The 69,615-nt window shown below is 43.6% G+C and overlaps 6 protein-coding genes and 1 long non-coding RNA gene across 11 annotated transcripts in view; 3 read left to right on the top strand and 4 right to left on the bottom strand.

Moving 5' to 3' along the window:
• Positions 1 to 2,928, top strand: part of acot11a (acyl-CoA thioesterase 11a) — a 17,972-nt gene extending 15,044 nt beyond the window's left edge. The window contains exons 14-16 of the mRNA XM_035423155.1: positions 695 to 826; positions 931 to 1,057; positions 1,590 to 2,928. Of these exons, the coding sequence (XP_035279046.1) occupies positions 695 to 826; positions 931 to 1,057; positions 1,590 to 1,748 (418 nt within the window). The 3' untranslated portion in view covers positions 1,749 to 2,928. The remainder of the gene's footprint in view (positions 1 to 694; positions 827 to 930; positions 1,058 to 1,589) is intronic.
• Positions 2,514 to 8,861, bottom strand: fam151a (family with sequence similarity 151 member A). Its single transcript, XM_035423154.1, has 8 exons — positions 8,584 to 8,861; positions 8,014 to 8,163; positions 7,679 to 7,828; positions 7,030 to 7,189; positions 5,762 to 5,980; positions 4,893 to 5,029; positions 4,233 to 4,364; positions 2,514 to 3,690 (listed from the first exon to the last, which is right to left on the bottom strand). The coding sequence occupies exons 1-8, from the start codon at positions 8,768 to 8,770 to the stop codon at positions 3,026 to 3,028; spliced, it is 1,800 nt and encodes a 599-aa protein (XP_035279045.1). The 5' UTR covers positions 8,771 to 8,861; the 3' UTR covers positions 2,514 to 3,025.
• Positions 8,862 to 13,467: 4,606 nt separating this feature from the next.
• lrrc53 (leucine rich repeat containing 53) lies at positions 13,468 to 19,768 on the bottom strand. The gene is made up of 5 exons (XM_035421630.1): positions 19,348 to 19,768; positions 18,899 to 19,018; positions 17,934 to 18,787; positions 13,920 to 14,133; positions 13,468 to 13,475 (listed from the first exon to the last, which is right to left on the bottom strand). Exons 1-5 carry the CDS (start codon positions 19,352 to 19,354, stop codon positions 13,468 to 13,470), a joined length of 1,203 nt encoding a protein of 400 aa, XP_035277521.1. The 5' UTR covers positions 19,355 to 19,768.
• Positions 19,769 to 23,659: 3,891 nt separating this feature from the next.
• On the bottom strand, positions 23,660 to 36,069 carry LOC118230591 (glutamate-rich protein 3-like). 4 transcript variants are annotated; one of them, XM_035423723.1, is made up of 15 exons: positions 35,516 to 36,069; positions 34,391 to 34,484; positions 32,718 to 32,843; positions 32,522 to 32,593; positions 32,027 to 32,155; positions 31,571 to 31,732; positions 30,642 to 30,851; positions 30,223 to 30,400; positions 29,657 to 29,843; positions 28,982 to 29,238; positions 28,654 to 28,872; positions 27,647 to 28,117; positions 26,994 to 27,143; positions 24,151 to 26,591; positions 23,660 to 23,992 (listed from the first exon to the last, which is right to left on the bottom strand). In XM_035423723.1, exons 1-15 carry the CDS (start codon positions 35,533 to 35,535, stop codon positions 23,984 to 23,986), a joined length of 4,725 nt encoding a protein of 1,574 aa, XP_035279614.1. In that variant the 5' UTR covers positions 35,536 to 36,069; the 3' UTR covers positions 23,660 to 23,983. The 4 variants fall into 4 exon arrangements, with proteins under 4 accessions (XP_035279614.1, XP_035279613.1, XP_035279612.1 ...); XM_035423722.1 differs by having other exon boundaries at positions 24,160 to 26,591; positions 27,647 to 28,138; XM_035423721.1 differs by having other exon boundaries at positions 27,647 to 28,138.
• A 151-nt stretch (positions 36,070 to 36,220) lies between these two features.
• Positions 36,221 to 39,950, bottom strand: cryz (crystallin, zeta (quinone reductase)). 2 transcript variants are annotated; one of them, XM_035423725.1, is made up of 9 exons: positions 39,834 to 39,950; positions 39,344 to 39,457; positions 38,966 to 39,118; positions 38,379 to 38,542; positions 38,122 to 38,173; positions 37,845 to 37,994; positions 37,229 to 37,330; positions 37,033 to 37,128; positions 36,221 to 36,482 (listed from the first exon to the last, which is right to left on the bottom strand). In XM_035423725.1, the coding sequence occupies exons 1-9, from the start codon at positions 39,945 to 39,947 to the stop codon at positions 36,321 to 36,323; spliced, it is 1,107 nt and encodes a 368-aa protein (XP_035279616.1). In that variant the 5' UTR covers positions 39,948 to 39,950; the 3' UTR covers positions 36,221 to 36,320. The 2 variants fall into 2 exon arrangements, with proteins under 2 accessions (XP_035279616.1, XP_035279618.1); XM_035423727.1 differs by lacking the exon at positions 36,221 to 36,482 and adding an exon at positions 36,490 to 36,907.
• Positions 39,951 to 40,856: 906 nt separating this feature from the next.
• tyw3 (tRNA-yW synthesizing protein 3 homolog (S. cerevisiae)) lies at positions 40,857 to 43,342 on the top strand. The gene is made up of 6 exons (XM_035420840.1): positions 40,857 to 41,453; positions 41,927 to 42,007; positions 42,099 to 42,197; positions 42,386 to 42,457; positions 42,683 to 42,816; positions 43,125 to 43,342. Exons 1-6 carry the CDS (start codon positions 41,280 to 41,282, stop codon positions 43,324 to 43,326), a joined length of 762 nt encoding a protein of 253 aa, XP_035276731.1. The 5' UTR covers positions 40,857 to 41,279; the 3' UTR covers positions 43,327 to 43,342.
• Positions 43,343 to 55,088: 11,746 nt separating this feature from the next.
• Positions 55,089 to 56,185, top strand: LOC118230746. Its single transcript, XR_004765914.1, has 2 exons — positions 55,089 to 55,271; positions 55,811 to 56,185. It is a non-coding gene; the product is annotated as an uncharacterized LOC118230746 (long non-coding RNA).
• Positions 56,186 to 69,615: the final 13,430 nt, after the last annotated feature.

Genomic DNA, 69,615 nt, shown 5'->3' on the forward strand with positions numbered 1-69,615 from the left:
ATGAACAGTTACATATATGTAAATCATTTGGTAACCACATTCAGAAAGGATCAATTATTTTAGCTAAGATTAAGCTAAAAGGTTCATGCATTTCTCCGTATTTCCTTTAACAGTGAAATGGTTTATGTAATATATGTCTTTAAATATATAAAAATATACTTTTCTTCCATCTCTTTCCTGGTTGAGCTCTGTATGTATTGCACAACAGTGCCCTTAATTACACATGATTAAGATGAGGTAGGGTATATGGTTGCCATTCTTCTTTGTTTAATCCTTGGCATGTTTGGACAGAAAGCCTTTATAATAAAGATGCATTTGGACAAAATGCCTTCGGAAGAGTGCTTTTCTCATGTATCAGCTTAGATAAGGAGTATCAGATTCTATTTGATTGTTTTACAAGCTGGTAAAAGGGAAATTGCATGGAAGCCAAGAACCAAGATGGCTGTGGCATCGTTGGGCTGAATTTACAAACAGGCCTGTGTGGCTTGTGTAAGGCAGGCCAATGTAAGAACAAATTGTTAGTAATTCACCTTTCTGAAATATAGAACAAAATCTATCACAGAGACTATGAAACAACAACACAACATGTGTATGAAAAAGTATGTGAATATATGAATGATTATTTTCAAATGGAAAAAATATATGTACCCACGGTAATTTTTCTGTGTTTTGTGTGTTGTTTTTTTATGTGAAGACAGTGTGAGGTGATCACCCAGGTGAACGAAGACGACACGCTCTACCGCGTGGTCACCCCCTCGGTCAGCAAAGAGGGGAAAGTCCAGGACTTCATCCTGCTGGCGTCCAGGCGGCGGCCGTGTAATGCTGGGTGAGGGTCCTTACCGCCATGCTGAGAGACACCAGAGCCTCGCTTTGTACGCCGTGGAAGCGACTGCACTTTCTCACAGGCTTAAGACCTTTTTGTCCTTCCAGGGACCCGTACGTGGTCGCCCTGCGGTCTGTCACCCTGCCCACTCACCCCAGCACGGAGGACTACAAACGAGGGGAGGTGCTGTGTGCGGGGTTCAGTATCTGGGAGGTCTCCAGCAGGATCACAAAGGTAAGCTCCTGCCTCCCTCCCGGGTATTTATTCACATTAAAATTCACAAGGCAGCCCCTAGTTATTGACTGCTGGACACATTTGCCAGTTTAAAATGGCCTTTCATAGCTTCAGTTACGCAACACCATAATTGACGTTCCATTAGCGGCATGTGCTCTGGGTCACCCATACAGAGTGTGTCATTGAGGCAGAATGACTGGGTCCCAGGTATAATTTAGCTTTACAGAGGCTGCTGATTCATTAGCCCGCGCGGGTGTAATTTAGAGGGCCGTGGATCGTACGATCCTTGGGCTCGAATCAAATGGGAGTCAGCCGTCGCCTCTGTTCGCTCTGCTGCGTCTTCGAGCCGGACGCTTAATGTGAACTGCCTCAGCTTCAGCCACCACTGTGTGGAACTCTAGGTGTTTGTGTGCCCTTCGGAAAAGGGTGTCGGTTAGAGCACGGCGCGGCACTCTGAGAGAGAGCAGCTGGCTGTGGGTTCGGGGGCGGGGCACAGTAAGTGGTGACTCTTTCTCTCGCGTGTGTCTCCCAGATCTCCTACTACAACCAGGCCACGCCTGAGGTGCTGCCCTACATCTCCACTGACATCGCCGGGCTCTCCTCCACCTTCTACAGCACCTTCAGGTCCTGCAGCCAGTTCCTGGAGGAGAACAAGGACAGCCTGGAGGCCGTGGCCTCCACTCCGCTGTGACGCCTGCCTTGTGAGCAGGGGCGTCCGGGCGGGGCAGAAGCCCGACATGGGGGTCCCTCTTATGAGGTGCCCCAAACTGCTCTGACACGGTACATCCCAGCTGGAGCCAGGGTGTATGGACTGTAAATGTTGTGGGTTTTTTTCCACCATTCCATCAGCCACAGCTGTATTTATAGCCTTATTGGTGCCATTTAACTGGGATTGGGAGCTAATTTGCTAAAGGAGTTTGACTTATTTTACTCTGCGTTTTTTTACCTTTTGAGACAGTGCTTTCCTTATTGTAAGTTCAGTGGAAGTGAACTGGTTTAAAGGCATGTCTTTCTTTGATGGCATTATATACGACAACTTATACTTGTCTGCAACAAACCTTGAACAGTACCGGATGTGACTTAAGAAATAGAATTGTAATATTGCAATATTTCAATAGAATATTCTGGAATATGGAATCAGTACTGTAGTCACATTTGGATTGCATATTATTATTTAGGTACTAAAAAATATTTCACAGATGTCTCTTACAAGGCCGAGTTGCGAAAAAGACATTCTGCAATTAACAGGAACTGGGCATATTTATATTTTGGGTATTTTTCTAGGAATTCTGGCAGTGCAGTGGTGCAAAAGTGGAATTTTCTATCTCCAATAATTATGCTTCACAGTCTATTTCTTTTCAAATAGATGAGTGAAAACAAGACAAGATGTTGGCAATCATGCTGTAAATGTAATTCTATATAAAGAAAACACTATTTAATGAGCAGCAATCAAGCCTTTCATATTCAAGTCTTTATACAGGAGTTGGAACATCAGTGAGCTGAAAATAATTTATGAATACTGAGCATCAACACCCTGTCACATTTTTCAATGTAAATTATGGGCCTGGACAAAAACAATAAATAAGCAACTACGTGGCAAATTAATTTCCTCTTTTGTTAAATCTCCTTTGTTTTTTGTTTCTTCTAGACTGTTTCTTGGGGATTTATTGGCCTGTTGAATAACCGTTCACAGACTCTCATCCACTGTATTTGCCAGAATGTGGTTTAGTAATCGACTGGTGTTTCACAGACTGATTTTGCACAGGGCTAAGGGGTGTATTCAGTCTAACTGCAGTGGGATTTGTCTGTATATTAAACTGCACACTTGTTACAGTTTGTATGTATTAAAAAAAACTTTTTTTTCAAAAATATCAACGACTCTCCCTAATTTTGTTTTTTAAGAAACTAAACGAAACAAAACAAATCTTTTGAGATCGAGGTTGCGACATCGGGAGTGTGTGGCCAGGCTTAGGAGGTGTACACGTCCATGAGCAGCTTGGCCTTGTAGTCCGAGGGCATGTTGTAGAAGCTGCGGTGCATGTCCCCTCCTCGGACCGAAATCAGGCCCATGTACCCCGAGTTGTAGCTGCCCTGCTCCGGTCCGTGCTGGACGGTCAGAGAGAACCGGGGCTGGGCCCCCCGGAGGTGCCGGCGGCCCAGGTAAGACCTCCCCAGGGGCACTGCCCTCAGCTGCAGGGACACGTCCTGGCTGGCCCCCCTGAAGAGCTGGAGCATGTCCTCCACCAGAGGCTGGGTGTAGCCCTCGCCCAGGGCCTCGAGGGGCCAGCCTGGGGCCAGGGTGACGTGCGGGAAGACCCGGTCGACCGTGTCCAGGAACTCGGCGCCCGAGACGTAGCCGGGGGTCTCGAAAGCCCCGTGGGACACGTTCATGTTGATCCAGGTGGGTCGGTACAGGAGGTCCTCGGCGTAGCTCTGGTTGAGCAGGCGGAGCGTCGGGGTCAGGACGGCCTGGGACTTGACCTGGAAGTAGAGGCCGTGGAGCTTGGGGGAGGCCGAGACCAGGTCGAGGCACTCCTGGAGCGAGAGCTCGGGACTGGAGTTCTCCACCACTGGGACCGCTGGCTGGTCTTTCTTCGATCCGACCGGAATGATCAACATCCCGCCGGTGCTGTCTGCGAACAGCAGAATTGTCGAACATTTTGTTTTTTATTTTTTTATATTCATTTGCCATCAATTTCTAATGAGCTTCAAAATACAGTTACTTATTTGCATTGTTATTGTTTGAAGTGTATGCCTTGGAGTACATTAAACCTCATTTCCCATTTACATTTACATTTAGGCATTCAGGAAATGCTAACAAGGCAAGAACTGTTTTAGAACCTAGAAAATAGATTGAAATCACAAACAAAGCTGAGTCGACTATAGAGAAAAATGTGAGGAAAACTGAAAGGTGCAAGAACAAGTATGCAGAAGGATTTTTAGTATATTTTAAAATGCATAATCAAAATTTTAATTATAGTTAAGAGCTCATGAAAATATGGCAAGTGCCAATATTTGCTGGTAGCGCATTCAATGGAAGAGATTTTTACAAATAATATAATGTAGTGAGATTTTAATACAGAGCACTACTTCAGAGATTTGTGGACAGTGATCGTAAATACAGAACCACAGTAAAGGGTATGTGGCGTGCCCAGTGTCATGGGGAGTTAGTTACCTTTGAGCAGGGAAAGCAGGGAGGCTCTGTCACTGACCCAGTCCCACCGGATGTTCATACCGTCGCTGTTCGCAGGTTTGAAATAGTCGACCAGGTCCCCTCCAGGGTAAAACCGCCTAAACCTCTTCTGCACTGCACAATGGAAATCAGACCATGACCCCGGGCTGGGACTGACTAATTCAGTACGGGCGCCAGTGCAGTATAATGGGTAAGGAATTGGTCTTTTAACCTAAGTGTTGCAGGTTCAATGAGCAAGGTACTTAACCTGCATTGCTTCAGTCCTGCTGTATGAATGGATGCAATGTAAGTGTATGTAAAAAGTTGTGTAAATTGTTCCAGATAAGAGCGTCTGCTAAATGCCTGTAATGTAATTCCATCTAATAATCAGGCTTCGTAACATTAAACAGGAGAGATTTCATTAAGATTTTATCATGTGTTTGCTTAACCGATTGCCTTATCTGGAGTGATTAACACAGTTTACAGTTTTAACATATAACAGCTGGTTTTTAAATTAACGATGAGTACGGTGGCAGTGAACCTGTGGGGATTTGAACCTGCAACCACTAGGGTACAGCGGCTTGAAAATGGAGGGAAAAAAAGAAGAGTCGTGGGTGAGGTTGAGATAGCCACCCCTCTGTCGGGCCCTGAAAGGTCACTCACAAGCCGTTGCTTTGAACTGGGACAGGACGGGCTCGTAGATGTCGTAGTAGATGCGCTGCGGGTTACTGTTGTCCCGGATGAAAAGCAGATCGTTCACGCTGGGGCTCTCCTCCCCCTGCCACAGAGTCAGACTGAACCTGCCCCACGGGAAACACAGAACAGGCAAATTTTTACACGGGAGTGCCACACACTACATTTTGCATGTTTTTAACAGACACTGCCGTCCGCAGTGACTTGCATGGCTTACATTCTTTACATGCACACCGTTTATACAGATATTTTACTGGAAAAAATACTGGTTAAGCAGCATGCTCAAGGGTACAATGGGAGGCCCCCACCTGGGAGTCGAACCTACAGCCTCACAGTTACAAGCCTAGGTCGCCTTGGGCAAAATCATAACAGATTTAGGTCTGAAGAATGATTTAAGTCACAGATTCTGTTCTCTGCTGAGATCTCCTGATGACTATTGACTTTTTAGCAGATTTGATTTATTAACAGAATTCTAATGTGGTTATAGTACTATACATGTAGCTGTGTGTTATCATAATATTTTAGTTTGAATTTCATTTTTTGCATACATTTAGTTCTGATGTCATTGCTGGTGCAATGAACGGTGATCATAAGATGGCCGCATCACTCACTGAAAAACTTCCCACTCACAGTTTAACGCTTCCAAGAAAAATTTCATTGGCTGCACAACAAAGACCACATTTTCGAATGTTGGTCTGACCACTCACTGCATGTATTTACCAGGTCAAAAAGCTTGCGTTTGTAGCCCCAGCCAATAAAATTCAGTGAGGACCGTTGAGCTGCGTGTGAGATATTTGGCCTTACATACACGGTGATTGGGTTGCCTACTGGACAGTCACCTGCTGGACTGGCTGAGCAGCCAGCTGAAGTGGGGCCAGGCCTGCTTGACCATGACGGCCAGCACGGGGAAGGAGACCCTCTGGGGGACGTGCTGGACGAGAGAGTACATCTCCTCCACCATGGCGCGCGTGTAGGATGGGGTCGACGGTATGTAGAGGACCTTCCACCCGGGAGAGATCGTGGCATCTGGGAATTCGCTTTGGATGAGTCCCAAGAACCTACGGTAAAGGCAAAGCAGCCGTCAAATCAAAGCCAAACTTCATTTGTAGAGTGAATTCCACAAAACATTTTTAGAGCAGACTCTTGACTCACATCAGTACTAAAAGCAAGCCTAGGGGGGCCTGTAGCAAACAAAAAACAAAAAACAAATAAAAACAGGAAGAAACCTTGGGAGGAATCATACTCAACAGGGCAAGCCCACCCTCATCTTGTTGGCTCAGTAGTATGAAATGTCAAATGTGTGCTCAAAACTCGTGATGGTGCTTTACCTCCATTGACAGCCCAAGGTTTGTTATGCCATGAGGTACACTACACCAAATGAAAGGTCAAGGTGACGGATGTCAGAAATTATACGGAAAAAGTAAAACCTTAATACCTTTGGTTGACATGTAATCCTTGGACATTATGTTCAAAAAAGCCACACAACATCGTACATCAACATATATCATCTAGTATCTGACATTAATCTATCATGAATTTTTGGTTATAATCCTTAGTTTTTTTTTATTTCAAAGGGAATGTTGTGATTATCATTAGAGTCCTGGGGAGGACTTTCATTTTCTCTCTTTATTAAAAGTGATAACAGCATTGTTCTACTTATAATAAGGCTAGAGGCATTTTAAATATTAACACAGTGAAGTCTTGGAACAGAACAGCTGAATCATATACCTGCTGTGCTTATCTACTGCATAAATGGCAATCCATTCTGCTCCAGTGCTGCGTTTGAAATGGACATGCATGTACTGAACCACTGTGTGCTAAAACAAATTAATGGAGAGCATTAGTACTGTTCCACTCACAAAGCCTGTTCCGCTTGAAACTAAAAATCCTGAAATGATTCATCTATGTCACATTTCACTAGGGTGCATTTCAGTCTCCGTTGAAATAGTCAAAATAATTCAATAATCCAATGGAGTGTGATTTTCTGTGTTGACATAATGCACATTATATTGTATAACTAGATATAGACCCAACTGAGATGCTGTGCATGTGTGTGTGTGTGTGTATGCTTATTTGCCCTTTCGATGTTTTTTATTTGTTTACTCACGCTGTGCTGTTGACAACAGGCCAGAAGTTCGGGACATTAGGACCGCGGAGAACGTCTGCATTGAGCCAGACTGGGCGGTTTATCCCTGTTTGATTTCTTTTTCTCAGAATCTCCAGTGACGGCAACACCGCCTTGATGCTTTTGAAATCCAGTTTGATCCCTGCTCACACGAGACACAGACAACAAGATGGATCCCATGTTGAGACACATGCATGTAACTTTCACTTACAAATATGATGTTAATAGCTTTCATTATTTCTCACACTTGTTTTTACATTACATTACATTACATTACAGGCATTTGGCAGACACTCTTATCCAGAGCGACGTACAACAAAGTGTATAACCATAACCAGGAACAAGTATGACGAAACCCCTAGAGAGAAGTCATTTAAAATGTTTGCTTATGACTGTTGTTTCAATTTGAAAACATTTTGAAAAAATTTCACCTTTTAAACTTAACTGAGAGGAGGTATTTTACCCTACAACTTCATTTAATGGTCCCTGTGTAATAGTTTTCCTTCACTCTGATCAAGCAGCTGAGGACATAGTCTACTCTGGTCTTACTGATAATAGCAGCAACAATAAACATAGTTAAGATATTGCACTCTGTGTCATTACAGCTCTGTTGCAATGTACGATTTAGGACCTTTCTTGGAGTTGAGCACAGACTCCAGCCATTCCTGCAGAGTGTTGTCACTGTAAACGTCAGGCGGGTGAGCCATTATGGGGATCTCCGTCTCGTTGGCTGTGTTGTATCCTTGTACGTTCACGTCAGCCTCGAGAACCATGGCCGTACCTGAGCGACAACAGGGAGCAAGAAGACAAGGACTCATCCACAGCACGTACCAGATAATGCTCTTATGATAAATGTGTTGCTTCTGATATTTACAATAATGGTCCTTCTATTAAATATGTTTCATGCACTTTACAGACCAAAAGTATGTTTTAGTTAATCATCGATATATTAAAAACTATGCGTACTTTTCAAGGCTTTGTCCAAGTCAGATTTGCTGTTGGCGGAGTGATACCAAGAGACATGTAGGGCATCTCGCTCTTGGATGTCTCCATTTTGGACCAGGTAGTCCAGCATGTCTCCACTGGTGGGAAAGGGCTGAATGGGTTCAGTAGGATCTGTAGCATTGCACAGGGAACCACAAATTCAAGATTTAATTCTGTACACTCGTGTTAACTTGAACTAACTAAAGCCGCACCATTTAATTTTCATTTCTCTCGCAAATATTCCAAATGATAAAATACCTTCACACCACTGCTACTGTTTGCACTACCAACTACCACTCCGCCGCAGATAGTGATGAATGATAATAATGAAATTAATGACACGACTAAAGCTATTACAAGTGATCATGATAAAAATGTTTTATGCTGTACATAAAGACAAATGAATATTGTGAAAACTACTTGATATGTTATATAAACACAGGCAGAAATTTTGAGCACCGCCTGATATAAAAGTGAGCCATGGCAGCAATGCTTGAATTCACTGGAACTTGAAGAAGGAGAATGAAGTCAAATGATTTATATTGTCTTTACCTGCTTTTGAAGTCACAACAACAGAAGCTATGGTAATGATCCCCAGCAAGACAAGCACGCCGATTCCAACTCCAAGCATGGTTAGACTCTCCCTGCTAAAGACACCAAATATTTTTTCAGAATCACGCTCTTCGTCTTCTTCTTCTTCCTCTCCCTGGTCTCTCTGTTTGTTTTGCTCTTCGTCCATGGTTAGCAGAGATGGCACAGACGCAAGTTAAACAATTGCCGTCAAATCCAGTTCAAGCTGCAGAGTGTTGTTTGCAGACTAGAGTTCAGTCCCTTGCAGCGGGTCGATTGGACTTTTATCTCTGTACCCAAGATCTTTATCATCTCGCAAAGAAGGCATTCTGATCTCACTACCTATCATGCAATCAGATTGTTCTGCCTTTGACTGCTCTGTGTATTACTGGCAGTTCGATTTCAAATGCATTGAAGAGAGACCCTAATACTGCTATCTGGCAGATGCAAATTACTAATAAACACAACTGAGAATATATGGAAATGATTCAGCCTATGTAAAAATCCAGAAGTGCAGAAGGCTGCAATTTTCAGCCTCTTTCTCTAATGCAACTTGTTGTTATAATTACGCATCCTTTATCCGCCATTATGACGGAGTTGTCAGTTTCGGGGGGGGGGGGGGGGGTGTTATAAGTGGCTGGTGGCAAGGTCTCACTCCATGGGGCTCCATTGAAGGATTCCGGAAAATTCTACGGGCAGGTTTTTCTCTCAAAGCGGACATATTTGGGCCGTCAAACCCGTTCTCACACCCCCCAAAGTGAGTCTGTCTCTGCTGTGGAACTGGTGATTCAGTCACAAGGCCCTATGCAATCAGCTTAGCCTCATGACTGTATAGTAATTAACCGTATAGGTTATGATTGCATTCAGACCACAAGGCAATGAATGAATAGACTATTAAGTACAGGGACAGGAACCACGGCCGCCACGGATGCCTGTGGAATAATTAAGCAGATGGAGCTCAGCGGCAGACTGAGATCGTATAGGGGAATGCAGTTCACTTGGGCAAAGCATGCATTAACAAACAAGGTTTTTAATGAATTCACAGATGCAGAGAGAACAAAGAGCCAATGCACACTGGTTACAAGGGACCAGCGCCGAACTAGGGCGAAGAGTCAACAGAGCAAACTGGAATTATGATATTTAATTAAACGCAAACAAAGCAAAAATAAATAAATAAATAATTGCATTACAAGAACTAATTTAAATAAAAGAAAGAATATCATTGTTTAGTGTGGAAATTGTTTAGCAAGCTGCACAGAGGAAACCCTCAGTGGAAATGAATGATGACTGAGTATCTTTTACTCTGAATATGCTTTGCTCAGAATATATTTGATCCACCTAGGACTCGTAAAAACTCAGTTACAGTTGAATGAACACAGAACAGTTTACATTTTACTCCTAATCTGCAGATAGAAATTTAGGATTGTTGAAGCTGCAGTTATCCCACCAGATTATACCAGTCATACCCAAATGCAGATTCATTAACAATATCTGGAACCAAAAAAGCAGCCAATACGCATAACCAAAAGTTAATTTAAAAAAAAAGAAAAGAAAAAGGATACCAGTTTCTGTGTGTCTGGGTATACTGGATTATTAAAAAAAGAGGTAAGGAGGATATAAACAGCTGAGACAGGGAGTTAAAGGGAGAACCTGAAAGTCACACACACAGCGAGAAGTGATGAGTCTGCACTTACGCTCCGCGGGTGCAGTGAGGGGGAGATCGCTATTGGACAACATCAGACTGTGAAACTCCGATGGTTTGCGGCCGCGTGGCGCGCGACGACGCAGGCAGCCTCGCTCGCGGCAACGGAAAAACAGTAGCTCATGCTGGCACTGGCTTGAACTGGACTGGCACAGCAAAACCTAGCTGCAGGGTCACAGAGCTGGACGATTACTCTCAGCGTCAAGGAGACAAAGGAAGTGGGCAGGTATGCCTCAATCACGTTAGAGAATGATCGAATGAGTAAGAAGAACAATAAGGCCAATGGAAATACCTATTTACGTCTTCAATGAACATGCTAATAATCTGAAGGCTGACTCTGGATTTTGATTTCAGGCCTTAATATGAATACTTGATTTTTTAACAGCATATTACTAACATGCTATGTATTGTGCCACATTGATAACCCTGTGCTGCCCTGTGTACTTTACATGGAGACTGTGTATCGTACTGATTGCCCTATTGTGAAAATAAAACCCAAGATCGTGGCAGATTTTACTGAATTACTGTTACCGATCTCCCCTGGTTTCAAAGGCGGTGTTGCTTTTTTGTCTTATAGCACCCTCTTACGGACAAATATGGTAATACAATATCACTCTTTGTGTCAGTTTTACAATCTGAAGCAATTGATTTGGCATGGTTGTTTGGATGAGTGCTTTATGAGACTGAAATGTACTATTTGTGCTACTTTGAATTGGCTTATCATCTAAGACTGTTACTGGGGGTGATTTAAATTACTGCAATAAAAACATATATTTGAAAAGAACTTACAGATGTTAGATATAGTAGACAGACAATACAGTAAATGCCACAGGCTGTTCTCCATACAGGGGAGCTTGATAATTGTATTTTAGCTAAAACGGAATTTGCAGTCCAGGATGAATATGTCACGAAGCAGTCGAAACACATAAAGGACACTGTATGCACAACTACACTGCAAGGAAACAGTGAACAGTTTTGATCACTGTCACTGCACTGCTGATGTCACTAAATGTAGGTAACGGGCCACGGGGAAGCTATGACACGAAAGCTCATTACAAAAACCACAAACCTCATGAAGGCACGTTTTATGCGTTTTCTTTCCGTGCAGAAGCCGGGATCAGTTTGAATAAGACGCCGTATTGCTGCCGTCGCGTTCAGCACTCGCGCTCCACAGATGGTCCTGCGTCTCTGTGACTTCCCCGCAGGGACAGATGAAGACCCTGATGAGCAGCGACCCCTGCTGATTTTCCAGCCGCGCCTCTCAACAATGGCCGCCTGCACTGGAATTTAATTAAATTATTGCAGCAGTCATATGCAGAGCAGCAAAGATCCTTCTCTGTTCATGAGAACATATTTATGGAAAAATGTTAGAACAGTCAATTTTCCCCCCCCCCCGACCACTCAGGAAGACAGTTGTAGATTTGAAAGATCATTTGTCTTGTTGACATATTTCATATTCAAGATGTATATTAACACACATCTTGATTTACATTCCAATGTACATATTGCATTTGAGACTTGAAATGAAAATACGGCATGACATACAGTATGTCTTAGGGGACGCAGAGTCGCTGTGTGGTGACATCACCACGTGGCTGTGGATCGTTAATCCTGTGAGGAGGTATGAGAGAGTGACATGGATGTCTCCTTCACAGAGGCTTTCCTGTATCGATAAAGCAGCCATCTTGTGGGGAAACTCGGTTCACCTCTCATGAATACCCACACCGGCACGAGCGAACAAAACTGCTGATGACACCCCTCTTCCGCCTGCTGAACGAGGGGCGTGCCTACAGATCATCGCTCGGCCCTGGACCTCAGGGGCCTCTGATTCCGTTTCTCAGGAACTGGAAGATGTCTGAAGGGCACTGCAGCATCGTTACCGCTAAGCGAGAAGCCTTATGACCCGTACCGCGTAATGGCAAGCATAATCTGCTTAGCCGGCCAATAATGTTCCCGCAATATTGAAATCTGATGTTTATACGGCACCGCTGAAAAACAGTGGAAACATTATGCTGCATCTTGGGAGATTGGATTTAGCATTACGTGTCAGAAGAGGACGGATGTCACGACTGCGCAGTGTCTGTGAGAGACGTTCTGTGAGTCACCCACTTAGGTCTCTCATTTTAAAGTGAGTTTCATAAACAGCCGGCACAGAGTCCTTACACAACCTTTCCCTTCTGTAGCTGCGAGCCCACTCTTAATTTAGTATGGCTGCACAGTCGGTCTCGTACTGATGTGTGTGTGCGTGGGTCCTTGTGTGGTGTGTGTGTGTGTGTGTGGCTGCCTGTATGTGCATGCATATGTGTGTGTGCGTGTATGTGTGTGTGCATGCATGTATGTGTGTGTTTTGATGATTGTGTATATGTGCAGCTGTATATGAGTGCGTTCAGAGATATTCTCATCAAGTGTTTGTGTGGCTTCGTCTGTCCGCCTCTCTCTCGCTGTCTTTGTCTCTTCTGTTTGTGTGTGTGTGGGGGTGGGGGGTGGGTGGGGGTGTATGTTTATGCGAGCGACAGGCTCATCAATCTCCAACCCAAGCTTACAACTGACCAGGCCCTTCATGGTCAAAGGAACTAGGAAAATTCGGGAGTAAAAACCACAATGTTTAACTGCCGCCATTCCAGCCTTTTTATGCTGTTTGTCTGTGTTTGCCGATGTGGTCGTTCCTCCAGTGTGGACACACCAGAGGGGACCATCAGGAAGCTGCAGTTCCAGCTCCAATTTCCTGCCCCTGCCCGCCTCAGTTTGGCCTCAGATGGACGTTCTGAAAGCTTTTCAAATTTCAGGAAGCCTACATGGAATTTACGCATATACATGTGAGTCTACATAAATATTAATGCTCAGAGACATTAAGGCAAAAGAACATAAACATGTTATATGCCATAAAAAATAATCAACACAATGTGAAATTGATATTAACACAAAGACGGGGATTGCCTAAAAGTCCAAGATTTAAAAACAGCATTTTGCACAAGCAATATGAATATGTATTTAACTGTTTTTTAATCTAAATTTCATCTTAAATCTGCATGTTCAAAATGTTGTTGACTTTCAAGGTCATTGGGTTCTTGTAGGTAATTTAATTACAAATAATCTTTTTTTACAGATAAAACAAAGGTACATATATGCATGATCCTTACATTCTGCCAATAAACATATAGCCATTATTTGACTGAAAAACAACATTAGATCATGAGGACGGTTACAAAGAGATAGACCTGTCCTAGGTTATATATATATATTAGCCCTCTGGTCTATCGTATTTTCCTGTCGAGGGGAGTGATAGGTCGGCTCCTTGGTCTCTCAGGAAGAATGAGGCGGAGCTTTCTTTTCGGAGAGCCACCCGCTGATGACAAGTATTCTTGGATAATGATGGGATGGGGTGAGTCTGGCGTCATGCTGTTGTTGTTGGAGAGGTTTTCCTCGTCCAAAAGGCTGGTAGGCCCAGGCCCACCCATTGTCGTTTGACCTGAGGTGTCTGGAACCGGTCGTGAATCTGGCGCAGCCAATGAGTCACCAAGTGAACTTCCACCCGTCTCTACATGCGCAAGTGGCTCTGTGCTGAGTGACTGTGGAAGTGCAGGTGCAGGTCCTGCAATGGCTTGTGGACTAGTACCTGGAACGTCTGTCACCATCGCCCCATCTGAGTTGTCTCCTTGAAGGGTGTCGAGCAGAGGAGCATTCTCCTTTTTGGGTTCTTCCTCCACAGTCAATGTGTCCATGATCTTGCCCTCTGATTCCTGATTAGGTAGCATGTCAGTGCTTCCTTGGTTAGACAGCGGTTTTAGTTCCTCCTGCCCCAGGCCCCCTTCCAGAATGTGCTGCTCATCCTGGTCCCCCGGTGTTGGTCTCACAGAATCAACAGAATCAGAGGAAGATTGTTTGGTTCCACCCTCCACAGACATTGTATTGGCCAATTCTTTCCCAGACTCGTCTGTAGTGAAAGCTGTTTGCTCTTGAATGACGCTTTGATCTTCTTCATGAATAGACTCTGTCTTGTTGTTTTCTGTGTGTTGAGGTTTTGGTTCCACGAGGGCGTCTCCGAGGTCCAGCATGTGAGCACGCTGTGCTTCTTGAGTTGGACTTATATCAGGAGAGTGCACTTGGGTTTGGAGCACAGACGAATTCGGAGAGGGTCTCAGAGACTCCTCAGTTACATCTGTACGATGCAATTTTTCAGTTGCTAAAGAAGTCCCGCCTTGCACAAGCCGTGTTTCCTCTCCCTCCCTTAACTCCAGGTTGGCTGGTTGATCTTCAGTCGAGACCTCTTTGGGTGCCATTTCCTGTAACATCGCCACACCACAGCTGGCTAAAGGCTCTTCAGCTTTTAACTCCAGTGTTCTTGTCACATAATTTGAATCGTCTTTAACTGATGTTTGGTGTGTGACGTTCACAGTCTGAGGCTGTCTTTTCCCCTCTAGCTCTGCTGAACTTTCTTGATTGTTTCCGTCAGTCTTTCGAGAATTCTTACCCCTTTTTGAAGACTTTGAAAGTGACAGAGAATTTTCTTCTTGTGACTTCACAAGATTTGCCTCATATTCCCTTGCATCATCTTCCAGTGACAAATCCTGTTGTCTTCTTTTCTTTGTACGTTTCCTTTGAAGACAGTGTGATTCACTTATCTCTTGATCCACAGCCTCGAAATCACGTGACTCCTGCTTACTGTGCTTAACTCTATCAATTTTTCTGGAGGCCTTCGGCCTGGAAGATTTAACCCTCTGTATGGAGAGGTCATGTGATTGTTTAGTCGATGTTGTTTGGCTGAGCTTCTTCGCATGATCGGCATGGTCTGTCTTGGATACCTTACTACTTCTTCTCTTTCTTTCTGACACAGCATGGTTATCCATGCTATGTTTAATGAGTATCTTTCTGTCTTTGGAACTCAGCTTGGATTTTTTAGCCTCTGTGCCTGCTCTTTCCAGCTCTGACTGCACATCCTCCTGTTTGAGGTGTTCTTTGGGGTGGACTCTATTTTTCCGAAAGGGATTCAGGTTGAGCTTTACTTTCAATAAACCGTTAGACCACTGAACTCTTTGCTTGTGTCTCTTTAAATGGGGTCCTTTCTCACGCTTGCTGCTTTTGCTGGCCTTTTCGTTACTCAGCCTGTACTTTTCTTTGCGCTTTTGAACATCTGAACTTCTTACCTTATGACCTTCGACCTTGAGAGATTTCTTCTTTGGGGCGGTGATCATGTGCGCATCAGACCCTGTTAAGTTAAAAGTCACAGTCCTCTGCAGGGGCATGCTAATTCCAGGATTCCATATGTGAGGTTGTCTACCGTGACCCTCCATACCTGCATGTCCTTCTTTGTCATTAAGGCCCGTCTCTCTGAATGGTTGTGCATTCGGTTCCGACAGTCCCTTCCTCCAATACCTGGTCTCGAGAGTTCCTTCTTTGGTGGTCTCCACTTCGGCAGTCCTGACGGTACTCCCAGCTTGCCTGTACTCGTGGGTTTTGAGACAGTGTGCACAGTGGATGGTGAGATAGTCTGGCAGAGTATGGATCTGGGTCTGGGTATGGCCATTATGGCGGGAGTAACCGCCACCGAAGTCCCTACGAGTTCCGCTTGTTTGCGTTTCACCGTGTGTAGCGGTGAACGGGGTGGGTGCATCTCTGCGGAAGGGCGGTGGGTGGCGAATGTGACTCAACGGCTGTTTATCTCCCGTGAAATGCTCCAAATCCATGCGATGGTACAGGACATCCTCTTGCCTGTTCAAAGAGCTTCGGCCACCTTGTCTCTGATATTGGCCCTGACCTCCCAAGTCTGTAGTGCAAGATAAAAATAGCTGTATGGATAGCATTAAACAAAGAGCATGCAACTACAAAACAATCCCCTATATTCAGAGACACAACCTTGATTCTAGCTAGTATCTTTGATTCAATAATCTTCTCTCCTTTCATAGAGAAAGACAGGCATTGTTATCACCTCATTTTGCCATAATGCCACGTATTGCTGCATATCTAATGAGTAATTATCCAGAATCAACTTTAAATTATTGTTAAAAAAAAAAAAAAAAAGGCTATTTAGCATTGTAGTGGCAAAGGCAGGTTATATAGCAGCTGTTTCCTTTGATATGAGAGGAACATTAATTATGTAGTCCCCAATGTCCAGTTCATGATCTGCATATGAACATGGATGACTAATAGACCTTTTATGTTTTTAACTGCCTTCCACTCCTGGTGGCGGGCCTCAGCCGTTGCCAGAGCGATACTGTGACACACACACACGCCCCGTCTGCTAACCATCCACCCCCCCTCCAGTGCCCACCTGGACTGCAGTGATGGCAGACGAAATTGTGCTTTGGAACAGCTAGCCCCAGGCCAGATGGGACCCCGTCTCTGAGCCAGGGCCCCTGGTTCGACAGCTCCCTGTTGTTTGGACTCATCAGCTTGGTCTCCTGCCCTGGGTGGGTTATGGAGAGGACCTGTGTCTTGCCGTCCCCTGTGAAGCTCCACTCCGGGAGCCCTCGATTTTGGACGGCCCCGCCGAGGTGAACGCCTCCTTCATCATCCCAGTTCCTGTCCCTCCAAGCGCTCAAGGCTCCTTTTAGCTCCAGTTTGGAGTAAAAAATGTACAGGACTCCCACTGTTAGTCCCACACCCCCTGCGATTAATCAAGACAGACATGGCGTTGGCTATCTGTTACTTTGTGCTATTAAGCGGTGCATTATCACATTGTGAGAATTCATTTAATTTACAGTAAATATCAGTCTGCAGTGCTACAGTGTTATATAACTCTAGCACATTGGATAAAAAGTACCCTATCAGAGTAAAATGTACTCTATCAGAGTTTATTCTACTCTGAGCCTTTGCTAAAATCTACAATATAATGAGAAGAGCAGGGAATTTAGTGACAGTGTTGAGTTTGGGTTATATGGAACCCAGAGATACTGATTCCACTAAAAAGTCCAGTCTGAGGTTTTATTGATTTATTTGCTGTCTGTAAGAATGCATTTTCTTTAGAAAGTGAGAAAAGGTGCATAATTTAATCAATTTCTGCCCTTTGTTTCTACTATCTACCTTATTAATACCTATAATGCTTCAATAAAATATTAAGCGGCACAGGTCTCCCCATGTGAATCATCTGCTCAGGATCTGAGCCAAAACTTGCTGTGGAGCATTTTTAAAAATTATAACTTGTTGCAAGGTGTTAAACCTGTGTACCGGAGAGGCAACATACTCTATGAAACTAATTTTCATGCACAACAGTATGCATACTCCCAAATAAAATTAGACATGGCAGATACAAGCAATCAAAATATTTTTCATTATTAAAACCACAAACAATAACAGCAACTACAAACCGTAACCACAATCAGAAAAATATAATTACAGCCTTCCAGGAGGCATTTATGCTCCTGTCACCACGTGGAAGCAAGCAATTATTGTATGAACAATTATGAAAAGGATAATTATTCCTTTTCAAACAACTCACTTGATTTCACTGTCTTCCGAAGAACACCGTTCAGGGATTTAACCCTTTTGAGAGTGGGCTTTTTAAAAATAATGCTTTATCAAAATTCTAAGTCAGTGTTCCAGTCCATTTATTTCACTTACCAATATAGTGATTGCTACATCAGCATTAGAACGTTCGGTTACGAACATTCCGATCACATATTTGCGATCTTACATCTTGAAGGGTTAAGAGGGCCAGAAGAAGAACCTTACCGGCGAAGAAGAACAACGCGGCCAAAGAGACGTCCCTGGCGTACTGACGGGCGGAGATGCCGCCCTTGGCGGCGATCACCACGGTGATGTTCTCGTTGGGCGGCACGCAGTTGGCCTCGGTGAGCTGCAGCACGGTGTGCACGGCGGGGTTGGCGGCGCTCAGGCAGACCAGCTGCCTGCCGTTGTACAGGACCTTGTCCGGGGCCTGCATGTAGCTGCTGAGGAAGGCCGACAGCTCCTGCAGCTCGCAGGTGCAGTTCCACCGGTTGTGGTCCAGGTTGAGGGCCGAGAGCCAGGACAGGTAGGAGAAGGCGTCCGGGGCCGTGCGCAGGCTGTTCCGGGACAGGTCCAGCCTGCGCAGCCGGGGCAGGGCCCGGAAGCTTCCGCGGCCCACGTGCTCGATCAGGTTGTCCGACAGGTCCAGCGTCTCCAGGTTCTCCAGGTCGGACCGGAAGGTGGCGGACCCCAGGCTGGTGATGAGGTTCCCCTCCAGCTGCAGGGTGAGCAGGGTCCCCAGGTCCCGGAACCAGCCGCCGTCGATGACACGGATGGCGTTGTTCCCCAGCTGCAGGATCTCCAGGCTCCAGAGCTGGCTGAACGTGGAGCTGAATATGGACGCGCTCGTGATGAGGTTGTGGTCCAGGAGCAGCACCCTGAGGACCGTGAGGTTCCGGAAGGCGCTCTCCGTGATGTTGGCGATGGCGTTGTTGCTCAGGCCCAGCATGGTCATGTTTGACAGGTCCGAGAAGTTGCCATTGCCCACAGAGTCGATCTGCCCGTCTGTGAGCATCAAGACCTTAGTGGTCTCGGGAACTCCTGCAAATGACAAGATAACAAATTGAACTGAACACACAGCATTGCTGCTGCACATGTTACATATTTTATTATCATGTCTATTTTTGATGGACTTGTGTCAATCACCCTCACCTATGATGTTGGAGAGCTTGTGGCAGATGATGGCATCCTCCGAGCACACTACACAGGAAGCGGGACAGGAAGTGATGTGCCTGACATATGTGAATGACATCAGCATCACAAGGAGAAAACCTGGAATTTACATTTGAAGGGAGAGATTGAGATAATCTGGGTATGGTGTACACAATGCCATCAACCACAAGTTACTGAAATACCTGAAGTGTATTTGTTTAAGACATTTTATACCTGTAATTTGTATAATTATAGAAAGGAAAAGTACCAAGAATAATATTATAGTTAAAATAATATTTACAACAAAGCAAGGTGATAATAATTTGTGTTCACATGTCAGATAGATGAAGAGTGAAGAGAATCGCTTATCATACATTATAGGTTTGGTGATTATGTGGCTTTTGTGATCAAAAAGCTTGGCAGCTAAGCTAATGCTAGTGTGATCTTACCTCTCATGATTTGCTATTCAAAATGTTGCATGGTGCCTCATGTGTACTCCCAGATTAAGAAAACAAGTCTGCGGGCTTTTGCAGATGAAACTGTGGGCAACATCACTTCTCCTGAGGGTAGCAGTTCAACATTGGAGAGGAGCACTGTGGAGTACAGTAGTTAATCCTTCAACATGCATATCACAAATATGTAATTAGAACATTCTTAACTGAACATTCTCGGGCTGATGTAACAATCACTACTGGCAATTGAAAGCAAGGGAGTTTGAGAACACCGACATAAAATTAATCAAGCATCAAAATCATTGCATTTCCGATATCGTTACTTTCAGATACAGGGCAGAGCCAAAATATGTAAGTTAATCCTCTAGTTTTACAAAATTACAAAATCATGTGGTGTGTGATAAGTGCTGGGACAGTTTAAATGTTCTCAACGACCTGGGAAGGGCTTTTAATGCCTGTGAATGTGTGTGTGTGTGCGCACGCGTGTGTGCATATGTGTGTGTGTGTGCGCACACGTGTGTGCGTGTGTGCATATGTGTGTGTGTGCGCTCGTGTGTGCGTGTGCCTGATTAACATTAACAGCAGCAGCTTCCTGTCTCCCGCCCACTCCTTGGCCTGTTTAATTGTACAGAGTGGGAAGACTGCAGCCACTTGGCAGTGCTTTAGCTGCTGCTTTGAGCCACAGCCCACTCTCAATACCCAGACTGCACTGCAGCGAACCCCGTGGGTGGATCACATCATATGCTGTTCCTAGAGCACATTGTTTCGAACACTTCTTCAGTATAGTCCCTCCAGTCCTGAGTTTAAAAAGCCTTTCTGAAATAATAAGACCAGCACACTTGAGTTATATTTATAGTAGCCTATAAATAGGGGAAGGAATATATATCATTTTCCATTTGAATGCATTTGAGATGCATGCCATCTAACAGGCTAGACTGACAAGAGAATTGGAATTAAAACAAAACTATTTGTCACCCACCAGCTGGCATTGCAAATAATAACTCATAACCAAGAGATGCATCAGACAAGCCTTCCTCTGTCCACCCAACCAGTCCGGTGTTGCCAGTATTTAGTGTGAGACGGTGACACGCAAACTGATAAAACATGTATGACATTCTGTCCGTTACTTCACCTGGTTGCCCATTTTGTATTTGCCTGTGTTCTCCAGACGCACTAAGGAGGGGACGCATGGCAACGATCATCACATAAACACTGAGACTTAGACATGTGCCAGACTTCTTAGGTTTCTGTCTGTAAAACAGTGCTCTTAGAAACAGCACTGTATTCCTAGCCAGGTGATGCATCTGCTAGGCAGTGCAGCTGTCTGGTGATGTTGCGATGTCTGCATCCACCAATCAGCCATAGCCTGGTGTACCCAAGCTCACACCTAGCGTAGGGCTAGAATGCCAGCCAGCCTACTAGCCTGGCAAACAATGCCCATGCCAATATCTACATGCTGAAACAACCCAGAGGAATCCTGGTAAGCTTGATACATTCCCTAATTTAAACATATTTACAGGTTGCTGCCAATGTCACTTTTAAGAGCTACAACACTTCAGCCACTAAATTCTGGTTTTGGAAACCCATGTCCCTCCCCACTTCAAAACATTGCAGAGCACAAAAACACTTCTAAAGTTACTGCAGTGGCTAAACGTAGTACCAGTTGATGCTGCTAAAAGTAACTGTAAATTTACCAGACTGATATGGAAAAACTGCTACAGCTAAGCCTTACTACGCAAAGAGAACGTCATCCCCCACAAGGGCAATATAGTATGCTTACCTCACAGCCAGAAACTCGGGGACATCAGGTGTGAAACAGGTTGATTACAGTCTCCCTGCCAGTCTTCCGGTTGGCCCAATTATATTCCCAGAAATTTTATCAGAATCTTCTCAAGGGCCCCGAAATGTATTATCAGAGCATTCTGAACCCGATCGGGAAGGGTCTGTGTGTAAGGTTACCGACGGACAGAGCATGCTCAGTTCGGCGGCTGTTACCTGAGCTCACACACACCTGTGACGTGCCCGATCTCGTGCCTAGCTTGTCAGCAACAGCGACCAGTGCACATCTCATCCGGTTCATGAACAGCACTGAGGGTGTGTTCACCCGGCACTGCTGGGCAGCAGTGTAGCATAATGGTTAGGGAACTGGGCTTGTTGCAAAAGTTGCAGCTTCAATTCCCAGGTGGGGAACTGCCATTGCACCTTTGAGCAAGGTGCTTAACCTAAATTGCCTAACAGTAAAATACTGAGGTGAATAAATAGATTTTATGTAAAAAGAATGCAAGTTGTCAAAGTCACTTCGTATATAAGTTGTTATGGTCAATCAGATTGCAAAAGCTTTCTGGTATTTTTTTTTTTTTTTTGATTTGCCAATATGACGTTCTATCCTAGGCTTTCGAAGCTTGCTATGGAAATGCATTATGGGAAATAACTTCTGAAATGTACAGCACATTTATTCATGTCATGGTCATCTATTTTACAATGCCTTTGTTATGAATTCCATGGTTGTGTTTACTTAACATGGACCATACATTGTTGCAGTGAAAATGAATAGATGGCAATGAAAGTGGGACTACAGTTTTCACAGTCCTCAGGAAAATAGATAAAGGGAAAAGCTTAATATGGTGCCCAAACAGAATATATATATTAAAAGTAATTTATCAAAAAACCTTCCTGGATCTTATCTGCAGCAAAATATATTCAAAAAAGAATCTCTCAGCAACACGAAGGAAGATCTGAATGATGTGGAAAAATATTATAAAACAAGCAAAGGAAAAAGATTAATTCATCCTTGACAAGCAATAAAATCTAAATTAAACAGAACTTCAGATGAAGGCCTTCAATTGCAACAGCAGCGCATTTCCACTTAAAAGCACCAGAAGTGGCCTATTCAAAGAAGCAGTGTATCTTCATGCTGATTCAATTTAAATCTGAAGCTATAGTTGTGCTTAGCAAAAATATTTTTGCAAAATTAACCCATGAATGATGTAAACACAAGAAAACAAACCCTGATCAGTTACAACACACAAACATATTTTAGCAGGAATAGCAGCATTTACGTTTAAATATAAATATATACAGTGTATTTATTTCTGATTGGTACTTTCCATTCACTTCACAAAAAGAATAAAAGATCATCAAAATACAGTATTCCTATGACACTCATGTCTGTTTTGTCAACAGCAGTCAACTGCATACAAGTACGTTGGATATAACTGAGTACATGGCAGTTTATGAGTGAGATTATAGAGCTAATCACGGATGGGGTAATTTCATTGAAAAATCAGCATTGAACATTGAAATACAGCTGGTGTATTTGCCATACAGCTTAATATTACATTAAATAACACTTCTGCGCAGCAATCAACACATTCAGAATGAACACTTCTTTTCACACACAGCAGGTTCAAGTGAATGACACCGTCAGAGGGACGGTGTGCCATGCAATTCACCCCGAATCCGACTGGACCCGCGCGCGGTGGAAAGCGCGCTACATTCGCGGGCGCAAGTGCTCTACACGAACGCCTTTCTACGCGCTCTCGCACAAAGGGCGTGATTTCGGCACCGCGCGTAGGGGCGTAAGCTGTGACATACGCCCTCCCCCTGCCCCGCGCCGGAGGCAGACGGAGGCCTGTTGAGACGACGATCGTCCCCGAACGCTTCGCCATACGGCGCGGTGTGACGTCAAAGGCCGCACGCGCTCTGGATATGAATTATTTCTGCCGCGGGAGCAGGGCTGGGTTTGGGGAGGGGGGGGGGGGGGCGGTGTCGGCTTTCTGGGCCTCGATGAAAGGCTCGCTCCGCACCTTCTTTCAGCGCGGGGCCCATCTCTCGTGTCAGGTCACCGTTGTCATTGGGAGACGACGGAAACAATGAGAGGGAGACAAGATATGTGTCCGCCGTGCAGGGGGGAGATCCGCCACCACAGACGTCTCCCTCTCCCTCTCCCTCTCCCTCTCCCTCTCCCGTCTCCCTCTCCCTCTCCCGTCTCCCTCTCCCTCTCCCGTCTCCCTCTCCCTCTCCCGTCTCCCTCTCCCTCTCCCGTCTCCCTCTCCCTCTCCCTCTCCCTCTCCCTCTCCCTCTCCCTCTCCCTCTCCCTCTCCCTCTCCCTCTCCCTCTCCCTCTCCCTCTCCCTCTCCCTCTCCCTCTCCCTCTCCCTCTCCCTCTCCCTCTCTCTCTCTCTCTCTCTCTCTCTCTCTCTCTCTCTCTCTCTCTCTCTCTCTCTCTCTCTCTCTCTCTCTCTCTCTCTCTCTCTCTCTCTCTCTCTCTCTCTCTCTCTCTCTCTCTCTCTCTCTCTCTCTCTCTCTCTCTCTCTCTCTCTCTCTCTCTCTCTCTCTCTCTCTCTCTCTCTCTCTCTCTCTCTCTCTGCACGACCAACGCTTTCACAACAGCTAGCTCATCAGAAACAGGTAACTGCTGGATAACTGGGTGTGAGCTTTGACTCCCTCCCCCGTTTTTGTGATTTTTGTTCAATTTCATTCTGCAAGGTATTTACACATTACACCCACACTATTTACAGTTACAATTCTGTGAAATACAGCACAAAAAAATCTTGAGTTTTCACTCTGAACAGGCCAAAGTCCATCAAAGTCAAAGTCCATCAAAGCCCTTGCTGTTACTGTGCATTTAGGAATCACAAGTCCTGAAAACACAAAATGCAATCCGTTAACAACACAGCAGATTTAAAATATGGTATTATTCAGATTACAACCTATATCTCTTCATTCCACCTTGGCGTTATAAAAACTTTTAATTCTATAAAACTTTAATCTTAGCTCAGCAAATGAAATAATGAAGCATCTCTGTCACCTTGGTTGTGATGCTTTGAAGTGTCTGATTTGATGCTGTAAAGGCATTCCCCGTGATTGCAGCTGCTGTCTGTGCATACGCAAGAGGGCTTTCTCTCTCACGGTCACTCACTGCAAGTGTCTGCAGGCTCAGCCCCTCCCTTGCAATCGTTAGTGCGTAGCTTCTACTTCTCCTAATCAGCGGCGGGGGAAATTTCGCTCCTTTTCCGAGCTCACTTTTGGAACGGGACACTGACTGCTTAGAGTCCACTCTGCTATTTGCTGCGTTCCAGGTGCTCTCTAGAGCGGCTGCGTTTCGCCCCTCTTTCCTCCCCGCAGTCACCTCTTCCTCCTCACCCATCTTTCTCTGCTCCTCCTCAGGCCTGTCTTCATCCCCGTCCGCCGTGGATTCGGCTGCAGTGCCCTCTACTTCAAGAGCAGCACCTCCTGGTTTGTGTGAGATGCCCGTCCCTTCACCGTTCACATTCTCACTGCCCTCCCCACCGATGTCTGTGCTGTTCAATGAGCCTTCATCCTGACTATGGGGATCTCTATGGTCTGTGTTCACCCAAGAGTCTTCCAACTTGCCTTCGCTCCCATCTACATTGCACTCGGTCACATCGGCATCCACTTCGGGAGCTTCTTTGTCGACCTCCTCAATTTCTTCTAGTTGTGAGGCCTGGTGACCTGACCGGTGATCTTCTGATTTTGGCTGGAGTCCAGCGCCTGTGACATCTGATTTAACCACCCTCGTCTTTTCCTGCAGCTTTGACTGGCTAGGACTTTCATCTGGGAGACCCGGGGTGTCAATATTTACCTCATTCTCTTCCGGCGTTGTTCCGACCCCAGGCCCTACCGCAGCTTTGACCTTTTGCTCTTCCTCTTTCATATCAGCATCGCCCTTAACAACGTCAATACCGTCTCCAGGTACTTCAGTCTCAGTTTCCACTTCCAGCCCTCCGGTCTCTGTATTCAACAGGTCACGCTCATCCGGGTGAGCCATCGTCCTCGGCCTTGAGGATTCTACAGCCTCCTCTCCCTTTCCCTGGTCCACAGTGTCTCCATTCTTGATGCTTCTCTCTGTGCACTCTACCTCTAACAGTGTCCCTTCGGTCATATCCAGAGTTTCCTCTGGTAGAGTCTCAGCTTCCTGTGCTGAAGCTGGTGTCATGTTGGTCTCACCGGGCCTGGATTTCCCCCCCAGTTTTTGGTCTACGGTAGGCTCTTCATCAATCTCACGCTTGGGCACTACTCCCACTGGGGCCTCCTCAATTGCCTCTCCTGTGGATTCCATCTCTTCCATCTCTCCTTCCTTAATCTGAGTTTCTAACCCATTTGCCTCAGCTTCAGTGTACCTTACAGGCTCCTTCTCTTTTGCACTCATCTCCTCAAGCAATTCAGCTGCCTTACTTTCACCCTTGAGTCCCTTGTCTTTCTCGCCAACACTGGATTCCCCTTCTGTGTTCTCCTTTTCTGTTGCATTAGTCCCCCAACTGATTTTCTCAGCTTCTTCCACAGGAATGTCTGCAGCCTCACTGTCCTCCAGCATAGTTGCCACTTTCTCATTGTTTGCATCATCGGTCATTTCTGTTTTGGAATCAGTGTCACCTGTCCCAGTCTGTGCTTCCCCTCCATCTTCCTCCCCCACTTCATCTTTAGGTTTTTCCGCTGGGGTCTCGGCCTCCTCTTCATTTTCTCCCTCAGCTCTGTCCTTTCCTCCATCCATCATCTCTGCCTCTCCATTCGCACTGTCAGTTGTTTCCTGCTCAGCTTCTGTATCCTCTTCTGCATTACTGATCTCAGCTGTCTCTGTAGGATGTTCTGCTCTGGTTCCAGCCACTGTGACTGCAGCATCCGACAGTGCCTCTGTGTCCTCAGCCTTTTCCACCATGTCCTCGTCCTCGCCAGTGTCCTCTGCATTCACATCCTGCTTCTCTAAGACGAAGGCAGTGGCCTCAGTAGGGACAGTCGACTCTGTGCCCTCTTTTTGTCCTTTCTCAGTCTCATGCTCTTTCACTTTCTTTTCTTCCATAACCTGTGCCTTGAGGTCTGGAGCTTCAGTCAGGGTCCCACTGTCTTCTGCCATCTGGTCTGTCCGATCTCCTTCTCCCGCAGCGAGGCCTACCGTCTCTGTTTCAGCGCAATCTGCCTGTGAGTCTGTCCCTGTACTGCTATTTCCACTCTTTTGTGCTTCCTCTTCAGACTCTTCCCCCTTCTTCGTTGGCTCTTCTGACCGCAGATCCCTGTCCCCTAATGCCGCCGCCTCCTCAACCTCCATGTCAGGATGTGCCTCCTCTGTCCGCTGGTCTGCTTCTTGTTCTCCTCCCATTTCCAGAGTGCCGAGTTCTCCTTCTTGTGGAGTCGGATCCACAGTGGAGATATTCAGAGCCCCGTCGCTGCTCACTGCCCTCTCCTCAGCATTCCTCTTCTTTGCAACAGCCGCTGCCTCCACACCTGGGAAACACAGCCAGCAGTTTAGGGTTTGGGAGTAGAGAAATCCGTCAAACAATGGTTGTATTTTGGCGAGTCCGTTCATATCAATATTAGTGTCTTATAGATGTGTTCAACATGGGGGTAAGTAGAGTACCTAAACCTGCTACTGAACACCCCCAGAGTCCCTGCTTTTCTATGTAGCATGCTGTTCCATGCATTATCAACTCTGCACAACACAGCAAAAAAATCTGTCTTAACAAGTATTTTAAGTCTATTTACAAGTCTTGTAATGAGACTTAAAATTTAATTTCTTTCTCTCAAGTAGAAAATATTAGCTTGTTTAAAGTTACTTTTTTGCTTGACAACTGAAATTGTCTCATCTTTGATGGCGTTTTATTAAGATGTTATCAGAGGTGGCCATACCTGTATCAGTTTGGTCCGGCTCCGGTGTTCTGTCTGGGTCTATGGTGGGCGGTTCATCCCCATCAGAGCTGCTGTCACTCATTTCTAGTTCTGAGCTGATGTGGGTTTCCTTGGATACGGCTGCAGTGAGCTTTTCCTGTACAGACTTGGCTTGGGACAGACGTCGGGAGAACACAGAGACGTGAAGTACTCAATATAAACTTGTCATGTTGTGAAACAGATCCCTCACATAAACAAGACATAGTGCTGCACACAATTCACATTATTGTATTGATGCTAATCAATCACAAAGATTTAATGGCTGAAACAAATCCATATTTAAATTAATCACAGAGACCTGTAAGTTAATTTAGGTTACTGTATGTTAATTATACATTATGTGGTGCTCATACATTCTACACCGTCCAGCAGGTTAATAAATACAGATTCTGATACCACACAGCTCATTATTTATGAAAGATTTATGTTACACATTAATTGGACCAGTTAACCTGCTGACCACACAATCCATAAAGCTGTGGCAGGTGAGTCGATATATTCTTATAAACTGTATCCCTTGCATTGCAATTTGCACATTATTGAAAGCACTTTGTGCTCTATGCTTGAAAGGTGCTATATAATTATATATATTTAAAATTATTATTATTACTCACCACTCTGAGTTTCCCCAGTGTCCTTCTCTGGCTTTGCCCCACTCCATTTTGTGGCTTCTTTCTCCTCCGATGGCATGCTACTGTCCGACTCCTCCAAACTAGCCTCACTTGCATCACTTCCATGAACTTCCTGTGTCTCGCTGTCCAGCTCTTTCATTGAGGTGGGGTGAGAGTATGCGTCGGGCTGGTCTTTGGTGTTCCCAGCAGCCCCCAGAGCCAGGTGCTCTTCTTCCTTTGACTTGTCTCTAAGTGCAGGTGCGGCGGTGTCTCCTCCCTGGCCTGTTTTGGGATCCTGGACAGCCTGTCCTTTTCTCCCCAGCTCTGTCGGGTAATCGGCTCCAGAGTAGGGGTCGACTCCACTGTCCTTAATGGCTTCCTTGACCTCCTCTGCCTCACTGTCTGGGTCTTCCTTCCTACTGCTTGAGAAGGGGGAGATGCTCCCCGAGGAGACAGATGCAGATTTCTTCTCTTCTGTGGGGCAGATGCAGTGAATTGTAGTGACGGAACAGGTAATCCACTGGATAAGTACTTGCAACCACATTTAAAGACATGCCATTTAAAACAGACCATGAGTGCCATTAAACAGTCTATGAGTTGATACAGCCCAAGAAAGAGTAGGATCCATGAACTGTGGGCTGTCTTGGAAAAATGCTAAAAAAACATTCATTAAATGCTTTCTTTTTTTTGATAATCCAATTATGACATTAAGTCATTTTTGTTGGGATTTCAACAGGGTTCTGGCTTGTAATGAACACTGAAATGAAGATTTAATCTTGACCTAATTTTCCAGACAAAGCTTTTGCCCTCCAGTATAGACTGCTGTTTGGAAGAGAATGTGGTCAAATCAAGTCTATTTATTTTAAATAGCACATTCTTTTTTTTTTTTTTTTTTACAGAGAATTATCACAAAAAAACTTTACAGAGAGGAGAAGCATAACTGGGCAGAAACCACGCCTGAAGCTCCAAAAATCCATAAAAAGAGATAGGTAGAGGTAGAGAATACTCACTGGCTTTTTCCTCTTCTGCCTCACTGTCAGAGTACCTGCATTCGTCATCATCCTCCCTCTCATGGTGGTCCTGCACTTCATCCTCTTTGCTGTCAGAGTGGGAATCTCCACCCTCCTGAGAGGGGCAAGAGGACACCCCGTTCACCAGAGCACAGGCTCTCGTCTTCTCCGCATCTTCATCCACTCTTTCATCTTCCTCTTCAAAGTCTTCCTCATAGTCTACAGATCAGGACATTTACAGTCATACCCAAATTAACACGGAGAACATGAACATGGCCCCACACAGACTGACAGCACTTGCGGTGATCGTGTCGTTGTTTCACTGTACCATCTTGGGCTCCCTGCTCATTCTCCTCAGGATGGACCTCTTGTGCTTCGGACTCCACGGCGTGGTGCTCGGCCTGACCCAGCCTGGACTCTGGGCGGGACTGGGGGTGCTCCACCGCCTCCACTGCCCTGGCCTTTCTGCTCACCACAGCCATCTGCAAGGAGGAACTGCCTGCTGTGTCTGCAGTGCCTGTGTCACTATGGAGTCTCCTCGGGGGAGGGGTTGGCTTCTTGTCCAAACCCAAGGCAATGATGCACCTGGGAGAACGCCACGTTGGGACAAAATGAGAGCAGTGAACAGTGTCCCCACAAGCACCTTCTAACAAGAAGATGTTTGAATCTCTGCTCAGACTACTGTGTAACTGTGTAAGGATTAGTGGTTATTCGAGGTCATAATAACCAAAGATTCGACCAAACCACTCATCAGAAAAGATAAACACAGCATGTGTGCAAGGAGAAGGACTACTAGCCCAACTGAAATACCATTGTCTTTGCAATTTGCTTGAGGCCATTTTATACTGCATCCTTCAAAAGCTGAAATGTTCTGTTTACTGCTACTAAACACAAACCCACAATTGCTCAAGGTGAGTTACAACACCCGTGGCCGATGCTGGACATGCTCAGTCTCCCTAAATGCAGCCGTTCTGTTGTGACAGAGACGGGGACTTGTCCTCACTTGTAGCACGGGGAGGCGCCGTCCACGACGGTGAATCCGAATTGGCCGCGTTTCCCTCCCAGACGGGATCCCCTCCGGTGTCGGAACTCACAGCAGGAGCTGAGCCGCTCCACCTGCATGCCGTTCAGGAAGAAGGTGAGGCTGAAGGGGAAGCCCAGGTGCCTCCTGGAGACAAACTGGAAGGCCTCTGTGAGAGGGAAGAGCCCTGTTACCGCCATTTTCTGCACTGCAGAATGTGGGCGTCCTATAGACGTCATCAACGCCACTACAAACATACACTGCATGATGATCCCACATGACGATCTGCTTCCCAAACAAACAATCCAGTACCGTCTCATTCAAACCCAATCTTAGAGTACCTGTTAGGTAAACTCAGCTCAAAGTGACGCAGGTCAGGTAGGCCCACTATCCCAAGAATTTGAAAGCAGATAATGGTTCTTAATATTTTGATCTAGATATTGTAGCCAGTCATATGTCAGCCCAAACCCGTTGGTGAAACCTCTTGGGGGACAGGGATGGGGGGTGGGTGGGGTGGGGGGGGTTCCCGAGAGACATGGCCTGCTCACCTCCTTCTGCCAGCTTGCCTCTGTAGACGCAGACATTCTCCCCTCCGCAGTGTTGCTGGAAGACCCTGACCTCGTCCCTCCTGTCCACTGTGTCGGGAATCAGGTGAACCGCCTTTCCATAGAACGTCATGGTGACCGACACGTTGCTGTGCACCGCTGTCTTGTGGAACCTAGAGTCCTGCATTCCAATGACACAGAGCCACTCTTGAATTACTTCTCAGAACTGTAGAATATTTTGTTCAAATAAATGACTACAATTTGATATTCTGAACCTTTACTTTGGGGCCATTAAATGGGCTATTACAGCAATATGTATAAAGTCATAAAAGAAGGCGACCACGGTACAGTTGTGAATTATATGGTGCTTGGTTTTGTCAGGACCCCAAGGTTGTCCACGTAGCGCCTGAAGAGAAGCTGACCTTTGTGACTGCAGGAACGTCCGGGGCAGTGGTGGGCCGCAGGCTTCTGCCTCTTGTCCTTCCGTTAGTAGTGCCTTTGGAACTCCTCTCACTCCTATTGGCTGGAGGGGGTATTGGCATCACATAATTGTTGATGACAGGAAGCCGGTAGGGGGATATCCCACTGGTGAACTCAGGCATGGTCCCATGTCTCCTGGTCTCCCTGTTGAGCTACAGAATGTGAAAATTTGGCTGATGAACTGCATTATAGAGTAGATAGTCCTGTCCCTGTTGTTATCCAGGATTTCAAGATATGAAGTAACCTTTAGAAATATTGCTAATTAAAACCACATCTTTACTCCCAGTGAAATAATGCATTATTATTCAGCCTAACAGGACCTGTTTTGTCACAGTGCCAACTGGTAGTTTGGTCCTTACTCCAACAACTATATTTTTATTATGCTATTTCCTCCAGCAACAGATAAAGATATATATTGACATACTGTACATTATTTCACCTTCATTATTACTTCAACATCACACATTCTTGCGACTGCTGCCTTCAGACAACTGCTGTCTTCAGAGTCCGCACACGGTATCGTAAATGAAAAATCCTCCCATTGAATAAAATGTAATGCATGTATGTTTTTAAGTCTGTTCCTGTCTATTTTTTTTGGTCACTTTCCTTCTATTTGGATTCTGCCCAGCACCTGCAGCGACAGTACACTGAATATCCATCCTTTATCTATACCCGCTTATACCTGGTGAGGGTCGCGGGAGGTGCTGGAGCCTATCCCAGCATGCACAGGGCGAGAGGCAGGAGCACACCCCCTGGACAGTTCGCCAGTCCATCGCAGGGTATCCTGGATGTGTGTGTTATAACACAGTTCACAGCCCTCGTACGCTGGCCGCCACAGGAGGAGTGTGTGGTCTATGACGGCGGCCATTACCGTGCTGCAGCGGTATGGTTCGGTGTCATCGGAGGAGTCCTTGCATCTGCAGCAGTGGGGGGCCCTCTGGGTGGAGGCGGTGGTGCTGTTGCTGTAGAGGGGCTGGAGTCGGACGGGCCTCTGCCGTCTCCCGGGGGCTGAACTGGGCTGGGAGGAGCCGGGCTATGCAGCACCATAGAAAAATGGCGGGAAATAAATAAAAAAAATTTTGAATTAAAAAATATATTAATGAATAAATCAACTGGAAACTTTGCTGGCCCATTTAGGCCACAGTACTCTCCTACTTAAAATCTATTGCATATAAAAAGATATGTTCAAAATGACCCATGTGGCCCTGATCTGACTGTATTTTTTTAAATAGTACCCAGATAAATGAATTATATTACTGACACAGACAGTAGTATTTCAGCTTTTCTGCACCTTGCTCCAATGAAAGTATGCACTGATACTACTCACTGATAAGGAGGACTCGGACTGCTCCCCCTCTGTCCCAGAATGCAGAGCGTGTTTGTTCCGGGGCCCTGGTGGTGGCTTCGGAGATATCAAGGGCACAATACCTTCACTGTGCCTTTTGGAATGTTGTACCTTCAATAAAATATCATACTATCAACTATCGTTAGCATCTAAATCCACAGTTACCTAAACAGATCAATTTAATGTCTCCAAAACCTGTTGGCATGCAACTCTTACATGGTGTTAAACACATCATGTTACAACAGAAAAAAGTCACCCTTTACCTCCGAAACAATCTCATTTTACAGTTGAAAATTTGAACCATTAAAACATTTGAAAATAAAAGGAGAAAAATAGTTTAGCTGGATGTCCCAAATAGGGTCCCATGAAAAAAACTGAATCAAAACGCTTGCAATGGCCAGCCAAACACATTCTCTGTATTTTATTTTCACACACAGCAATACTTCCATGTTAGGATTCAAACAATCACGATTATACCTTCATTTTATGCACATGCTCCTTCCGTGCAAAATCCTCCAGCTTCCTTTTGATTTCTATCCTACGATGACGCTTCACAATAAGAAATGGGAGAAGTTTCTCACATAATGCATTGGGGTTCAAATAAAGAAATACTGCGTTTCAGCCAGGATACTAGGATTGCTGAGAATCACGGCCATCGGTTGCAAATCCTCACCTCGATATCGAGCACCTTGTGGAATATGGCCTGGGACAGGCACGCTCTTATGCGTCGCTGGTGGTCCCTCCGGATAAGTTTGAGCCTGAGCTCCTTCTCTGGAACAATGCCCCCACTTCGAGTGATCTAAAAGCCACACCATCAACACATTCAAATTCCCAGCCCGTTAATTAATGAGCCCCTTCAGATTTTCCTGAAAACAGGGCTACGTCACAACAAGACCTACTCCATCTCACGGAATGTTCTGGAAAACCAGCAATGGTAGTACCATGAATAGTCTTAATTGGGATGTCTATTTGGAATGTATGATAAAACCACTCCGGCTTTACATAGTTGACTTCCAATTTATTTAGGCTCATATAGACTTGCCAGAATTACTTTTTCACTTACAAATTTATTATTTTACAGTACGGATTTTGTCACACCTTGATGTTGTGTCCAGGTGCTTAGAGAACAATAATTAGTGAATGAGAAAAAAAACTCCAGCACCAGCTGATCTCACTGACTTTAATGGGGCAATTAAATAACATTTAAGTCTACTTGACATTCTCAGGGTTTCTACGTGTGGGCGTTTTTTTTCTCATTCTTTTATGACATACATTATTAACTTACATTTCAAGCATATTTTTTTCCATTTTGAATTGCACTACGATTTAGTGAGCTACTCAATTCCGTCATTACACTTATTGTAATGAAAAATAATTATGTAATGTGTATGTTGCCTTGATATGAGATTAAAAGCAAATAATTATACAACAATTTCACATTACAGGAGCACTATCAATCATGTATATCTATAAATGTAAATCACATTACCTTTGCTCACAGGGATGTTAAACACTGTAACCTTTCACAGCATACACCAGTTGATGAACAAATAACCACATTTCTTACAAAAAAGCGAACTAATGGAAAATCTGCTGTTAAGTCCTATTAAGACTCGGTTACAAAAATTTTAAAGGTTTAAAATGTTTGAATACTAGTAAATCTTCTGTGGTGAATTTTATTTGCAAAGTATGTATGGACATGCCCCTTTTCAGACTGCCTGGATGTTTTGTGCATTATTTAATAACAGTTCGTTAGTCTAGATGTTTATCAGTGTTAATTTCATGTTTCATCTGGGTGTTGGAATTATGTGAAATCAATGCACATTTATATTTGCAGACTAAAAAATGCAATCCAAGAAGTTGTAAAATTAAAATAGTTTAAATATATTCAGTCTAGCTAAAAGCTGATCAGAGACGGAATACGTAGACAACACCCTCCAGTTTCTCCAGTTGCACAACAAAGTGCTGAGCAGACTTTACAACACATACTTGGCAGTGTAATTTATGTACATTGTCAAACCTAAACTACTAGAACAGAATTACACATCCATTAACATTCCACAATGACTAAACAACATTCTGAATAGAAGTGCGCTTTTGACATGCCTAAGATTGTAATTTCAGTATCTGGAAACAAACACCGCTTTATGACTTTATGGCTAAAGGGGAAAACAAAGTTTTGCTTTGCTAAATGCAGCAAAGAACCGAGCAACCAACAAATTCTTGTTTTATCTTGTTTTACAGTTCCTGACAATGTTTAATCTGCAGGAAACCAACAGCTTGTACTTGCTTAGGGTCAGGGAATTTCTTTAACGTTTGAATGAGAAATAAACCCCAGGGACATACCAGTCCAGCTCGCTGAAGGTGCCGCCTTATCCTTGTGTTATTAAAGTACCCAGCCAGGTGCTTGTCCGCAAGGCTGTTATAGGCTGATAAGAAACTATGCCAGAGAAAAAACGACAACAGTAAAACAAAACATGAGATGCATTTATCTGACTGACATTTTCAAACATTTTCCCTCATACCACATTTTAATGCATGACCTGAACAGGAAGGCTACTCTCCATGGGCATGCTTCTCAGTAAGGTTACATATCAATAAACAGATTTTATTTAAAAAAAAAAAAAAAAACATATTTTAAAAGGTTGAAAACTGCTGGTTTTCTTCCATTTCATTGTTCAGCCTTGTATTGCTGAAGAGCATGGTTCTGTGCTTAGTCTAATTATTGATGTTAGTACGAGGTTTCTGCAGGGAGTAATTGAACATCTTCATTATACAACTAGTCTACTGAGCATCATAGTGTAAGCATCATATGCTAGACTTACGCCTAGAAAAATCTTTAAGAAATGCAACTAAACCACACACCAACAGTAGCCTATTTATTAGTTTGGCCCATTAAGCATAACTATGTAACGCAGAAAAACTAAAAACTGTAGCCGGTTACACAACTTACGTTGACGGTGAAATCACTCAACGACGGAGCGCATACGGTTTTTATATTTCATTTTTCATATTTTATTTTATTAGACATATTTCACTCTTTTCTGACGAGACTAAACGCAATTTAAAAAAAGGAACATTAATAAATACACGTCTGTCTAATACGTTTGTGTTGTTAGAAATATTTCACTATACTGTCCAACATGAACACGAATCTATAAACCACACAGGCCAAAGTACATAAAAACAGGTCAGTGAAAAACTGTATAAATCCGATAACTGCAAATACTGAAATACAATATTATTCTATTTATGGTCGCAGATTAAGACCTGGGCTGAAATTACATACACAATGATAATAAAAACAGAAATACCACAGCACCGTGCATCTAACGGATATTTAAACGGTTCAAAGAGCCATTCGTTTTCACGGAAACAAGTCACTAAAGGGTAGGCGACACACATGCAGGTTACTGGAATCGGGCTAGCGAGCTAAATATTCTAAGTTTAGCATGCCGTTGGAATACTTACCTAGAATTTAGGTGACTCATGATTTCAGCAGGTGCGCAGTTACATTAAAATCATTGCTTGCAGGTTTCATGCCGAGTACTTGCAACGCCTGAACGAACAGAACCCCTGGCCGAGTAATCGAACCATCAAGAAAGTGAAGGTCAGAATCAAATTACTTTTTAATCTACTGTAGACTCGTTTTACACTCGGCTCTACAGACATTCAGATCCAGCACCTTCCACCGTGCGGATCTGAAGACATCCCTGGTTGCTGGGGAAAGTCACGTGGTAATGCTTTTGAAGAGGCGGATTTTCGGCAACTCGATGCATGGCAGAGCATTATCCAGGCAACCAAAACGAAAGGACCCTTGTGATGCATGTATGAAAATAAATTGTACTATCTGCATAAATTTTAATGGCTTACATTGTAATGCCAGCTAATAGCTTACACAAAGACACAAAATGCAACACCAATGCAATACTTTATTGAAGTTTTCATCAGTGTCAATCTCGATGTCAATAATACATAATTAAAAAACAGTGCTTGACCTTTTAATTTTAACCCCTTAAGTAAATGTGGAGCTGTCAAGTTATTTTTGTGTGCTGTTATTTATTACTTGTCATCATCTGCCATTTTAAAGAAAGGTTGTTAGAAGCAGTGTGCTAGTGATAACTGACAAACCTCACACTATTCCAACAATATGTAACAGTATTCCAATTCCTATAGTTTTTTTTTTAGACTAACAGAATTAGACTACCAATCATTTTCCTTAAATCACAGCACAGGGATTTAACATTTCATCATCTGAAACTGTCAGGCACTGTGATCACATAGTGAGCACCATCTTCCCTGTTGCCCCAGAGCTCTTGATGATGTCTTTGTGCGCCTCAGAGGCCTCGTCTAGGGTGTACTGGGGACCAACCGCAGGCTTCAGCCAACCGGAATCCATCCCAGTGAGGAGGGCAGCCGCACACTCTGCCTTCTCTTCCTGCTCAGAACAGACACAGGGGGTTCAACTCCTTATTTCATACGTCCTCCTCTCCTCTGTCCTCGCGTGACCCAGAAATCGAACAAGGTCTGCCATCTCTCAGGACATTCCGATCCGCTTAAATGCTCCTTGGAGGAGCGAAGAGCGAGGAGGCTCCCGGAGGAGACTTCAGCGAGCATACACAAGCGCAGCCTTTCTGAAAGTCTTTTCTCAGAATGCATGACGTACAAACGATCGACACGTGTATCTATCTCTCCACATCAGCCACGGTGGTATTTCACGTGGCTTCAAACTGACGCTTGACTGAGCAAGGACGTTCCATTTGCCTAATACACGTAGCCTCGGTTCCTCCGACTTCGTATCTCGTCCTTGCATCTCTTCCTCGCGTGCTCTGCTGGATGGAGCTAAGGAGCGAGGAAAGGACACTAGGAAGGGATGCAAAGGAGTTCAAAATAAGCGACCGGAGGGAACCGAAGGGGTAGAAACTCTCAAAGCAGACGGAGTAAATTTCAGTAAAGGTCACAACTGCAGCCACCACCAGCCGATTTACCTTTGTTGAAGAGAACAGGGCCACACCGATGATGCTGGACTCCTTTGCCATGGTGTCTCGTGGGTCGATTTTTGTGGGACCACGACTGCCCACTATCTGCAACAAAATCATAACAGCGGAACGAGGGCGAGGATGAAGATGAACGGAGCGACAGAACCACGGCAAAGAAGTTCATATCAGGGAATGAAGTGCTCACCGCCACTCTGCCTCCGTAAGTAAGCATCTCCAGGTCCTTACTGAGATTCACATTGGCCAGCATCTCAACGATCACATTCGGTCCTTGTCCATCGGTAGCCTCCTGAACATAAATCCAGAGAAACTTTAAAGATGTGATAAGTAAGACTTGCATAATTATTTCAGGATGTTCTGTATAAACTGTATGATAATTGCCGTTGCTTTGTTTTCTCCTCCCTAATTTAGCGTGGCCAATTGCCCCTCTCCTGTTACTACTAGTAAGCACCCGCTGCCATCAGCAACCTGTGCGAGAGGTACTGCAAGCGGGATCTAATGCACTCACTCTGCTAGAAAAAAAAAACTCTCTAGTGCAAAGTACAAGTTATCAGGTGATTTTATTTTTTTTTTCTTAAAAAAAATTTGCAGACCAACTCAGGACTGTATACATCCATCCCAATCTGGAATGTCCTGCAACCGCGGGCACGTAACATGCACCAGCCACCCCTTTAGGGAGAGCTGGGACATTCTCTACAATTCTCCTCCAAAAAACGTGCCGTCCAGCTGCTGCTTCTTTTCGTGGTGCAGACGGCAGCCAACCAGGTGAGCTTTTAAAGGCTTTGTGTAGAGAATCGGCCTACCATGATCCTGTCGATGTAGTTTTTCTCTCTGTGGTTGAAGACCTGGTGAGCTCCATTCCTCATCACCAGAGCTTGCCCCTCTGGAGTTCCTGCCGTTCCCAGTACCTTCATCCCAAAGGCTCTGGCGATCTGGCACGTTGCAACCCCCACCTAAATGAACCCGTTCACACAACCAGTGTCCACGCAGTTCTGCAAGCACACTAGTCAGCCAGGTACACGTGTGCCGACATATAAATGTTTGCAAAATGACTGCAGGCTGTACATCAGCTCCACTTACCCCTCCACTGGCCCCATGAACAAGAACGGTCTCTCCTGCTTTGCACTGGGCTCTGAAATGTACCAAGATAACGCAGGACCCATTAGCCATTCAAATGGCCAAACACGTAATGGCTTTCACATGCACTTTCAGTAGGTATCACCCAGTAGCCCAGCTGACTGAAATTTACTGTTCTGTGGAGAACACTTGCTCTTTTTGCTTAACAGGTGCTTCTGTCATAATGCGAGAGTTGTGATGTAAGGGTATTTTTGTCTTACTTTTGGAAGAGAGCGCGGTATGCAGTGAAGTACGGGATGCCGATGGCAGCTCCTTGTTTGTAATCTAAAGAATCGGAGAGCCGGTGGACAGAGTCCTCTGACGCTACGGTGTATTCAGCATAGCCCCCAGTCTCTGTGCTCGTTGTAAACACCCGGTCACCTGACTAATAGGAAAAGGTTAATTACATTGGTATAAATATTATTTCTATCCACTAATGAAGGACAGACCAGATAGAACCTGAGGGACCACAGTATGGACAAAGGTGATCTTCCTTTTTTCCACCCAAGAACACGTGTCAGTAACTTAAGCGCTTTCTCCTGTGATCTTTGAGGTATTTAATTGCCTTATTCACTGCTTGTCTCGTTTTCACTAGGCCACCAACATTCCACCGGTATAATGTTTCACGTCTAGAAAGTAACCTTAACGAAAAACTGTAAAAACGAAACATTTTTATAATGAAGTTCTCACTTTACAAGGTTTTATTCCAACTGCATTTCAAAAGCAAAGCAATGGATATGCTTTTCTAGCAAAACATGCTATTCTAAGAACATGAAATGAAACCCAAATCCAAGAATGGACAGAGTACCTGGAAAGAGCTAACGCCATCTCCAACAGCTTCCACGACCCCAGACACATCCGATCCAGGGGTGTATGGCAGGTTTGGTTTCCGAGCGAAGGCCCCGGAGCGGATATAGGTTTCAACAGGATTTACTCCGCAGGCTTGTACTCTAATTAATACCTGTGGCAGGTAAACGTGGGTTCTGAGCTGGGGTTTTTTTGTGACCACTGAGACATTTTATTTCTTTTTTAATTAGTCGATTTATTTTTGGAGGTGAGCAAGATATCAGTAAAAATAAAGATATTGCATTCTACATGTTTTCATTGGGTGCATGAGAAACCCGTTTTAACTGTTAGACACTGCTTTTATTGAATGCGAAAATACAGTAAACGGTCACATGTCTACCTGTTTCGGGCCTGGGCTTGGAACAGGAATATCTGCATGCAATTTTAAAACGGAGGGTCCTCCAAACTCGGACACTCTGATGGCTCGCATTAACTTTGACGTGGCCATTGATAGCTAGTAAACAGGACGAAATAAACGGGACCAGAACTTAGAATTAGCAATAGCGTGGGCATAATATTGATTTGCAGAGCTACATCTAAGAGTGATTAAAGTAGCTAAGAGGTTTGTTTTGCAGTCGCTGTTTGGCATTGCATTTGATTAAAAAAAACAGCTGGTCATATTGGACTTCGGTCAAACTGACAACAGAGCATGCTTGCGCGCTAGAAGTTACCTTACCTAAGAGAGCTACCTCGATCGCTAAGCACTACTATAGTGCTGCAATATACTGTCGCCTGCAGCAGCGATTATTCACTCTCTAGCTCTATTTGCTATCAATTGCAAACCATGTAAAACGTGCTTTGAGAGAATGCTGTAATTCTTGACAACTTACCTGGTTACCTAACTTGCAAGCTAACAGTATTTCTCGTGTACGCTCCCCTGAACGCCGTGAAACAGCTTCGCAACTCGTTTGGACCACATGAGCCACCATACAAACACATTTCATCCCGATGAGTGTAAGTAATGGGGGTGTGGCCTGTTTATTAACTGTCTCCATGGTTGATGCTGTGCTGAGCTGCACACATGACGCATACTGCTGCTATATAGTTAATTCATTATAAAATTGTACATACTCACACACGTTGTGAAAGCTGTCAGATGATCAATTCCACAAACTAGAATACCCAAACCCTCTGTTTTATCAGTTTTCGTGTATTATCATTTTAATGCACATAAAAATATGTGCATTATGATCAGCTCCATGAATAAACCGGTCAGATGTACTGTGATTCAGCATGGATACTCCTGTTGATTGAGAATAACCTCCAATCTCTGACAGTTGTGAACACTTGCTTCACAGGAAAAGGCTACTAGCAAAAACAAATATACAAGACAAAATCAGGTGGGCTCAGTGCTAAGATTAATCTTCCATCCTGTCTGCCTAAGACAGTCTTCTTAGTAATTTAAGCATGCAGCCAATGAGCTACCTTTGTAGTATTGAATTCCCTTGTTCGCTGATTGTCTTGCTCTCACTGGATCATCAACATTCTGCCAGCATTATGTTTCACATGCAGAAATCAATCTGGCAAGGCTGGCCAGAAAGGTCTGAGGTGTACAGGTGAGGAAATTTAAGTCTCTCCCTTATAAGGGCTGTACGACAGGATTGGTTTCTGAGCAAAGGCTTCAGAGTGGATATGGCAGGGCTGTCTAACCCTGTTCCTGGAGATCTACTTTCATGTAGGTTTTCACTTCAACCCTAATTTGGCGCACCTGATTCTACTGATTAGCAGCTCAACAAGATCTTTAGCTGTTGAATGAGATGTGCTTTGTTAGGGTTGGAGTGAAAACCTGCTGGACGGTAGATCTCCAGGAACAGGGTTGGACACCCCTGGGATGTAGGTTTCAACTGGATGCATGCACTTCAAGTCTAATGAATACCTGTAGCAGATTAAATACATTGGACGCCGTTTTTCCTCTCACCATTACTGCGAACGCGAACTTACTTTCGTTTCAATATGATGCACATGTAAACCTATTAAATTTTTCTTTTGTTTTGGAACAAGACCCCTACTTTTTATCGCGTGTGGCCCCTGGGAGGCGTTAGTAACCGATAAATGCCGGGATTCCTTTCGGGGTTTGAACCAGTTAGGCCACCATACAAACAAACTAGTGTAACAGTGACGTAAACCAACCCGTGTTTTTGCAGTGCTGAACTGCTAAGTAGCCGGCTAGCAAACGTTATTCCTTCTACATTCATGCCAGCCACCTTACTGTTTAGACAACGTGAGTTCTCTGTAGTAGAAAAGAGTTTCTGATCTTATTTGCATGTTTAAGTAGTATGGAGGTTGAAAATACATTCAGACAATGGAAGAAACAGTGTTTGAACAAGATGGACTTCAGCAAGAAAGGAAGTGTTGATGAAGACATTGAAAACATTGTTAGTATGTTAAACGATTCTGAGAAGTATTTCACAACGAGCTCCTGCTCCGGACGAATAATAGTTATAGACGGGGTAAGTGTGGAAGGCATGTTTTAGCTGGCAAGCTAGCATATCCATTTAAGCAACGACTTGCTAAGCTAGCATACACATGCATGGCTACCAAAGCGTAATCAAAGAAACATATACTGAAGAAGGGTAACTATGCTAGCGAGACCTATCTGCATTTGGACGCAGTCTCATCATCATTAGGCAATTATGGATGATCACTTAAAACTTGGCCGTATGGGTACCAAGGTGTTCACTCTCGTTGTGCTTGAGCGCACGAGTAAAAGGTGACATATTTGTAATTGAGGTTTTGGATAAATGAAAGATAGTATCCAGTTGTGCACAAATATTTCGGAGACATGGTTTCGGCCATAAACTCTAAAGAAGAGTTACTGGTTCCACCTAAGACGCCAGGCTGCTTGTCAAACGAATGTCTGTGCATGCTGACGCAAATTTATGCATATACTGTTCGGTAGGCGTAACTCTTTTTGTGTCCTAAGGTTTCGGACTCTCTGGATGTGCAAAAGCAGGACTGTTCCTGGCTTTTTGTCACTCACCAGAAATGCCAGAAGATGGATTTGGTGAGAGATTTTTCTATGTCAATGTGGGTTTGTCAGTTTGTAGTTGTGATTGCCATTACCTTCTTCATGTTACATTTCTCCAACCCATTAGGTCTCGGCTTTGGAGAGGTCGTCAGGAGATGTCATCTTTAAGTTTGAACCCTTTGTTCTTCACGTGCAGTGCCGACAGCTGGAAGATGCCCAACTTCTGGTACAAAAACAATTTGCATGCAATAATAGACTTTTTATTACTATAGAATAGCAAAATATTTTAACATTATTTCTAAAACCAAGTAACATTTATTTGAAGTGTGACTCAGTTCATTAGTGTTGTCAAGATATGTTTTGAGTCCTAACATTAATATATTTTTCAAAATGTACATTTTTTTCTCATCACAGCATTCTGTGGCAATAAATTCCGGCTTCAGAAACTCTGGAATAACCGTTGGCAAGAAGGGTAAAATAATAATGGTATGGTACCCAATATGCAGTAGTTACATTTTTACATTTTATTTTGTAGAAATAAATATATTTCCAAAAAAAAAACTCCTTCCTTTTGGAAATAATGGATCTATCATGTAGACTTGCAGTTTAAATTCTATCTTACTGAATGCTGATTATGTCTCTGTCTCCGTACTCTAAAACAGTAGCTTTAAAGAAGGTAAAGGCTCATAAGATTTTGTTATGTAATCCTAGGCTGTGCGCAGTACCCACTGCCTTGAAGTTCCACTCAGCCATAAAGGACAGGTCCTGGTGAGCACGGACTACATTGAGTTCTTGGTGGAGGTAGCCAATCAAAAAATGGTAGAAAACCTCAGAAGAATAGAAAGGTACTTCAATTTTTGTAAGAAGAGCTTTGTTAATTAAAAAAAAATGTTTTCCAGTTTAGAACATTGTGCTTAGTGCTTCATACAAAAAAAGAACCATAAACGTATGTCCTCTCTTCCCCACCCCTTAGCCCTCCTAGTTAATTTGTATTGGTACATTAGTAATTTTGAGTATAGACTTGCTAGTCTAGCACTGTTGCTCATATAAATTGGGTGAATGCACTCATGTTCTGCTACATTGTAAGTCGTTCTGGATAACAGTGCTAAGTGAATGTAATGTAAAATCTACAATCTTGTTTGTTTGTCTCCAGATTCTTTGAATGCTTGCAGTCTGCAGTGCGTCATGAAGACCCTCATTGCAAGAGCACAGACGTTAAGGAGGAGAAATCGGTGTACAAGAGACGAAGGAAAAGGACACAGGATGGTGGAGGGCAGGCCTGTCAGAGTAACAAAGACTCCGCCCTCAGTGATGAGGATAATGGGCTTGGTAATGGAATGGACCTGTTCACATAGGCACTCTCCAATTTGGCCTTCCACCGTAGACAGTGAAGCAGTGCAGCCTGAAATCTGTGTGGGAGAGAACCTGTGGATTGTTTTTTTATGTCGGTATTCATGTGTTGTCTGAAACCCTACAAAAGGAATTTGTTTTATTTGGGTTCACTTCACAGTTCAAAAAGAGACCTCAATGCATTCAGTGGGAATGTTTTTAAAAGATACGTAAAGAAAAAAGTTTTTATTTATTTATTTTTTTTACTATAAAGCTTCTTGCATCATCCTGCCACGATGTCATTTATTTAATTTGACAATGGAAGCTTTTCTGCAAGCACATTTGAACATTTTTTCAGTCTAGTTCAGTGCCAAAGGGGGAGAGAGTGTCGCATCACATCACAGTGATGTCACTCAAAGCTCCTCAGGAGGCATGGAGCTTGCATGCGTTTCATAGCTGGGGAAAGCTGTGTTTATTTTTTTTAAGTGCCTTCATTCCACACTTTCCTCCAGGAAATATAGAATTACCGTTCTGAAATGCACTCTGAGGGTTGGACTTAGAAGAATTCAGGTGGTTAATATGGAAGCTTTCAGAAGACCGCAGATGGGAAAATATGGGTTTCTGCCACATCAAATAAGAGCGTGAAAATTGCACTGTTAATGTCATCAAAACGGGTGGAACACCCAGCAACCACTCCTGTCAACAGAGCAAAAGACCTTACTGCCAGTGTACACATATTATACCTTGGTTTCTGGTACCAGTGCCATCTTATTCAACAAAGAGCTGCACTTTGCTGACACACAAGACAGTATTACTCAACAAGGTACAGTCATTTTCCACGGTTTAATTGGAACCTTTATACACGGACACATGGTTACAATAGTTTCGTCAAAAAATTGGAACCCTCAGTGCAAAATAAGATGTTTTGCTTTGGCAAGTAAGTGTAAGCAAACAGAACCCACTTCCCTCTTGGATCTTTTGATTCAACCTCCTTTGATTATGAGCGCCAGTGTAAAAACAAAAAGCTGTTGTTTTTCAAGCGGATAAAAATCTGTTTCCGTTTAAGCCGTACGGTTCCCCTCAGCCTTGCTGTGTGTGAAGCTGATGGGCCGTTTGCCTGTGAAGAGAGATACTCCGTCTTTCATTACCGCTCAGCGTAACGTCAAAACGCCGTGCATTATTCATCTCTGACAAGTTGCTTGGTCTTCGGCAATAAACTCGATGTTAAAATTGCATGCGGTCTCGAGCACATTTCCTTGGAATTAGACTATATTACTGCTGGATCTCGTCCCGCACGCCTCATTTACGAGCGTTGCCTCATTAATGCCACGACTTCCCGTACGATCCCGAATCGCCCTGTCCGCGCCGTGTTCCACATTTGTATCACTTAACTGCCTTTCCCAATCTTAAATGACCAAAGCAAGCCGTTAGCATAGATCACGCGCCGGCTTCGTTTGCAGTTTCACAGTTGATGGTCCATTAATATCTTAATTGTACACAATTTTCCCTTTGAGATTCGTTTCATTGGTAGGCTATTTGTCATTACATGGGTAATACCAAGAAGGTGTGATTGGGTGTGCCAGGCAGTTGTGAACTTGCTCCAAGATACTTGTAGGTCACCAGCATACTGGTTTGCCCTGAATGCGAATTGCAGGAGTTGGCGTGTTCATACCCAGGATGCAATACAGGGATGGAGCAGTAGGTGGAGTTGCTATCCTTCTGATAAGTTTAACTGTGGGCAGTCTCTTTTCAAGACGGTCTGTGCAATGCCTATAGAACTGAGATTAGAAAATAGTGTCCTTAGTTGTTTTCAGTGGACACTAGTTTAGTTGCACTATTTACCTTTGACACTATCATTGTTCCTACTAAAATGTATTTTCTAATATTTCTAATACCCTCTTATTTATTAATTTTATGTTGACAAAATGTAGTTGAATGTAAAAATTACTGTAATAATAATATATACAGCATACCTGGCTATTTGCATCCTCGCGTATGTTTTTACATTCCGGAATTTATTTTATTCATTCAGGTAGTGAGCTGCTGTGCAGCTGAAATATAAAACTTAAATAAAATGTACAAAATCAGCTATTATGAACGGTAGTCATCTTGTGGGTTTACAGCTTAAAAACTGTTTAGCCATAATGTACTATTTGATGAAGCAGGTGGCAGCCAGTGGCAGACTAATGACTACATATACAATTCAGTCCATAAGTTTTTGCACAGGGACACATTTTTGTTTTTTTTGGCTCTGTACTCCAGCACATTGGATTTGAAATGACACAATGAACGTGAGGTAAAAGTGCAGACTGCCAGCTTTATTTTGTGGGTATTTCCATCCCTATCTGCTAAACAATGTAGGAATTGCAGTCGTTTTTATACATTGTCCCCCCAAAGATTGCAATGGACACTTGCAATGGCGTATGGTTTACGTTGTCCACAGAGAACAGGCAACCATTCAGACCCATTGTCATTCGCAAGCTATGTTTTGAATTCCATAAATAGCACAACTGAGATGAGACAATGTTATCTATAAAACTGAATCAGATATCACAATTGCAAGCAAATATTGGTAGGGTCCACAAGATGAGAAAGAAGGAAGATACCAGAATCAATGAAAAAAAAAAAATTAGGATCATCATTCAATCTCAGTCACTTTTTTTATCATTTACAATAATAAAATGCAAAATAATAATATGTATATCACAGTGATGCAAAAAAAGAAAAAGAAATGACACTTTTCCTAATTCTATAGTTTGACCCAATAGGACATAACTAACACTTATCAAGTCCTCAATAAGTCCTAACAGTAGAAAAATCTGACCTAATGTGAGAAATACCACACAACAGGTTTTACTTTGTCATTTATTCAAACAAAGATAAGCCAACATGCAGAAGCCTTTTGTGCACCCTGTAATTCTGTAGCTGTAGAACCTTTAGCAGCAATAACCTTGAAGCAGTATACAAGTTTATCAGTAGATTCAAAACTGCTTCAGCATATTGATGTTTGGGGGCATACATTTATGCACTCAGCTCTCTTAAGGGACGGCCACAGCATCTCAGTGGGACAGAGGTCTGGACGTGACCATTCCAAAACCCTGATTCTTTTCTTTTTCAGCCATTCAGTCGTGGGTTCATTGGTGTGTTTGGGATCATTGCCCTGTTTCGTGATTCGGTTTCACCCAAGCTTTATCTGGCTGACAGATGGTCTCACATTTTCCCCTCAAGGATACGCTAGTATAGAGTGGAATTCATGGTAGACTCAATGATTGTAAGGCATCCAGGTCCTATGGCTGCAGAACAGCCCAAAAATCATCACCTCTCCACCACCATCCTTGATGGTTTGCATGAGGGTCTTGTGGTGACATGTGGTGTTTGGTTCTCGCCAAACGTGGCCTTGTGCGTTATGGCCAAACAACTCCGCTCCGGTCTCGTCTGTGTTCCGGAAGTCTTGCAGTTCGTTCAGGTGAAATTTCGTAAACTCAAGCTGTACTGCGGTGTTCTTGTAGGAGTGAACGGGTTTTCCCTTGGCTACCCTTCCATGAAAGCAATGCTTGTTCAGATTTTTCCTAATGGTGGAGCCATAAACTCTAACATTTGCCACGTTGACAGTGGCCTGTACAGGTAGATACCTGGATGTAGCTTCAGGGTTATTTGCAATTTACTTGGAACATCACACAGTCTGATCTTGGGGTGAATTTGCCAGGATGATCACTCCTGAGCATATCAGCAACTGTCTTCAGTGGTTTGCATTTGTAAATAATCTTTCTTAACGTGGAATGGTGGGCCTCACATTGTCTGGAAATGGCGTTATAACCCTTCAACAATATTGTCCTTGGCATGCGGCACAAATCTGAATGTTCCAGACCAAACTGTCAAAGTTTCTGTGTTTATATACAGGTGGCAGTACTTCCTGATGATCAACTATTTGTATGCACTTGATTAGCATCTGGTTCTAATTACCTTCTTAATTTATATAGAAGCAGTAAGGGTACAGTTTTTCCACACGTGACTTCTGTATGTTGACTTATTTTTGGTTGAATAATTAATGAAAATGTAAAATCTGTGTGTGTTGTGAGTCGCATGAGGATCTGTTAGGACAGGTGAAGAGTAGATAATGGTTAGTTTAGTCCTAATATGTCAAACCATAGAAGTGAAAGTGGTTGTACTTTCTTAGCACTTTCTATGTAATGCTCAGGGTTGGACACCAAAATATAGCGATCTGTGCCTAGCAACCACATTGTACATCATTTTATGTCATACGGAAAATGTGGATGTGTTCCACTGAGAACATTCCCACGAAAACCACACATCCAGAAAAATGCACAAAGCACATAAACAGAAACTGCATCTGTATGTGAGGACTGTAAACATTTCAGACTCAAATAGAACGTTATGCATCCACAGATACGGACTATTGTGTTAGGTTGCAACCGGCCAACGTTTGAATATTTATGTTCATACCAAATATTTTCTCGAGCACAAGTTACATGTTTCTTCAAGAATACTTGGCAGAAGCCATGTGTGCCACGGGGGCCTGAGACAGCGGAACACTTGGTATTCTCTTCGTGTCTGAGGTGAATAAAAGACTGAGGCGCGGTATGTGCGAATGCGTTCAATGGCTGAATTAAACACTATAATCAACAGACACCTTTTCCCAAGCAATAAATGCCTAATGAATGTCTTAAGATGACAATTAACTTCCAAATAGACATAGCGGTGATTATAAATTCCTTACGAAATTATTGCACGGCATTAAAGCTAGGGGGGTGGTTGCCAGGGGTAGGTGGCTGTTGGGTTTGCCGGATAGGGTGGGTTGGGGTTGGGATTGGGGGTAGGGGGTAGGGGGTAAGGGGGGGGTGGGGGGGGGGGGGGGGAGGGGGGGTGGCGTACAGCTTCTGCAATCAGCAAGTGAATGGGGGGATTTAGTGCCTGTGTGATTGTGGAGTGGGCCATTATGGCCCTGATTAGACCTCTTTTGCCGGGTGCTGATTTGACAGAGAGGGCTGTGCACACTCAAAACCGGTCTCAAAGTAATCACAGCCCCCTCTTACTGTCATTTTAACCCAAGTGATTTCTTTTTTTTTTTGTTTTTTTACAAAAAAAAAAAAAGGGCCCTCATCTGCCCCCCAGCTAACACGTGGCATCCTTCAGCACTGGTGTTCCCACTTGGCAAGCGCCAATTTCTGAAGTGCGGAAAAGGTCACGCCAGACACCTTTGTGTCAATTGGTAACCACCCAATCAACTCTCATTTCAATAAAAACTAATTAGTGGGTCCTGCGGGAAAGCAAAGGTTGTTGCTGCACGGGATTAACAAATTAACCTGGTCAATTGAACAAATACACCTTGATCTTGTTGTGTGTGCGCGATGGGAGTCTTGGTCGTGGCGAGGTATCCCATTGTTTCTCCGGCCGTTTGTTCCCGAGCCACACGCTGAAGCTCACGGGCACACAAAGCTCATTTGTCCCCTGTGTTGGAGAACTCCATTCAGAGTGGGTTTTGTTGATAAAAGGTTTATTACAATTTCAGATCACGGCAGGATGACAGTGTCCTCAGTGTAATGATGGAACGCATTTTCCACCAAGAATTGGTGCAGAAAAAGTGACCCTGACTGATTGTGCTTATGGACCAACCTGACTTCCAGGTGTCAGTCCTCTCATCACCACCACAGAACTGGCATTCTGTATCTGCAGAACTCTGTTCCTGACAGGTAGAGGCATCACCCACAATTCAACACCTTTTCTGCCTGGTTCTTCTGTGAGTATTTCACAGACTCTCCAAAGTCATAAAAACGTTTGCAAGTGTTGTCTGTTAGGCAACACTTAAACAGTAGGCTGGGAATTGGCTCTCTTGGCACCTGAGTCACCCACGTATACACCCACCACCCCCATAATACATAATTTTGTAGAACCAGAATTACTTGGAGACAATTTATTTTCTTAAAAAGAGCTGGCATTCTTATTCATTTTTAATTTGTGTCTTATGTAACATACTATTTAAAAAAATATTTTATAACCCAGTGTGTACGTTTTTTCCCCCGCATTGGTATAAATGTTTTTCCTATTTTTTTGTTCTCTCTGGAAAAATAATCCCACTGCGAAAATTGTGTGGCAATATCGTTTTAAATAGCACCATACAAAATAAATATTGACAACACTAAACGAGCACTAGAAATGTCAAAAACAAATTCAGTTCACCCTTTTGATTTCACCTACAAGTAAAACTAGGAGGAAAGAAACATTACTGAGACTCCTTGATGCACACAAACAGACTGACAAGGGGTTGCAGGCATGAAACAATCAACATGATATGTATGTCTTGCAAGTATCTGGTTACCACTTCCGCTAGTGAAGATAGAGTGATTTCTAAGACTGAATATCCCTCTCTGGGCAGGTAAATATAAAAAGTGGTATTGAATCTGTGATCATGAAGGAGAAGGATCCACTAATTTTTCACAGCCTCATTATCATAATTGTTCCTCGGGGGGGAAAAAAAGTTTACTGTCAACAACAGTGATGGTCAGAGCAAGGTATAAAAATGGATGTAACGTGAAGTAGGACAGTAGCATCAGCATGAGGTAAGAAACTCAATGTTAAGAAAAAGCGGTACGGCTAAGTGGTTTGGGGAAATTTCCTCAGGACACACCCATAGTGGCTTCTCACCCAGCCTCTTTTCCGTAAATCCCTTCCGCCTGTCCACACTAGCATCAAAGACAGGGTGTAAGGGTGTAACTTCCATCCCCAGTGTTAAAAACTCCATCTAAACTGCGTGGCATCCACCCTGAGCATGATTGACGGTCACGGAAGACGACTGTTGCACAAGCCTTGCTCCGGAGGTGCATTCGAAAATAGGTTTAAGTGCTGAAATGTAATGAATTGCTGAGGTAAAACAGATATGTAACCTGAACTGGTGTAGCCTATTAAATCTCTACATTCTTAGGACTTCCTCAATAGGTCTCTGTTCCCAGCATTAAGTATAACTACTCATGTATAATTAAATAAAGCAATGCTAATCACGCAAATTATGAATTCCAACCACATAAAAGTGGTAACTAGGTGCCACCAAATAAGTGAAACTAACTGCTGATACTACAGCCCATATGCAATATTAATTTCCATATACTAATTATAGTGCCGATTTAATGCAAGAGCTTTATGCGAAACCACAGGTGCTTCTAGTTCTAGGAGTGGAACTAACCGCAGGTATTAAAAACTGCACAGGTACATCTGCTTTTAAAACCCCAACCATCTTTATCTTTTTCTCTTCAGATGACCCTCCCTGAAGGTGGGACTAAAAAAAACCAAACCTATAAATTGATGTCCCTCTATCCCAAAAAAGGAGCTCTGAGCTTGATTGGCAGGTTGTGTTTGCTGTAGCACTCCAGGGCAAAGCTGCACTATTCATATGAGTGTCACTCAAGAGACTGCCGTGTTCCCAACACTTACATTGCAGTGAATGAAGAGAGCAAAAATTGGTGCAAGAGCCCTTGATACACTGCAACAAATCAGTTCACCAGTCGACTTAATTTTAAACTTTTTACATCAGCAAACTTTGGTGCCGCCAGGCTCACTAAAAGATAAATAAAACTATAGCTTTATGCAGCTAACATTGAGCAAATATTAAGTTATCATTGCCTCCTACTGTCCTGGTAATGAACCCATCCTCCTCATCAACATTAATGTTTAAAGGAAAGGCACCTATTTATATTTACATTACAGGCATTTAGCTGGCAATCTTATCCAGAGTGACATTACATTGAGTGAAAACAATGAAACAGTCTAGAACTACAGTATTTTGGCTGCTGAAAACATACTGACCAGTAAGTAAGTAAAAAAAGGTCTTCAGATTACTTCAGATTTATAACAATCTATGGCCATCCTACTGAGATTCCCAGATCTTTAGACAACTGTCAAATTTTAGTTAACATTAACAGCATATTTAAAGGTATCTAGGAATCGTTTTATCGTTTAGCATCTAATTGGGATGCTAAATAACTTTGAAAGATTCATTTAATATGGTATATATATATATATATATATAAGAATACCCGTTTCTGTGATTACTTGGTACTGAAAGCTAAGTTCTAAGACCAATGGAAAGCTTGCAAAAGTGGTAAATATGGCCAGCATGATTATAGGGAAGCCACAGAAGGAACTAAGTGAAATGTATATCGTAAACATACAAAATTATAAATGACATCGCCTGCCTACTTTTTCCATCAGTTTGAAAAACTACCGTCAGGGGGCCGTTTTAGGATGCTGCAGGCTACTGTAAACATTTCTAAGAAATATTTTATTCTAAGTGTGTTCAGTATTTTTAATTCTTTTTAAATATTAACTGATATTTATGGACATTTTATTCTATGCACGTTTTGCTTTGTATAGTCAATATTAAAGTCCTGGTTATGCTCCTGGTGTCTGTCTGATGACAGCTGTTCTTTACTTTGTATTGTCATTGTGATGTCACAAACAAATTTCCACATTGTGTGGACAATAAAGTTTCTGGTTCATTCTAAACCATCATTTCCATTTTTAAACAATAAAATGTCTTATTAAGCAGTGGTAATGATTGGTGCCGCCCTATACCCAGAAAAAAGCTACCTGCTCTGCAAAATTGCAAACAAAACCAATAATCGGCAACCTTGTCTTACATTTGCAGTCTTGCAGTCAAAAGGTGAGGTTGATAGATTATTTCTAGTTACAGCATTTAGTAATGTTCATCTAAGCTTCTGAAGCTTTCGCGAGAGAAATGTGCCAGGCATAGCATCATCACACACTTGCACACGATGTACTTCAAGCTTTCGACAACTGTAAAATCGACAATGAACCAGGGTGGTTAGAAGAGCTTTCACTGTTGGTGATAAGATGGACTCCCGCACATTATTTTCATTTCTGGCATTATGGGGGTGGCTACTTCCTCCATCTTCATCAGCTTGAGTATTCTGTACTCATGCTGATGAGATGACTGTAATGGGAATAAAATGCCCTAAAGTCTACACTCCAGGCCTTAAAGGGGCCTGGAACCCTGGTTGGGTGCCATAGCAACCATAGCAACTGTATCGGAAGTGTACATACTAGTATAACCTCCAGCGATCCCGGCAGATTTATTTATTTTTGACATAGTACAAATGTCTTCATGACAAAAACATGACGCATTAAAAATATTAAAAATATTATTTATTTTACTTTTATCGAATGTCCCTTGTAGCGTAGGCTTCAGCATAGCAGAATATATGGTTCCTAAGATTAAGACCAGAGACTCATATCCCCTACAGGGACACAGAAATGAATTGTAGGGTCTTAGGAGGTTAAAGCCATTACTCCACACCGCTGTTCTGTACATATGTCAGGAGTCTGGCAACCAGCCCCCCCCCCCCCCCAAAACAGCTGGGCTCAGAAGCATGGTGGAAGTTAGATGTCTGGTTCAATAAATGGTCTTTCTGTAATAGTGGCTGTTGTTTGAAACTCAGAGCTGCACACAGGGTTTGGAGCGGGCTGTGCAAATCCAGCTTATCTTCTTGAACGTGGGGAGGCCTCTTCGCTCCAGGGCCTGCCACTGCCGTTTGTCTGTCCTCCAAACAGCTCCGTGTTTTGACTTGGCCACCATGTTTTTCTCATGCTATCTTGGCTGGTGTGCCCTCCCCCCCTCCCCTGCCCCACTGCCCTCCTCCCCCCCCTTCAAGAGAGATCTCTATCTGAAGGGCCCGCTTATCGTGTGGCAAATATGGGGAAAATGACAAAAAGGGGATCGATTCCATAAGAACTAAAATAAAGGGCGGTCTGGAGGGAGGGGCCGCGGGGCTGCGTCCACGCTCAGTGAAATTTGCTTGAAATTTTAGGATGGCGAAACAGAGGGGGACCTATCAATAATCTGAGTCATGGATAAGTGCCGTCCTGCTCAGCCGTACAGCGGGTGGTGATAAAAAGCCCTGCATGGCATGATAAGACGTGAGCCATTGTAGCGAGTAACTGAACTGGCATCCGAGATATCTTCACATTGTCACTGCATCGCAAAATGTATGTCAGAGCCATCCAGCCATTATCTAGCCCGCTTATTCCTGGTCAGGGTCACAGGGTGCAAACTCCGCATAGCCCAGGCCCGGGATTCGAACCCAGGGCCTTCTCGACACGTCACCCTGCTGCCCTTTGTTTCCAAAGCATATTGGAATTCAGACATGTGTATTTCTACTTTATATCTTTTTGTGGTCACATTTTTTGGGGGCAGGGGGTGGGTTAACCCTCAAATCTCAAAGCTTTCAGTCTCCAGAGTGAGACTATTCTCCCATCAAGCACAGAACAGAGGAGAAGCGCATTTCTCATTGATGTGATGTCACTTCCTGGTGAGCTTGCAGCCTATCAGGACCCTCAGTTATGTGCACTCTTTCCCAAAGTGATAGAGTCAAATGTGCCTGTACAGCTGCAGGCCAGCTGTCAGAACTGGCTAATGCTAATACAAACCAGTTTTGAACTGGTGATGTGTAGCCTGTAGGGCTCAGCCAGTGTTGAGAGTAAGGGGCTTCAAAGAATGAGCCACTTGGACCACCTTGAACAATTACATGTTTGATATTTATTACTGTGTAAAGATCATTGTGAGAACACTGTATGTGACATGGTACATTAAACATGTTATAACAACTGTTCTACATTTATACTAGATGATAGGTTGCTTGTCAGAATGTACTATACCTTTCATTTGGGTCTGAACAACAGCTGTGTGGAATACTAGGGTTTCATTTCTATGGATACTACAATGAGGGAGGGATTGGTAATCATGGGCATACACAGGAAACTGTAGGTATCGTACTGTACCTCCCTTGTGGATGTGGATTATAGTGTAAATATATTGAACTAATATATATTATCAAGATATTGCAACACTCCACAATATATGGGAAACAGGCACATTATTTCTGCTTTTGGATATTGTGATACTATTTTTAAAAACTGCAGTGAAATATAAAAAAAAAAACTTTAAAAATTGCAATATATATTACAGTATTCTACTTCCATAAGGGAAAGGAAAGTCAGCTGTACGACGAGAAGGCAAATGTTAAAATTACTTTCTATAGGGTAAAAATGAACCAGAAAGGGAAGTGATGAAGAGGCAATACAATCAACTCTCCAGCATGATGCTGTTTCATTTATTAGGAAAAAAGCCCCCTTCATCCTGGGATAAGATGCTCAGGTCTGCTTACAGTAATTTGGCTTCTGTTTAATTGGTTGACCTCACTGAGATGGAAGCAGCACATTTGGAGGCTGGTGTCAGTGTGTAGCGCAGGCCAGAACAGGACGGGCCAGCCGAGGGGGGAGGGGGGTGGGTGCCGAAACGTGTGCTGATTGGGGGGGGGCACGCAGAGGGGTGGGTATTTCCCTCAGCCCTCCGTGAAGCCCCCTCTCTTCCAGCTGGGAGGTATTGTGTCTTATGCCTTAAGCAGGAAAGGGATTTCTCATTTCCCCCTGACAACTGTGACATGTATGAATTGATTACAAAGTGGGCCGTGGTGGTCCTTTCAAACTGTGCCTCCCTCCATCCCTCCCTCCCTCCCTCCCTCGCTCCCTCTTTTCCTCCTGTCCTACAGTAGAATTTCCAGCAGCAGTTTACAATTAGAATTGTGAATGAGGCGAAAGGGAGAGGCAGTGTGTGTGTGCGTGTATGTGTGTGTGTGTGCATACAGGGAGAGGGATTGCAGGGAGATGAAGTCAGATTTGCAGAAGAAGAATAGCCCGGGTTCACTTTCATCCGAGCGGCAGAATTACTTCTCAGTCCTGGGATGCCTAGGTACGGGACTGTGACCCGCGTAGGGAAAATAAACAATTGCGCTCTGGATACTGTATCATTATCACAACAAAGAGGAGACGTGAAATCCGAGGACGGGCACATCTGGAGCGTGTTAATCGCCCTCGAATGACGGATGCATTTTATTTTACCTCACGACAGACGGGCCGCCAGCGCTGCCCGATTATTATTTGTGTAAGTTACATCACCTGCGTGAGTGTGCCTCGCGTTGCCTTTCAGATGAGCTGGATCTCGGGAGGTCTGGCCAATCAGCCCAACCGAAGACACGCTTCCCATTGTTACCCTTGTAATCTATTACTATAGCAATCTTCAGTAATCTCACTGTTCCGTTCCCATTCATTCAAATGGAATTCTCCCCCCGGTCTCCCAGTGTTTTCTGAGGTGACCGTAATTCTGATTACCGAGCACGCAACGTCTTGCTCTTAAAAAAAAAAATTTTTCAGCACATTTGCGAGGGGAAACTAGACGCTGACGCATTTTTATTTCAAGTTTGCAAAAATTCAAGAGCGAGATCGCATGAAATGCAATTCCCAAATTCCGCAAAAAAAAGACCGCTTGAAAGAGGAAGCCATTTGTCACGTCTTTCAGGTTTCGTGATTCCGAAGCTCTGGGACGCTCTGCAGGCCTAACTTGGTGGTGGGGCGGGGGGGCTGTAAATCTTTGGTTTTCACGTCCACTCGGTGACGCGTAACCTTTTTTTTTTCGGCTGACAGGTCAGCCGACCCGGCTTTTTGGAAGCCTGCATCCGGTACCTGTGAGTTCCTGTCGGGGGGCCTCCGCGGAGGGGAGGCGGTGCAACGGTGGCGGCCTGCCTTCCCTCATCCCGCCGTGACGGACGGCTTGCTCCCGCTCGCCCGGCTGGTAAGCTGGCTGTAATTTACGCGATCCTCTGCAATTTCCGGGTGCTCTCTGAAGTGGTACGGTGGGGGCTGACCCTTCCCTGTTTGTCTTCATTTGCCATTGTGCGTTGCCCTAAAGGAAGCAATTACATGGGAAGTGGAGAAATGGAAGAAAAAAAAAAAAAAAAATTCAACCCGGAGCACATGGACCACCATAAGCCACCCTTGACCTGACCTGGTTGACATTAAGCGAATGGTACTTTGAGAAGGTTCTCGAACGGGTCAGACGGTTTTGGCGTTGCCTCGTGCTTCTTTACACAAGTCCAGAAAAAAAAAAAAAAAAAAAATCACTCTTTAAAACCACTTAAAGGTCTTGAATAAATGCATTGGGAAGGCACGCTTCTCTTGGTTATTTATCTGTGATGCCTGTGTAAAAGAGCTACACGTCATCTTTATTTTTTTTCTGCTGTTCTTGCTTTTTAAAATAACACAACAGAATATTACGCAATGGCAATATTTTCAAGCTGTTGCATAAAGGTTTTGTGCTCTAAGTGTTAAGCAAAAGCCAGACCACAGCCAAACAAATGAAATGACTGCGGAGACAAACACATTTTTCAGCTGTCAGTGTCTGTGTACTATTTAGAGAAACCTTTCATAAAATTAAAAACAACTGTTCTGCCCACTTGCTGAAAGCTTATTGGCTGATGTCTCCGTCTGATCAGAATATGGGATAGAGGGTTCGTTTGAGAAATTGATTGGGTGCCCAAGTGTATGATGTCCAAAATAACAATTTATTTAGAAAAGCCTGTCTGTCACTTCTAATCTTGCATTTGATTTTTACCGCATTTTCTATTGCTACATACATACAACCTCTGTGGCGCATATGTATGGGTGGAGAGAACAGTTATTTATTCACTGGACTACATGTGACCTACACGTTATTCTTTTCTGAAATTGTGAGGTTCTATAACCTAAGAAGAGATTCCACTTTGCTGCTCCACCCACCCTAAAATGAGCAAATACATTCAAAATACAAAAAAAAAAAAAAAGAAACATTTAAAAAATACAGTACAGTACAGTACATAAAAATACAAATTAAACTGGAAAAATTTTAGTTGGAGGACTTTGGCTTTGTCATTTAGGGTACCAGGAGAAAATACCGGGGGTAAAGCAACTACCTTACCCCCAACAGAGGCAATGAAAAAGCAGGAGGAGGCTGGGGTGGAGAAAGGAACTGGTAGCACACTGTGTTCAATTTCTAGCCAGGCTCCCTTTTAGACGACTGGGAGACGAGGCCACCAGATAGCTCTGGTGATGCTCAGCCGTGCCGTGCCTGGGGTAGGCCCTCGCTGAACTCCCCTTTTAGCCCTTTTTTTCAGTGCAATTAGGCAGGTTTTGGTTTCACCCGTTCAATTAGACTTTGCACCAGACGTAATACTGGAAGAACGGGTTAACCTGAACAATCAGGTTCATTACATAATGTGCCACTGCAGTATCATCTTTTGTTTTATATCCATGTTGGTGATACTTAATTATAGTGGAGGAATTCCACTTTAATTGATATAGAAAAGATCTCAGTCCCCTCAATATAGCTCGGTATTCCCCAAGGTAGGAGGCAGCAGGCTGGGGGTAATCTCAAGGAAATCCCCAATCTGTCTGCCACCAGGCCAAATGGAGTCAGTCCATGCTGATGATGTTTCAGAATGTTTTTTTTATGTATTTGTATCCCTTAGGTGCTCAAAATCTGTGGGCCAAAACGTTGTGCAGTACTTCTTCAGTTCTGTAAAAGGTGGCAGGTTTCAATGGAATCCAGAGATATTTTTGAGCGAATGACCATGAATGTATTTGCAATGTTATCCAGTAAAATGTCATAAATGCCTGATCCTAAATTAAACCCAGGCAAGAAAAATTTGATACATCTTTTGGTCATATGTATATTACTAATTTAGCTATTCATGTATATGAATGAGGTTTTACCACTGTCTCTCAGTACTTTGGGATTCATGTTAATGTATGTATGATTTATGTCCGGGGAAAAAACTACATTAGTCAAATGCTGGAATTAGACACTCAGCTGAATCAATCCTGAGATTTGGCAAGAGGCGGAGTGTGAAATAAACAAAGCCGTATTATTTACTTTTCTTGGCATAAGCTCTCTTGGAATAAAAGTTAGTAGCTCAAGTGTAGAGGTGGATCAGGTTCTGGAGCCCCCAGGCAAACAGGCAGGCGTGGGAGGCTGGGGTGCAAGTTTTCCGAAAACACTGACTGCCAACTCCAGTCAGTTTTCTCTTTACAATGCAGCAGCACCTAGTGCTGGTAATTAATAATACAGATGACGTCTAGAGGAAAATCTGGAAAAACACATAAGTTTGGACCCTGGTTTTAATTGACTGTTCTAATTCCTTTATACACAGTCTTTACCACAGAAAGAATGTTTTCTGGGAAAATATTTGATTAGCAGAATGTTTATTTGGCCTTGCTTTTTTGTGAAAATTGCAAAAAACTAGTTTGTAATGTGCTTTGGTTATCTGAGTTGGTCACATAGGCTAATGTTTTGCATGCGTTAAACCAAGAGAATGCTAACATAAATAAATTTCCTTACTGTATTGTACATCTGTTCTGTAGGGAATACTGTAAATGAAATTCCAATTCGTCTAAATGAGATGACATGCTAGCTTGCATAAACCACTGCTCATGAGTTTCCAGTTAAATAACGAGTTAAAAATAACTGATTCATACAAAAGAATAACTGACAAACAGTCCAGAAACTTATTTTTTAAGACAGTTGTGGGTGAAAACTTTGGTAGCATGGAACTTGAAACGTGCAAAAAAAGAAAAGAAAACAAAAACTGAGCAAAACCAACAGCGGAGGAAGCATTTCAAAACAGGCCGGTGTTTGGTGTTTGTTCTGGCAGCAGACGGAGACGGCTGCTCCCGGCACCAACCTGGGATGGGCAACCTATCACTCTGCTCCTTACCACGCTCTCTGTCGACAGTATTCCAGTATGTCATACCGCTTCGTTTTTGAGCCAGTTTCAACGATTCTTTCGGTTCCTGGAAATGTGCGCAAACGATAACTGCTCGAGCATGCTCCGCACGAGCGCATCAAGCGCAGGGCAGGACGTGAGTTTGACAGAAGGAAGACACCAGGATGTTCTGCGTGCAGCAGAGAGGACCACGGGAGGTGAAGTCTTGCATGGAGAGAGGCAGATAGTGTGACACGAATAGATGAAGTGGAAAGAAAGCCACACCTTCCCTGACGGTTCAGGGAGGTTTTGTGGATCATTTCAAGTGACATATATTATTGCCTTGAGTCTTTATGAAAGCAAAAGAAGGCCTGTTTTCACCAAGAACAAAAAGTACAACAGCGGTTGTAATGATGAACTGTAATTTGTTCTCTAGCACCCACATCAAACAATGTTTCACTGTAGCCTACACACCTGTCCATCAACATGCAACTGTTTCCTGCAGGAACAGAAAATGCACAGTAGTGTCTGGTTAAGACTGTTGGAAATAATTTGTAAAAATTAGTTTACTTCATTTTACTGAGGTATCATTTCACCAGTAAAGCAAGACAGTTTCTGTCGGATGTAACCTTGCTCAGTATTAATTTAGAATAATTTCCTAAACAGAACATCAGTTTTGTTACAGTAGGTATAATTTTGCAGCATTATATTTAATTATGTGTTGTTTGATTTTCACAGTTGCTAAGGCAATGTTTTAGCCGCAACAGAGCGTAAATTTAGCGACCGAGGCCGTGGCCATATTCACCAGCCCATTTAAAAACAAAACATCAAAATAAACACAGATTGTGGAATGGTACTGAGCTGTGGTCTATTGACACAGCATGCTTGGGAAAAGTGCTCTGCCAAAGAAGAAAAAAACACATCAAGAAGCCAGCAGAACAAACGACCCTTTTAATCTCGAAAAAAAAAAAAAAAAACATCTACTCAGCACCTCTGGAATACAGTACGCAGATATTCTACAAATGCAAAACCGAAGCTGTTTTTCTTTATTCACTCATGACCTATAAACGGGAAAGTTTTGCATTTCGTCCCTAAATATGGTACTCTAATCAAGGCTAATCAGAAAGAAGGAGTCTGTTAGTATAAACAAGCTCAACCCTTCCCTCATTGTAAATGAAAGAAACAACAAAAGATATTGTTTTCATAATCACACAAATAAGTGACCACATTTACAAGGTTTGTTTCATAGGGTGTTGTTAAATTTCTTACATTTGCTCAACAGAACAATATTAGCCGAACAATATTATAATCAGCAATGAGATCTACAAGGTCAAGCATGTAGGCCTACTACTGTATTTGAAACTAAGCTGCCATTATATGATTTGCTTAAAAATGGACACAATCTGCTGAATTTTCTTAGTAATTTCTCAACTGATTCCAAAAGGCTTTTCTTATTTCATAGTGCCTATTTGAAAACCTTTTATACGTTTACTGACACTTTTAACAGTGTAGCTTAATGACTTTATTCAGGATTGTAACTGCAGCAGCTCCATAGTTCTCCCGCCTACCACACGCTTCCTGCGCTCGGCGGCTGGCCTTGCCATTGCCGCCGCTACTGTCAACAAAGGGTTTAACAAAACTTTGCTACAGTCTGCTGTTATTGCACAGAAGCAGATCTGATAGGTATTTCCTCATGTCGGACATTTTCGCGGTTATGCTACATGCGAGCTACATGAAAGAGCCTGCTCCGGAGTGCCATGTTTTCAGATGAGGCCTCCGATAAAACCCATTCATCTCCACCGGGTGGAACGGGGCACGGAGCGATCAAGGCACGCTAGCTCCCTTTATGCTTCGTCTCTGTGGGCAGACTGAGACTAAACGATATGGAAAATCGTTCATGTCGGCGCAGGCCTCCCAAACATCTTTCAGTTGCGCTGGATCACACACACACGCAGACACACACACACACACACACACACACACACACACACAACCCCGCCCCAGTGCAAGGAGGTCTCCCAGCCCAGTTTCTTTTGCAGGCCGTGTGGGTGGTGTGTGTGTGTATGTGTGTGTACGTGTGTGTACGTCTGTCCTATTGCAACTTCCATATATATATATATATGTGTGTGTGTGTGTGTGTGTGTGTGTGTATATATATATATATATATATATATATATATATACAAACTAAATATATACATGCATACAGTAGACACACATGCACACACATGCAAGCACACACAGAGCTATTTTGTACATATATGGAAAATTAGAATATTATCTAATTTCATTGTCTTGCAATTGCAACTGTACCAACATCTGAGGGGTCAAGTATCAAGAACAAAAAATGTGACAGCAAACAGGGGCTACTGATTCTAGCCAAGAAAAAAATCAAATCAAATGTCTCTAACCAAAAACTCTTTTCAAAAGACATTTCAACATCTGCCATTTATAAATATCTTTTTGTATGCTGTTATGGAAAAGCACAAGATAGCATCTAGAGGACAGCCCTAATTCTCCCCATACAGTACACTGCATTAATGGAACATTATACACATTTACTATAAAATAAAAATAAATGTGGTGGAACTCAGTGAATGAGATTCAATACTACCATGGCTTAATTATGTTGCATGGTGTGGCTATTGGCAACAAACTTTTGGTTATTTTTTCTTACAATTTAAATTCAATGCAATTAAACATAATACCTAGAAGATTACTTTTAGTCAAAGCTAAGTGAATCTGTTCAATAATTCTATGCAAAATAATAAGGAAATACAAATATTGGCCTATTGTAGGAATTTAGCCTATCACTTAAACTGCCGGATAGATCCCAGATTGACTTATTGTGATACCATACTAAAACGTCCAGTTCTTCCATCAGTTCATTTTCTTTTTTTTCCATTAAAGTTTAATGTAGGATATATGTGATTTTTAGAGTATACACGTATTCTTCCGTTCACAGAATAACCCTAGGGTATGTTTTATTGGGTATCTGAGTAACTAAGGGTTACAGGTCATTGATGTTTGACATGCAATCTGGGGACAGTTTCGTGTGTACCTACAATTATAGAGCAATTACCCCGGTGCAATTTGACAACAGAAAAAGAAATAGTGAAGTGCTAGGCTTAGCTCTGGTTGAAGTACTTAATTGTTAAATTACGTATTTGCTGTTATGTGTCTGTCAATGCCACTGTTTTAATAAATTCATATTTGTTCAATGTTCTTCGAATAAAACTCTGGCTTTAAAAATACGAGTAAGTTGAATGTGTTTAACAATACTCTTTTCGGTTCTTGAGAACATTTATAAAGAATGGCGCTAATAGCTTCTGGATTTCAAAGCATTTGCGGTAGCCTACTCAGTTCATTCGACAAATGCTTTTTTCAAAGAAAACAGAAACCATTAATCTTAGTTTAACAATAACACAGTCTAAGTACTTCATGTTTTATTTTCTCCACCATATACTTTCATCTCTAGAAATCTACTGAAAGACAGAAGTATTTGTTTACCATGTCATAGGAGATTTCTGATTTGCTTTTATGTCATAAATCAAAATACACCACAAAGTGAACGAGGAATGTTTAATATGTTTGAAGTGGGGATATTTTGGTGGTTCGTGATAATTGTGAACATCTAAAAAGCAACAGCTTCTTACCCCCGACCAGTTTCTTTGCTTCCGGTTATTTGTGAACAGACGTTTCGACCGAAGTAATGTTTTCGTATCTTTATCCTGTTTTACATTGGTCAGTCTCAGCTGCTCTAAAGCCAGGCACGCAATCGTCGGAAATTGGTTTATAACAGGTGCTAAGTGACGGTTTATTTTGGGAGCGTAAATGGTCTAAACAAAATGAAATAATAGGGTTTGTCATAAAGAAAATGCTTCAGAAGTTTGAATGGTGAGAGAAATCTGAAGTCATCCGTAATGATTAATGTAGGCTACGATTAAAAAAAAGTGGATCTGTTATTTTTTTATTCAATGTTCTTTGAAAATTTTTTTTTTTTTTTTTTTACAAAGTCATAATCAATTAGCAGGTTAAGTACAATTCAAAGTTAGACTCACGACTTTAATGGCAATACAATCTTTTCGTCTATTCTAGAAGAGACGTTAACAAAGGAATAACTGCTGATGACACAATATTAAACATTTCTTTGAATTGTATTCAGTTAAGGATTGTATTTACTTGTTTGGACAGCAAATCCAAAAGCCTGAATGATGTATTTGGACATTTAATAGAATGGATCTTTTCAAACATTTGCACAGGCAAAAAGGGCAGTGTGAGTGCTTTGACTGCAGGGAGATGGACCTCAGCTCTCTTCCAGGACTGGTTTGCTGATACCAGTAGACCACAGCTGCGTCGGGGTTGGAGGATTAACATTTTAAATCAAAGCAGTGATTAGGAGGTCATTTAGAGCAGAGCAATGTTATAGGCCTTTCCTCTCTAATCACCATTAAGAGCCGCAGGACCCTCCGGAGAAGGGGCACTTCAGTGATTGTCGATTGGAAGCTATTATTTGGTTCGATGAGGCTCCTGACAGTTCAGAGTTATTTAGAAGAGCAAACAGTCCAACCACAAGACATACCTTTCTGATTTTACCTCTGAAATTGTACAATCACCCCCACCCCCTGCCACTCACACACATGACAGACAGACAGACACACAGACATACAAGCGCTCACACACATACAGTCAAAGATTTTGTCCACACATTTGAACCATTTCACTATATGTATATAAATTTATATAACACAGCAATATAGTAACATCTTTGTAACTGAACAAAAAGACAATGCCAAATAAGCAGTACACTCAACAGTGGGTGTGCGCTACGATCGGCTTCCTCTGAAAAGCATTTCAGCGAATGCATAACGAAGGTGAGCATCGCTGGGTAAACGGGGAATCCATTCTCTCCTCCTGACTCTGCAGCATATCATGACAAGGTCATAAATTATTAAAGGAAATTAAAATCTCTGGCCTTGCACTGGCGAATTCACCTGCAGACCCGTGAGCGCGGTTTCTGAGTGGAAACGGCGGCGGGCGGGCGGGTTTTCTGTTTAACCCCTCGGGTCCCGCAGCTGCGTTTACGCTCTACGCTCCACGAAACCTTCTCGCTCTTCTCGACTTGCTTTCTTGCATGTCTGCCTCCGAGAGAACGCCGCCCACGCACGCCAGCCCTCTCTCTCTCTCTCTCTCTCTCTCTCTCTCTCTTCTCTCTCTCTCTCGCCGCCACTTCTTCTCCCACACAAGTCTCGAAAACTTGCGCCTGTCTACCTGCGGCTCCGCCAGGATTTGGGGCCGTGTAAATATTGACAGAGTCAGATGGATGTGCTGCGTTGGCTTACGGTCTGCTGAATGAACAGCCGGGCTGACTGGAGGGTGTGTTTGCTAGACGTGTGTACACCGCTCACCTCTGTGTGTTTTCGTAGTGCTCCTTTGTGTCCCAAGGCACACATGGTTTAACCTGTAAGGTGTCCATCAGTGCCCCCCCACTCTCCCCCCCCCCTCCCCTTGTCCCAGCTGGTCCTACAGGCAGTGAAGTGCATGTTTGTTTTGCTGCAGCGAAGGTGTGAGGTTCCATCGTGCCCCAAATTTCAAAACTGGGCAGACAGGGTTCTGCTTTTTGTCTGTGTCATGCAAAAAATCTCATATGCCAATCTAAAAAAAAAAATATTTATGCACGCACATTGGAAGTTCTCATCCAACTCTGTAAAATAGCTCCGAACTCAATAACAAATAGAGTTGTTTCTGAAAACCTATGTGACTAACCCACAATGCATTCAGGCTGAGGCATTAAGAAAATTAAGTGCACTTCACTACTTTCTTGGTGGAGAAAAGGAGTCTTCAGTTGTTGGGCCAATTTCACATTTGCAATAACTCAAACTGTACAGTTTCAAAACATTCTGAAAGGGATAACTGTCACTCATCTTGGATTACACACAAAATGTATACAAGTCCAATTAATATTTTACACATGAAGTCTGTCACTTCATGTTGATATGTAAGAACTTAATGAAGAAAAATGATCACTGTCTTGCCAGCACCTTAAGTGACATCACCAAATGTTGTTGTGCACAGAGACACAGAAGATGTTTCTTGTCTCAGCAGTTATCTTTACTGTGTACTAACTGTAAATAAGGGCTCTCTGTCTGGCTGTGCTCTGTGTGCGTGTGCACGCATGTGTGTGTGTGTGTGTGTGTGCGTGCATGTGTGTGAGTGTGTGTGTGTGCATGTCTGTGCGGGCATGTGTATGTGTATGTGTGCATGCGTGTATGTGTGTGTGAGAGTGATAGATACAAAGTCTTGCTAATTAAAACCTAATCTTTCAGAATAATTTAAACAACAAATGATATGTTTTCGCTTTATGTCATGTTGATTAATAAGGATTCCAAAACAATGGGTAGTAGTGAACCTCCTCTGACAGGACAGGGTTAACACACCCTTTTATAGCGTTTCTGAAAACACCATTTACTTTGATACACCCAAAGTATTGCTTGCCATGTTTAGCCAATAGATGTACTTAAACGCTGTGCCAAGCTTCAGGAGAAAGGGTTCAAACCCTACAGAGAAAGTATTACTTTTTTTGCAGTCAATTTAGAATCTGCTACCAGATTCAGGCTTGGGCATGCCATCAGTCCAAAAACTATTTTGACAGATGGTGGTTCATGATAAACGAGCCTTTTTTCATCCTGAAGTAAATATTTCAGTCCAGAGTGAACCACACACTATAATATCACATCTTTGTGAAGTAAAAGCACTTAGATCTAAATTTCCTGCTACTAATGTCCTTACAGAGCGATTTTGCTTGAATCACATTTTCAAAGGCAGAGAAGAATTATGTGGGAATCAACTGAAGGGTATGTTTGAAAATAAAATACAGGCACACACACGTGAACACACACACACGTGCACACACACACGTGACATAAACTTGTTTGAAATGGGATGTGAAACATTCAATGACATTTAAATGAAAGATTAGCACTCAAATAGCAATGCACATATGTTCTACCAATAACTGTGACTACCAGTGAGTGCAGTTGACTACAACGTCAGAAGTTTACTCTACAAATAGCTACTATTCATCGAGGACAATACTAAACCAAGAGGCAAATCAAACAATAAAACTGACAGAGGTCCTCCACAAAACCTGAAGTGCATGCTGCAATGTTACGCTCTGCTATGCTGCTGCTAATGCTAATGCTAAAGTGCTGCAAGCTAAGGGGCTGCCCAATATTACCGGGCCACATCACTGTCAGAGGTCCCTCCTCCGGCTCTATTCAGGCTGGCAGTAACGCCGGCAATGCAGCTCGAGTTGCGGAGACTCGCCCCGCGGGGAGGAGGGACGCAGGCGAGGATCCGCGTCTGTTCTCGGATCACGAGAAAGCCGCTTTGGCAGGAATCTGAGCCCGAGATAATTTATGCGTAGCGGCGGCCAAGACAAGCAGGTTTGTGCGCCCCGGCACCGACACGTGCTCCCCCGCAGCTGGCTCACGCGTCCACGGCAACGGGGGTGGGGGGGAGGGGGTGGGGGAGAGAGCCGAGGGTTCGGGGTGAGGGGCTTGGTCCTAGGCCACTGGGGCCCACACACCGTCGGAGGTCAGAGGTCAACGGCAGACGCGGGCGGGGCTTTTTGGGGAAGGGGGGTCGCAGAGCGACACTCTAGACTCGGGGTCCCGAAGGGAGGGAAGGAGGGGAGGCAGGGTGGGGGTGGGGGCGCATGGGGGGGGGGGGGGTGACCCGGGTTGGCGGGTTGCGGCGCATGCACATGTCAGATGTCACGCCGGGGCTGATGGGACGACTCCCTCCTGGGCTGTTTACACAGGGCCTGGCAGGATTTCCTGCTACATGATGAAATAATTAGAGGCCCAGTGCCGGGCAGCACGATGCCAGCAGCCCTGACCAGGAGGACTCCTCGTATTATCATCATCCCGGTAAAATGAGTTCCCCTCAAGACACTTGCGTTTTTCAGCTATTAAAGATTGTTATTTATTGGCGAGATCTGGACCGGACTAAACCAACGGCATCTGCCTTGTTGGTTCAGAACTGAATATTGGACGTGTATGTAGGGATTAACACAGAGTGAATGATTTGGCAGTTACTGAAAAATCACTCATCTCTCATATCCCCTCTCGTCTGCTTCGACGTGATTAATAGGGTTTAAACTGATTTGGGGTCATTAGATGTGAAAATTCACTTATCTGCTCTGTTTATTTTACCGCAGAATCCCAGCCGACAATGACAGGAGACACCGGTTGGGGTCAAAGGTCAAACAGTTTCCCCACAGGCACACGTGTCTCAGGCCGGGTCCTGAACCCAGGTTCACCAACCTCATTTAATCTCGCGGGATTGTTTGCGAATAAATCAGGGCTTATTTCTCGATGTTTGCTGTGGAAACATATCAGATTTCACCCCAGCATGAAAGATATCATTGTATAGCCACAATGCTGCAGCAAAGGTTACAATTATTCCCCAGGTTTCTGATTAAGGAGAGAGTCCAGTGCAGCTAAAGCGTTGTTTACTTTTGGATTGGTTACTTTTGGGCAGAGTGATCTACAACTGGTTAATTACAAATGGCATTTGACTTTGTTTCACAATAGTACTGAACTTCAAATTCTCCATTGGCCAACTCAGCCGGGATGTGATTGTATACCTGGGGTGCACAAAGCCGGAATATTGCCCCCAGGAATAGATGAACTTCTAGAAAACTGGTCACACTTTCCATTGCACCATGGGTAAGCGATGTCATGTGCGTAGCGACGATCGCCACCATAGTCCAAGGCCCGTATGCGCAGTGTACAACAATGAAGTGTCTCTTTCTCCACCTCTGGGAAAAATGTTTTTTCCTTTTGTGATGGAGTGATGTCATGCCCCTCCACCCTCCACCCCCACCTCACGCCATGCTTTTCAGTCTAACAATTCTTCTTCTCTATACAGCAGCACTGGGGGGATAAAACTGTTAGGAGCCTCCCCCCCCCCACTCCCCCCGGGGCAGCTGGAACAGGTGTCAAAACCAGGACCGCTTCAGCGCCTCACCTTTGTTATCATTGCTGGAATGATTCCGCAGATTACTGTCATCGGCCTGCCTCACGCCTCCCTTCCTCTCAAAGACAACATTTTTACCCTTTTCACTGCTGTCTTGTTCTCGCTTTTAAAAGGCTTGGGGGAACGGGGGGGGGGGGGGGGGGTATGGGGGGTAAGCCAAAAATGAGCTAGGTGAGCCAATAGGATGTTCCGCAGACCTCATTCACTGGCGTCCTGTTGTTTATGTATATTTTGGAAGCACACAGACAGAAGACATTTCTCAGTGAAAGGGACTCATACAGTCGCTGAGTTTCTGACACTTTTTTTGTTTGTTTAGGCCTGCATGGCAACATTAGAGAGTCCTGTGATTGTGCCAGCTCCGGAGAGTACCAGTTAGGTAAGTAATGCTGTATATCAACGGCTGAATGACACGTATATGAATAATTTCCCCCTGCCACTGTTGCATTCACGCTCCCGCGTGAGTTGAAGAATTCACTTTAGTCGCTCTCGCGTTCGATAGACCACAGGAGAACCACTTTGCACGTCACTTCAAATCTTTCTCACCAGAATACAAATTGTCATGGCGGTGGTGTAGGCTGTGAAATAAATATGCAGAAAAAGGGTTTCATTTTCAAAATTGTGAGTCATAAATAGTATGTTAATTTTGGTCTACAAGGAGTGACAGTAAAGCAGGAAATCGAGTAGGAGCTTATGCTAATGACATTCACTAGAAAACCAGCGAAGCTGTCAACTACACCATGGAATAAATTAGAATAAACTCACATTAGTGGTCCCCAAACTCTAAAAAAAGCTCTTTTTAGCCCACACTATTAAAATCTGTTTGAACAGTTCCATGAACTTAAGTACATACTTTTAGTAGAGAAAAATTTTAGGGTGAGTAAAAAACAAACCTGGGAATATTTGAGACCTAAGATCAGCCACATGTTATTACTGGGTTGAGGTCCGTGTGACAAATGAGAAACTTCCTCAGGTCAGGACCAGAAAGTCCACAGGCCAGTGAAAGGCGGCTTCAAACTTGAGATGTATTTTGCTTCCAATTTGCCTGGATAAATTCGATAATGGCGGTTGGTCAAAGTTTAAACCGATTTTAACTGAAGTGAAACACGCAGGTGCGGTGCCTCTGGTGCCACGGCAGATTAAAATAGGAACCCATTATGAGATTATCCCAAAATTGCGGTAGTAAAATCGGACCGACCGCTGCAGTCAATGGCGTGATTAAAGGAAGAAAAACATGGCCGTAAGTGTGTGGAGGGAAGCTGCAGTGTTGGGGGTTCGAACCAGCGCTGTCACACTTCACCCACGGTAGAGTTTCGGGATATTGAACAGAACGGACCGCACGATCACCCAGACTTTTTTATGGAAATCATCAAGGTCACGGGTATTACACGGCCTCACAGAAAGGCCTACGCCTTTGGGAGGGGACTCCGATCCCTCACCTCTGCTCTGCCTAATGTTAAACGTCTTCAATATACGCGATACGCTCTCCCCTAATAAACTCCCAGTGGTCTCTGCTTACAGAGAACAAAATTCCGCACTGGAGGGAAAACCAGTGGACTGAACCAAAAAACCAAAAAAAAGGGGGGTGTGATGACTGAGTTACTGTGAAGGGGAGAGTGAGGCTTGCATGCGGCCCTGGAACAGAAAGGAAATATGAACCTGCGGGAAGGGCAA

Source organism: Anguilla anguilla, chromosome 6 (assembly GCF_013347855.1).
Source record: "Anguilla anguilla isolate fAngAng1 chromosome 6, fAngAng1.pri, whole genome shotgun sequence".
NCBI lineage: Eukaryota > Metazoa > Chordata > Actinopteri > Anguilliformes > Anguillidae > Anguilla > Anguilla anguilla.

Excerpts from the sequence above, each read along its gene's own strand:
- cryz (XM_035423725.1), bottom strand. The coding sequence starts at position 39,947 with ATGAAATGTGTTTGTATGGTGGCTCATGTGGTCCAAACGAGTTGCGAA. Across the intron at positions 37,995-38,121 it reads TTCATGGGGCCAGTGGAGGG|GTGGGGGTTGCAACGTGCCA; the intron begins GTAAGTGGAGCT and ends GGGTTCATTTAG. Across the intron at positions 36,483-37,032 it reads CCCTGTTCTCTTCAACAAAG|GAAGAGAAGGCAGAGTGTGC; the intron begins GTAAATCGGCTG and ends TGTTCTGAGCAG.
- LOC118230591 (XM_035423721.1), bottom strand. The coding sequence starts at position 35,535 with ATGAGTCACCTAAATTCTAG. Across the intron at positions 32,156-32,521 it reads AGCATGTGCATAAAATGAAG|GTACAACATTCCAAAAGGCA; the intron begins GTATAATCGTGA and ends ATTTTATTGAAG. Across the intron at positions 31,733-32,026 it reads AGTCCGAGTCCTCCTTATCA|CCCGGCTCCTCCCAGCCCAG; the intron begins GTGAGTAGTATC and ends GGTGCTGCATAG.
- fam151a (XM_035423154.1), bottom strand. The coding sequence starts at position 8,770 with ATGGACGAAGAGCAAAACAAACAGAGAGACCAGGGAGAGGAAGAAGAA. Across the intron at positions 7,190-7,678 it reads TGTGCTCAACTCCAAGAAAG|GGATCAAACTGGATTTCAAA; the intron begins GTCCTAAATCGT and ends TCGTGTGAGCAG. Across the intron at positions 3,691-4,232 it reads CCTGCTTTCCCTGCTCAAAG|ACAGCACCGGCGGGATGTTG; the intron begins GTAACTAACTCC and ends TGCTGTTCGCAG.
- lrrc53 (XM_035421630.1), bottom strand. Across the intron at positions 18,788-18,898 it reads CAAGCTCTCCAACATCATAG|GAGTTCCCGAGACCACTAAG; the intron begins GTGAGGGTGATT and ends TGTCATTTGCAG. Across the intron at positions 14,134-17,933 it reads CCCTCTTAACCCTTCAAGAT|GATGAGCAGCACATTCTGGA; the intron begins GTAAGATCGCAA and ends CCGGGGGACCAG.
- tyw3 (XM_035420840.1), top strand. The coding sequence starts at position 41,280 with ATGGAGGTTGAAAATACATTCAGACAATGGAAGAAACAGTGTTTGAAC. Across the intron at positions 42,008-42,098 it reads AATGCCAGAAGATGGATTTG|GTCTCGGCTTTGGAGAGGTC; the intron begins GTGAGAGATTTT and ends CCAACCCATTAG. Across the intron at positions 42,198-42,385 it reads TGGAAGATGCCCAACTTCTG|CATTCTGTGGCAATAAATTC; the intron begins GTACAAAAACAA and ends TTCTCATCACAG.